This window comes from Enhydra lutris, unplaced genomic scaffold, assembly GCF_002288905.1.
Source record: "Enhydra lutris kenyoni isolate GAN:26980312 unplaced genomic scaffold, ASM228890v2 scaffoldscaffold88, whole genome shotgun sequence".
NCBI classification, from domain to species: domain Eukaryota; kingdom Metazoa; phylum Chordata; class Mammalia; order Carnivora; family Mustelidae; genus Enhydra; species Enhydra lutris.
In genome coordinates, this window is record NW_019154172.1 from 4,172,725 (window position 1) to 4,244,813 (window position 72,089).

General features: G+C 41.7%; 1 protein-coding gene and 1 pseudogene across 1 annotated transcript; one reads left to right on the forward strand and one right to left on the reverse strand.

The window, feature by feature from the left end:
* Window positions 1–11,696: 11,696 nt before the first annotated feature.
* LOC111162084 (gap junction protein alpha 8) lies at window positions 11,697–18,237 on the reverse strand. Its single transcript, XM_022526287.1, has 2 exons — window positions 18,180–18,237; window positions 11,697–13,030 (listed from the first exon to the last, which is right to left on the reverse strand). Exon 2 carries the CDS (start codon window positions 13,017–13,019, stop codon window positions 11,697–11,699), a length of 1,323 nt encoding a protein of 440 aa, XP_022381995.1. The 5' UTR covers window positions 13,020–13,030; window positions 18,180–18,237.
* Window positions 18,238–42,148: 23,911 nt separating this feature from the next.
* On the forward strand, window positions 42,149–42,414 carry LOC111161934 (annotated as a pseudogene).
* Window positions 42,415–72,089: the final 29,675 nt, after the last annotated feature.

The window sequence follows — 72,089 nt, forward strand, 5'->3', positions numbered from 1 at the left end:
GAACTTGGTAACAGTCAGCCCACACCTGGAGTACTGCACTTTTTGTACCACACTTTCAGAGGCACAGATGTATTGGAGCATGCTCAGAGGTGAGCCACCAGATGAGGACAGATGGAAGGAACTGAAGTAAGGAGACTCAGGAACATGATAGCTATCTCCGTGTGAAAGAATGGGTAGAATTGATAGGCCCCTGGAAATATATGTTAGACAAAGGACTGGAAGTTAAACAAAGCTAAATTTAACTCAAAACAAAGAATAATTCTTTAAGGGTCTGAAGATGAATTATTTTAGGAAATAGTCCCCCTCCCTTGGAGTTGCTCAAATATGGACTGAATCACTACTTCATCCATGTGATACTCATTTCATGAAGGCTTAATGCATTGCTGTGAGGCTTATCCTTTTGCCCTCTGGCTCTAGGTAATCCTGTAGTGCCTGTAGTCTCATAGCACTAGAAGGTGGCTTCCTACGAGGGCAATGACCCAGTGTGGGAGCTGCTATAGTCCATACCCGGAAGCATAGCCTGGAGTGCACCTGGCATTGAGGACCTGAGTGTTTAGACTACTGCAATCTGAGTAACTGATTTATTACACACTGATTTATTACACACAATTTATTGGAATTGAACTCTGCCGTACTAAGCAGTCAAACTACCTGTCAGATGTCCAATCCTTTATCCAGAAGCCTAGGAAGCTGTGGAGGTAGCCCTACTATGGGAGAGTCAAGTCAAAGAACTTTGTGTCCTTGGCTACTTCTATCAGGGAGGCAGGTAGATGACCACACGGATGCTACTTGATGAATTAGAATTTCATCTAATTCATCTAATTCATCTGAGATTCAAGGCTGTGTGATAATGCAGAATTCTGGGAGAGCATATCAAGGCTAAGAGTTCACCTTGGTGGCTTACTGGGATGCATGGTGGGGATCAGGGTCTCAGTGAACTTGGCAAAGCAGAGAAAGGCATGCCATCCCACTGGCCCCAGCCCTGTGCAAAGCTCTGAATGGCACCATTCAGGATTTTCCCTACTGTAACACCTGTATCCAGGTCAAGGACAGGTCTTGGTGACCCAAAGAACTACTACCCCTTGCTTTTGATTGCAGAATGTGACTAGAAACTTTCACACTAGATTTATGTCCAATTGACTCACCTCTCAAAGTACTGGGAGGGATGGCTGAAACAGAGCTATGAGTTCTTGCTTTTTTTGTCCTCACCTTCGCTTCTTTCCCATTAGAGCTATTACCAATCCCCATGACCAACAACGGCCTTTGACAGGAAAGGAGATCTCTCCTCTCAATCCCTCCAGGCCAAGTGCACAAACCCTTCCCTTAAATCTCTGAATCCCAGCTGAGCCTAAGGTACAGCATTTAACAATAGAACTTTGCCAGTCTTATGTCACAAGACTATGGTAGTTATTATATCACATAGAATAATATTTATGATGGTGATAATAGCTAATACGTACCAAGTGCTTACTATGTGCCAGATACTATTCTTAGATCTTGACATTAGATCATTAACTCCCTAACTTAGTCCCTGACTTGCCTCTATATGGCAGACGTGGTTGTTTTGTTTCTTTTGGAAGCATATTGAGCACATTGGCACTTGTTGGAATGAGTTGGAATGAGAATGAGGCTTAGGGAGAGAAAGGAGTTCCTTCTTCTTTCTATTTCTTTTCTCATCCTAGAATCTTTCTCTTCTCAGGATTTGAAATTGAAATATCCATTTTCTTCACGGGAAGCCTCGCCACCTATGGGGAGTATAGGATCCTATCCTATGTTCATAACTGGACTAGAAGGTGAAAACATAACTATTTATTAGCAGTACACAAACATTATCAGGGGCTCTTTTCCTGTATTTCTAAATTTGTAGGATTATGTCTGTCTAGGGACATATGTCTGTCTGGGACATAATCAGTTCCTTCCAATTTATGATTTCAGGTATTTTATCAGACTTTCTAAGGAAACTTTGTCCCATTAGATTTTTGATGTTTATGGTTCTTTTGTCCTGACTGTCTTTCAGGAGGACCCATATTTATGTTGGATTTCTATGGCCTTCACTCCATGTCTATTACCTCCTCTGTGATAATTTTCATGCCTTTGTTCCTCCTCTTGGCATTCTGGGAGATTTCCTGATGTCGTGATTCTTTAAAGTACTGATTTTGCTTTATGTATTGCTAATTTTGCTCCTTATTCTTAAATTCTGCTGTGACTTTGCTTACTAACTCTGCCAGCTTCTTTTCCAACTCAGTCTACTATCTTATTATCTTCTGTTTCATTTCTTGCTTTACAGAGTTCATGTCTTCTTTTAAATTTTTTGAGCTCACAAAACAGATTTTAAGCTTACTTATTTTTTTTTTTAACAGAGAGAGAGAGAGAGAGAGAGAGAGAGAGAGAGAGAAGCAGGCTCTTGGCTGAGCAGAGAGCCCAATGCGGGACTCGATCCCAGGACCCTGAGATCATGACCTGAGCCGAAGGCAGCAGCTTAACCCACTGAGCCACCCAGGCGCCCCTTAAGCTTACTTATTTAAGCTTAAGTAAATATTTTTTGAAATTATGCTATTCTTTTATTTCTAGTGTCCACTGTTTGTTTTCTCCAGGTTGTTAACTGTCTCTTTGTTGTTATTTTCCTTGTCTCTGACTCATCTGTAAAGATGAGCGTCTCATCTGTCTCAGTATATGTGTGGAACCCAATTAGACACAGTTGTTAGCTCAACAGGACTTTTAAAAAGTCAAGAAGGGTCTTTGGCTACTGGATAAGTGAATAGCTAAAAAATATTTAAAGGGAAGACAATTCGTATGCAACTCAAGAATAATACAGAGTTGTCCTAGAAATTATGGTTTCAGTCTGATACAGTCATGAAAAAAGAGGTTGGAGAAAGTTGAAGTTCTGATCTGAGATACATTAGAGATGTCCATATTTGTCATAATGCCATAAGAATACCCCTTGTCATTGTGTCTGCCTTAAAGATGTGATTGAGGATTTTTGGGTCACATTATATTCTGTGGGTTTAGCTCACTTGCATTTATTTGATCTCATCCATTTTCTGTTGGTTTTATTAATCTAATTAAATTCTGGAGATTCCTTGGTCTTTCTTCCGTCTATAGGTCCAGCCAGTGTAGAGATGATAACTGTAACAAGTGAAAAAGGTAGAAAAGTAGACCTGGAAAACCTGGATGAATTAGAAAAACTGAACATTTTTCAGGAAAGCTGAGTGTTAGAGAAAGAGTAGCTGCAGGGAGGGGAAGCCCCTCGAAACTCTGTTCCTGGCCTAAGGAGTCATGACCAGACATCATCCATGGCTGAGGGCTTTCCTCATGGTTGCAACTGCCCAGCCACCTGGAATTAGCATTATAGTTACCATCTGTTCAAATCCTGCCCACTTCCAAGAGCATTTGGAGCAGATTAAAACACATATCCTATATACAATGAAATCATTAAAACAAAGAAAAAGGAACCATACTTGATGGTTTTACCTCAAATCCTCCTCCTCCTCATTCTTTCCACAGGAGTTGGAACAGTCTGAGGGAAAATGGCTAATAAAATATGATGGAAAGAATGGTATGTGACTTCTAAGTTTCGGTCATAAAAGACCTGGAAGCTTTTGCTTGATCTCTTGGATCACTTGCTCTAGCGGAAAGCAGCCACCAGCTCATGAGACCCTCAAGCAGACCCAAAAGCAACCAACCTGCCCACGCTAACTTGCTAATCATGTAACCATGTGAGTGAGTTGGTCCTACCACCCCAGCTGCGGGCCCTGTCAGTATCTGTCTGCAACCTCATGAGAGGCCCCAAGCTTCTCCAGAATTCCTGACCCACAGAAACTGTGAGAGATGATAAATGCTCATTGTTGTTTGAAGCCACTAAGTTCTGGAGTGATTTGTTATTCAGCAACAGTGAGCTAATACATCAATCATCACAGGTGCCATTTTTACTAAATATTTGCATGGCATAGCCTTGTAGCCTTTGATTTTCATTTCTTCATCATTCACTGTTCAGTTGGTAAGCCAAAGCAACAGATTTTAGGTTTTTGTTATAACCACATGTAACCTCAATTTCTAAATAGATAATGTATTGCTAGATCCTGTGATGGATACATCTTGAGATCTCAGAGGACTAACACAATAGAGTTTATTTTTTATTTAATTAGAAATTCAAAGGCCCAATTAGAAATTGATAGGGATGGGAAGGCCCTCTGATCTACAATCATTCAAAGACTGACTGCCATCTTCAACATATGGCTTCCAAGTTTGGTCTGGGGGATGACATCCAGCAATTCATATACCGCCCCCCCCATTCCTTTATTTATGACAAAGCAAAGCCTCTTTGCTTCCAAACCTGGAACCCCTGGGACCTTTAGGGAATCTCTTCCTCAAAAATATTCCTATGTAGTGTCAGCCTACAGTACATCCCTTTAGTGATGGGGAGTGCTTGGCCCATTGTCTCCTTCCTGCCTTGGGAGATGTCTCAGTACTCATTCAATGCATTCACCAAACATTACTATGTTCCAGGCACTCTGCTAAGTTCTGAATATTCAAGTTACATAGGATGAAATCTCTATCCTAAATTTGCTTGCAGTCAGATGAGAGAAAAGGGGGAGATAAAACAATGTGATAGACACTTTGGTAGAAGTGTAGACAAGTATTGAGGGATCACAAAGGAGGGAGCAACTAACTGTGTCTTGAGAAGTTTGTGGAATTTCATAAAGAAGGAGACAACAGAGCTGAACGTTTAAGGGTGAGAAGGAACTGACCATGGAGAAAAAGGCAGGCCACGGCAAAGTCTTGAAACTTCATGGATTCATTTGTCATCATGGGCCAGGCCTGCCTATACTAGGGAGAGGCCGATGGTCCCAGAAAGTTGGGGCACATATGGGTGTAGGTAGATGTGGGAGATGAGGCTACAAAGATGGTACAGCAGTTGAGACCTTGCAAACAACAGAGATAATTTGGGCTAAGTTAAATGAAACAAACAAGCAAAACTCTGGGATAGTTCAGCAAACTGGAGGAAGGCTAACAACCAGGATCTGGAAAAAGAGGAACCAAGCATGGCGCAGAAATCTAGATAAGCAGGAACTCACTGTGGATCTGTTCAGGGGCTTCTGTCAAGATCAATGTATTTCAACCAAGTTACAGTCTCTCTGTTACTCCACTCAAGATCTGCATTCCAGGGAGAGAAAGTATGATTGGCCCATTTGGGTAAAAAAACAAAACAAAAACAAAAACAAAAAACCCAAAAAACAAAAACCTGACCCTTGACCTGACCTAGGAGAAGCTTGGTAAACATTACTTAGAGTTCTACCAAGCCTATCTCTAACTGAGGAAGTGTATCTCCCCAGATAAAATTGAGATGTTATTATAGGAAAAGGGAGAATAGATTCTGGGCAGGTAAAAACAGATGTCCTATCTAGGTGGGTTGAAGGTAGTTATAAAGGCTTTGTATGCTGTGTTGAGGAAATTATAATTTATTGGGTGTGTAATGAGGAGCTGTTGAAGGATTTTAAGCAGAGAAGTGACATGGGAAATCCCAGGCAGAATTTTTTGGCCAATTTTATTTTGAGTTATCTATTTATTTTGATCAGTAATGAGTAACTTTAACTCTTCCTATGGTTGGCAGACACATTGGTGAACGTGAGAACAAATCCTATTCTTTTGCTTCTTCTCAAAAGGCCAAGAAAGTATACTTTTTGATTTTTCCTGATGTTTGTGTAGAGAAAAAGAGGGAACAAAGTGACCAAATCTAACTGATAAGGAGAGTTTTCATGTTCTTTCTGAATCTGAGTGTCTTCCATTCTACCCAGTGGTGAGCTGGAACTGGCCTATACTGGCCCATAAGAATCATCTGCTAAGTTTTCTGGAATTTTGTGAGCTAGTTGTTAAATGCAGTCATTATTAACAAATTACATAAACTTAAAGAAAATATGAAACACAAGATAATAAATACTCAAAGTGCATCACTTCTTAATTATTTTATTACTATCTACATTAATGGGTTATTTGTATGTATTATAAGGTAGAAATATTTTATAATGTTGTGCTACTATACACCTCTCCCCAGCTATGTGCTCAGTGACATTAGGCTGCGAAATTAACGGGCAGTGGTAGGAGAATATACACCAAGGAAACTGCAAACATTATAAACTGGGAAGGACCTCTTTACCCTGTGGAAAGCAGGTTGTGTAATGTTTACCAGAATACCATTGCCCCCCCCCCATATCCCAGGCCCCTTGTTCACCAACCTCTTAATTCCAAAGGAAAAATAACCAGAAATTGGGGCAGTCCTTCACAGTCTAGCTCTGTTGACAAGTCAAAAGAAAAAAACAAAGATGGCGAGAAGTCAAGTTAGTTTTATTTGTTTTGCAACCGTCTAACGCATTACTATTAGCTCTAACATAACGATATGGAGGGTTGGAGAATTCAGGGCACAATCCCAATAAGGCCTCTCTCCCTTGCCAGAGATTTCCCCAGCATGTTTGTTATGAATATGCTTCTTAGCTGAGTCCTTACTAATTCCATTATAGATGGAAACTTTTGCAGAAAAAGGCAATGAAGGCATCTACTTTTTCCTCCAGGAAATTTCATGTATCTTTCCAGAATTCTCTTTGTCTGCCCTAGAGAAAGAACTTCCAGAAGGAAGTGGGGCTGGAGCTTACAGTATATCCCCCTGCTACCTTTGTGGCTGGCTTTGGGAGCTACAGTGTCTGGGGAAGCAGAGTGTGACTTGTCTTTTATAAAAACATTTCTTTCATTTTTTTTTTAAAGATTTTATTTATTTGTCAGAGAGAGAGCACACACAAGCAGGGGGAGCAGCAGGCAGAGCAGACAGAGGGAGAAGCAGGCTCCCTGCCGAGGAGGGAGCCCTATGCGGGACTCTGGGATCATGACCTGAGCTGAAGGCAGATGCCCAACCAATTGAGCCACCCAGGCATCCCAAGTCTTTCTTTTATTTTATCTAACTGTTGAACCTACAGTTTTGTTTCCTTTTTCTCCCTCCTTCCCGGTTACATATTTAGTTAAAATACGATAGTTACAAGAAGGGAAGGTCTTCTAGGCACACACTCTGCTTTGTTTTACAGACGGTATTTACACTTAGAGGAGTTTTCCATCCAACCCGGCAAAACCTTTTTCATCTAAATTTTGCTAACTTGGGTTGTGTGATCGTTTGCACATGGTATGCATAGAGCGAAAGTTCAGGGTCAGGGGAAGGAGAGAGGAAGAGAGATGTGGAGTGGGATGGGATATGCTGCATGGGTGCTATGTTCCTTTTTCACCCTGAGAATGAGCCCAGGACCCTCCTCAGGAACTCCTGAAGAGCAACTGCCCACATTAGCCTTGCCCAAGGCTATCCACATGGCTTAAACCCGAAGAGTTTCTGCACATAGCTCCAGGGGCTCACTGCTGCTGTGAGTCAGAGACAGTCTCAGGGGCTGATGCGCCTCCAGGTCTCTACGAGTGAGCTCTGGGAAGCCGACTGTCTGTAGCACCGCCTGGAGCAGTGACTTCTCGCATGATAAAAAATGTTCTTTTTTCGTAGTGTCATTCTTAGAAATTCAGAACAACAGACATATTGACCATTCCCCCTCCTCATTTACTTCCTTCCCTTTACTTATTAGCTCGATTTTTGTCAGGATTTTAGTCAACAATCTGTGCAGTGTTTGAAAGTGGTGGCTGTCATTGCTTCAGTATACATTTGACAGTAAGGACTTCTCACAAATTTGGATAAGGCCTTCCTCCCCTTCCTTTTATTTCCAGATTAGTGAGCTTTTAAAAACACCCACTTCTTCTAGTACGCTCCATGTTTCCTGGATATCAATTTGCTGTTCTGTCTTGTGAAGGAGGGGCAAAATTTGTTACACCCCATTCACCTAGGGACGTGATATTGTGTGTTAAGTGACACTGTGGGGTCCTGAGAGTCAACAAGAGGCAGCCAATGCTTCTGAATTGAACTTCATTGTTTTTTGTGGGAAAATCTTATCCCCAGGTCACACTGACCTTCAGGAGCATTTGTCTAATTCTGTGTTGGATGTGTCACCTATGTGGCAAGTGGCAAAGTCATGGTGAAAAGCAGATAGGCCTTCTTACAATGCCCCAAATGCTAGGCCTAGGGATTACAGAGCAAGGTTTGATGTTTCTAACTGAACTGCGAGTAACTCTGTCCCTCCTGGTCTCCTGGTCACAGATCTCCTCTAATGGAGGCATTGTTAACTGCTCTTAAGCGCCTGGCCCTTTGCCTCTGGGAGGAGCTGCACTTCGGCTATCCAGCTGCCCATTGCTTCTTTTTATTGGTAGATCTATGTGCCCTAAGGGTTTTAGTCTAACAAGAGAAGGACCAGGAGTAGGATTTAAAGCCGGACCTAATGAGCCCAGGTGGGGATTATAATCCCGAGTCGGCCATAATTATTTGCCCCACAACATATACTGAGGGATCCAGCTGTATAGGGTAAGGGCCTCAGCGGACACACAGCTACCTGGGAATGGACCCTGGGACATTTCTCCCAAGGATGAAAGCAATTACCAATCTGTCCCCCAGGCATTTCTCAAGGTCAAAGAGCCTCAGGTTCCTACTAAACATGTGGGGTCCAGATTCTGTTTTGAGTCTTCTCTGAGAAGACTGACCTCCAGAGTGTCTATTCCATATTAAAAAACTCTCATTAGGTAACTGCAAGGCAGGTTGAGAGGGTGGGATGGAAACCACCCACCTCCCTTCCTTCCCAGTCTCCCTGTGGCTGGAGGAATCTTTCGTGGAGTGGCAACACTCGGCAGGCTCCAGACTTGGCAGCCGACTCATTACCCTTATGATACCCTTGGAGGTAGGTTGGTGGCGAATACCATCTCGAGTTTGTAGACAGAAAACCAAGACACAGAGAAGTGAGGGGATGACAATAACATAGCTACTAAATGGCAGAAATAGAAAAAAAAAAATCCTGGTCCCTTGATGCCTGTGTCTATTTCTTCCCAGGTAGTCTTCCTCATTAATTGGGAAGACTAAGAGGGAAAATGGCAACTTCCATGGTCGTGGGGTAGGTATAGACCGTGAGGCAGGAAGCTGTTTCATCCAAGGAGATACACTCACTCCCAGGCTTCTGTCCTCACTGAGACAAGGAGACCAGCTGCCTTCCCCTAGGCCTTTGCCACTGCTTCCAAACAGCACCAAGCAGCTTTCTTCTGGAGCATGGTACCCTTCTCTTTTCCTTTTTTCTTTTGGATTAGGTCCTAGTTGAGACAGACACTCCATTCTGGTGATGATCAAGCTCTTCTCAGGCTCTGAGTTTATATCTTCTTAAAATGAGTCTTCAGGAGCTAAAACTGTAGAAGCAAGGGTGCGGCCACTGGGATGAGTGTAGTGACCCAGTCTCTCGCGTTCTCAGGCCCCAGGACTGTGCTACTTGTCTCCCCAGATGGAAGGTTTGGGTGAAATAGTGGTGCTGGCAAGGGGCAGATTCAAGCCATAGCCAGAAAGTCACATGTCTTTGAGATAAATGTACCTCTTCTATTCAACTATCCGCTGCCTGATATGTTCTTTCATTGAAAGTTTGTCACTTTGGATTGACATAGGTAAAATATATTTTAGGCTATCTTTTTTTTTTTTTTTTAAAGATCTTATTTATTTATTTGAGAGAGAGAGAGAGAGAGCATGAGAGGGGAGAAGGTCAGAGGGAGAAACAGACTCTCCATGGATCTGGGAGCCCCATGTGGGACTTGCTCCTGGGACTCTGGGATCATGACCTGAGCGAAGATGGTCACTTAACCAACTGAGCCACCCAGACACGCCTATTTTAGGCTGTCTTTTAAGATGTAAAATTTCCTGGAGGGATGATCATGCAATCATACCTTAGGATGAATTTAATTTTTAGACCACTTTGTTTTAAAATGGGGCACCAAGGAATGGGAATATTGACACCCGGGGAGGAATAGTTTTGGAAGAGTCTTTGCTCTGGACAAGCATATCTTGAATGAATATTGTAAAAGGAATGTGATAACCAGAGGGTAGCGCAGGAGATTTGCATGCTTTGGGATGGTGCTGGTTGGGAAAAAGAATTAAGGCAGTTTTCTGGGTACTTCTTTTGGGTTCCCTGATGGTCCCCTGCCAGATCTCTGCCATGTCATCTTGGTTTCTATCCCTCCTTTTTTAGCCTTGGCACTGCAGCCCATGATGCTAGCTTTGGTTTAGATAAACCATCTTGGTTATCACTTTGTCCTTCAGCTCTGGGAATTGATTGGCTCCAGGTAAAAATTGCTCCTTGTGTGAAATGTGTACTTGTACTTGAGGATTTCCCTGGACTAGACTCTATGTTTGAGGAGTGTTGGTTGTGAGGGTAAAGGGTAGGAGAACTTCAAGGTCCCTCTTTTTCCCTTTAGTCTCTATGTCCCTTCCAGGGATGACACCTGGTCTGGGACTAGACTTTGGGATTCTGGCTGTTTGAGCTCCCACTTCATAAGAGGCTTTCCCTAGTACGACTATGATGGTCCTCTTTGTACACATCTCATGTCTCAGCAAGGCCTGAGAGCTGACTTTCCTCAAGACAGGCCAGTGAGCAGGTTATCTCCTGGCTCAGACTGGCTTGCTCCCAGCCCTTGATGAAAGGAGGTGTTGATTTCAGGGTGAGCACTCACTGATATTGGAAGAGGAGAGAAAAGAAGGGGACCTTCCTTCTTCAGGGAAGAAAACAGTGACCAGCCCTCAAGGCCCTTTCAGTTCAGGGAGAGGGTGAGATTTTTGGTCTTTCCCTAATAATGCCCAGGGCAGAATCCCCACCAATTCAAGGGATAATTAAATCAGAACCCAGGGGCTACAGTGACCCAAAAGGAAGGTCATTGAGAATACTGGGTATCTCCTGGACTGATGATTTTAAACTGAACACTTCAAAATGGTGAACTGAGATTTGGGAGCCATAGACACAAGTTGAGACCATAAACAATATGATCAATTCCACAGGAAAGCTGGGCTCGCTAGTGTAGGCGAACTTTGCAAACTGGTACCCCAAAGCTTAAACTTGGCTTGTGCACATTTTGCTTGGTCCACGTGGCATATTTAAAAATTTAGTTGGCAGTGTTAAAAATTTCACTGAGAAGTTTGGACTTCTGGATTCTCTGGAAAAATCAGATGGTCCTGTAACACTGCCTGATAATCAGTGCCTGGTACTGAGTGGCAGCTGCCCTCTGCCCCCACCCCCCTCAGTCTTCACAATCCTAGACATCCCATGGCATTAGAACAGGCCCACCCCATCGATTGAAAGCCCCTGCCTGCACCCCATAGACATCTGAGCTTGGGCCCCCTGATATATGATCATGTGGTGTCTGCTAGGGAAGTGCTGGTGTGATAAAAATCCGGCTGAGCTAGTGAGCTTGAGTGGGGCAGCAAAAAGCTATGAGGCAACCACAATTCTGATTGGAGGGATTTCTGTGGAGAAATGAGGATGAAAGCAGAGCTTCCCATTGTAGTTGAGCTGGAGGGGTGGGGCAGTCATTCGAGACTGGGAACTTTGACGGGACAGTGGCTTTATCTTGGTGGCCCTTTTATTTGGGAAATGTGGTTTCCTAGTTGTACAGCAAGTGCTGTGCCCTCTGCAGCACCTGTCCAACCAGGGGTGGGTGTGAGGGGAGGGACAGAAGACTTGAATCGTGGTGGCTTCTTTACGTTTCATCTTGCCCTATGTTAACTCTGGTGTTTTCTTTTCTTTCTTTCATTCTTCGGCCCCACTTCATACGGTTAGATCGTCTGACCTTGCTCGGCTGCTGGCTTTGCTCAGCCTGCTCAGCGGTCTGGTGTCATCCCTGGTGAGGTCTGGACACAGGGAAGGTGACTTCTCTGCCAGCAGCCCTTGCTTTGATACCTTCTCAGGCTGTAGGTCTTCCTTCTCACCCTCCTTCCCCACCTCGAGAGTCTCGGCTTTCTCCCCCTCCAGCACTGCTGTGGTCTCCAGCCCCTCTGTGCTCACTGTCTCCCCTTCCTGCCTCTTGTCTCCCACCTCTGGTTCCGCCCCCTCCTCTACAGGCTGCTCCTCCGCCTCCCCATCCTGTGCCCCAACCTGAGCGTAGGAAGGCAGTGTCTCTTGGTAAGCTCGGGACAGGTCCCCGAGGGGCCCCGCACCCATCTTCTCCTCGAACTGACTAAAAGGTTTGGCCGCAAGTGGGCTGGTCTCCACCATACCGACCTCAGTCAGGGGGAAATAGTGGGACACGATTTTCTCTTCTTCCAGCAGCTGGTAGCCCTTGGCTTTCTGGATGGAGGAGACGGCAATGGAGTGGAGGGACTTCTCGGGGATCTCCCCCAGGGGCTGCTCCACGGGCCTCTTGAAGGCAGACCGGATTCTCTTCAGGCCCAGGTGGCTCATCTCCAGGATGTTGAGGAAGAGGGACACCGAGGCCACCGACAGCATGAACAGGATGAAGATGGTTTTCTCCGTTGGCCGCGACACAAAGCAGTCCACCACATTGGGGCAGGGCCACCTGCTGCAGCGATAGAGGGGCAGGATCCGGAAGCCGTACAGGAAGTAGTGGCCCACGATGAAGCCCACCTCGAAGAGAGTCTTGAAGATGATGTGGCAGATGTAGGTCCGCAGCAGGGTCCCTTCCAGCCGGAACTTCTTGGTGCCTTTGCTGCTGTTGCTGCCCTTCTTGACGCTGCCCTGGTCCGCGGCCAGCTGCACCCTCTCGCTGCCGTCGCCCGCCGCCTGCTGGCACAGCTCCTCGGCCTCGCGCTCCTTGCGCTTCTCCTCCATGCGAACGTGGTGCACGGCGTGGCCCACGTACACCAGCGACGGCGTGGACACGAAAATGATCTGCAGCACCCAGAGGCGGATGTGCGAGATGGGGAAGGCCTCGTCGTAGCAGACGTTCTCGCAGCCGGGCTGCTGGGTGTTGCACACGAAGTCGGACTGCTCGTCCCCCCACACGAACTCCGCGGCGGTGCCCAGGATGAGGATCCGGAAGATGAACAGCACGGTGAGCCAGACTCTTCCGATGACCGTCGAGTGCTCGTTCACCTCCTCCAAGATGTTCCCCAGGAAACTCCAGTCACCCATTTCTCACCCACCTGGAGGAGGAAGAAGGCAAGAGCTGAGCGGCCGCGGCGTCATCCCCTGCCAGTCTCTCTCTGTTAACGCTTGCTCGCTGGGGGTAGGGTGGGGTACCTCTCCTTTCTGAGTTGCTGGAACCATCAGTATGTAAAAGAACACCTTATCGAGTGGAGTGCCTCCTCTTGCGGGCTAGGATGAGGGGACAAGAGCGGTGCGAAGAATCTTCCTCATCTGCAAAATGGGTTTAATGCTAATACCTGTTCTCCGTCACTTGCAAGGGGTGGTCTGAAAGTGTAGAAGAGGCGATATGTGTATCATTCCTCGAATTCCACCCCAAATAAGGGCTCGTTGTTGACCATAGATAGAAACCCATGTTTACACGGGTTTAAATCAAGACCACAAGCTAAACTATGCTTTAAGAGGCATCATACTGAAGAAAACCCTATACTGTGGGGGGTCTGGGCCCCCAACAGAATTCTTAGATGTGTGAAACTGCCTGTAGCCATTTTACTTGGACTGTGTTGAAATGTACAATGATGTGTTTGAAGGGAAGTGGAAGGAAAGAAACAGTTTTTGAACATCTACTTTGTGACAGGCTTTTGACATTTCAATATTTCATTTAATTGGATCCTGCTAGACTATAGTCTTCATAAGGCTATGGGCCATGCATGTTTCATTCACTGCTGCATACTCAGTGCCTGTCACAGAGCCCAGCACCCAGTGAAAGCTCAGGAAGTGTTTAACCAATTTGATTTGAACACATGAGAAAACCGAAGTTCAGAGAGGTTAAACAAACTGGGATCAGACAGTTAAATAGCAGCCGTTTTGTCTGCCTGGTCCCAAGGGCTGAGTTCTTTCCACTACACCCTGGAGATACACTGCTTTCGATCTAAACTACACAATTCTGCAACTCCTGGACTCTTAATTTATGTTTCTTTCTTCTCTAGGTCGACATCTGCAAACCATTCTTAACAGCTTCACAAATGGAGAGCACTGTCTTTTTTATATGATTATTATTACTCTTTTAAATCCAAAGAATGGGGAGCATGCTTCAGGGAGGAATCATGTTACAGGGTGAGGAAAGTCCACTGAGACACTTTTAGTGTCCCACAGAATGAAAAGGTTTTAGGGTCTGTAATGTGTGCCTACCTTAATAGAGCTAAAAATTTGTCAACAACAACAAAAATACCATTAAACATGATAGCATATCATGCCCCTAGCAACAGCAATGATTAATGCACTGGGTATCGAACTGACGGGGCTGATGTGTGTAAACTGGGACACTCACCCAGTGCAAACCTGTGCTAACCTAAGAGGGACTATGATCAAAACTTCTAAATTGGGGCACCTGGCTGGCTCAATCTGAGGAGCGTGGGATCCTTGACCTTGGGGTTGTGGGTTCGAGCCCCACGTTGGGTGTAGAGATTACTTAAATAAATAAATAAACTTAAAAACAAAGCAAAACAAAACTTCTGTCTCAGCCTGTGGCAAATGCTCCTCCAGCCTGAACATTTCTAGTGTTGCAGTGTTTTCTCAGTGTGGCTCTTAGACAGGGGCAAGAGCGCATGCTGGAGATGTTGCTCTGGGCTTCTTTCAGCCTTGTCCCATCCTATATGATCAGAAGACCACCGCTTTAATGACCGTGATACCTGTTAAACACTTGAATGAGTGATAAAAAGTGATATCTTAAATAAGGTGTGATTTTCATAGATAGGAGTGGATAAACAAAGTGGCATCTTAAAGCCTCCTTCCAGCCTGCGGTTTGGAGCCTGGCCAGACAGTACAGGAGGCAGACAGTGATTGCAGGCGTGAGCAATGCGCACCCTGTGCTCTCAGGGTATGCACAGCTGCAGCTGCTTTTTGGTGTAGAGCAGAGGGTGTTGCTCCTCTTGGAGCCCCAGAAACTCCCAACTAGGTAGGGCACCCAAGAGAAGCTTCTCTCCTCCTGAGAAGGTGAGAGCATCTGTGGCTCCCCAGTCATGACTCCAGCATTGGGAAGAGTTCCTTGTAGGGATGGGGGGCTGAGAGTGGGAGAGGGTCCTCCACCCAGAACCAGCCATTCAGAATCCCAGCCACATGTGTCTAGCTATACTTCTGCTTTTAACACTCCTCCATGGGCAGTTAAATCTAGTGCTTGCCCTGTAGTGAGGGGCAGCCATTTCCATTGCCTTCTGGGGGAAAAAAGATGGGAAACCTCACAATCAGGTAAGCAGCCCAGGCATAAATCCTACTGGTGGCAGAGCCAGGAAAACCCCAGTTTCCTATCACATGGTTCAATCTAACATTCATGTGAAAACAACAGTTTATGTAATTTATTCTTATAAGATCAAGTCTGGCCTTGACGTACTCTACATCTAGTGTTGCTAATGTCTTATCCCCATTGATGTATCAACTCAGATTTGACACTCTTCCTTGTATTGTACTGTATTTGTCCTTTGGGATTTTCGTGTATATTTCACTCAGGTACCTATGTGGACGTGTGCAGTTGAGCACACACTTTCAGGATGGCGTGTCTATCAATCTTGTTTCTCCCTTTGAGAATCAAAAGCTCTTGGAGGCCAGGGATCATTTTATCTTCATCTTCTATGAAACGTCATGACACAAAACAAAGACCTTCACAGAGTGGGCGCTCCATAAATAACCAGTACATGGGACCAATGGTAATAATTTGAAATCTGAAATTCTCAATCTCTGAGTTCATATAATACCAGTATTAGCTAAAGTCTAGGAAACTCCAGTCTTCTCTGCTGCAGTTAGCAGTGGGCAGACAGAGAACTTGTAAAGAAAGCCTAAATACCAAAACAAGGATCGTAGATTGATCCAAAACTAGCTGATTTGAGGGACTGTTTTGATAAATAAACTGGAAGGCCAGTGATTTTTGACATGTTGTGACTGTTGTGACATATTCATGAAACATGAAGACCCTCCCGACCCCCCCATCAGTAGTTTCCAAATTAAGCCAAACAAGGTTGTGTCCTTTCATACCCTATTCTGCAATGCTAAGATTGAGTGTGTGATTGTGTGTGTGTGTGTGTGTGTGTGTGTGTGTGTGTGTGTTTTAATGTCTAGTTACAAAGCTTCTCATGATAATGGAAGAAGAGAAACTAACTTAGAAAAAAATCTTTCCAATTCCATACTGTTGAAACAGACCAACTATTCTTTTAAGAAGAGGAGCTTTAGAGGTGCTAAGAGAAAATGCCTTGGGTCCCTGACTTCTACCAATGAAAATTATACATAAAGGAAGTCAGATAAGAGTATATCCGAACAAGCTATTCCACTGGAGCAGGGAGTAATTTAAACCAAAGGAAGAATATTTCTCTGCTCTTCTACAAAAAGAAACATCTTTTACAGATAGAAAGTAAACCGATGGAGTTCAAGCCTCCGCCCCAGGTCATCCAACAGAACGTTCCACCAGAGGATTATGGTTTTATTTTTATTTTTTAAAGATTTTATTTGTTTATTTGACAGACAGAGACCACAAGTAGGCAGAGAGGCAGTCAGAGAGAGAGGGGGGAGGCAGGCTTCCCACTGAGCAGAGAGCCCGAAGCGGGGCTCGATCCCAGGACCCTGGGATCATGACCTGAGCCGAAGGCAAAGGCTTTAACCCACTGAGCTACCCAGGCGCCCCAGGATTATGGTTTTAAATAATGATTAAAATGACACCTTATGTTTGGGTATCCTTTGTCTATTTATAACTGATACACTTTTCCATATCTTATTTCAGTCCTCATAAGAACCTGTAAACTAGGCCAGTGATTCTCAAACTTGGACATCACAGACTAGTAAAATACCAGCAGAATAGCGGGACCAACACAGAGTTACCAGCTCCTAATTTTGCCAAGCAAGGATATAAAAATAAGAAACTTGGGGTGCCTGGGTGGCTCAGTGGGTTAAGCCTCTGCCTTCGGCTCAGGTCATTGTCTCAGGGTCCTGGGATCGAGCCCCGCATCAGGCTCTCTGCTCAGTGGAAAGCCTGCTTCCCCCTCTCTCTCTGCCTGCTGCTCTGCCTACTTGTGATCTCTCTCTCTCTCTCTCTCTGTCAAATAAATAAATAAAATCTTTTAAAAAATAAACTTATTAAATCACAATTATGACTACATCATTTCATAAGAGGGGGAATTTCATACCACAAAACCAGAAAAGACATAATTTCAGAATAAAAGTCCTTTAAATGGAACACATTTAAGTTGGTGAAAAATTTACTATATTGCTTACTACATTATTACTACAGGCTTCTGGAAGGTTCATCTTGGACCAGAACTGACAGGTCCGCAGGATGACCATTTAGAACCAGTGAACCAGGCATTTTCAGCCTCCATTAACAGATAGGAAGGCAGACCGGGAGGTTAACTAAGTCTGCCAAGGGGGCTCAACTAGTGAGGGCAGAGCAGGGGTCGGAGCCGTGGTCTTCTGGCTTCAAGCCCAGGGCAATCTCCAATACAGAGAAGTATCCTCTTCTCTTGGCTTTGAGAAGAGGCAGAATACCACACTTACACCTGTGTTAGCCAGTTCCCCCAAAGGATTACATGGCCACTTACCAGTCTGGTTGGTAAAGGGAGTGTAAATGGGTCTCCCTTCATGTCTCTAGAGCAGCCACTGCAAAGAGCAGCTTTCCTAGAGAACCAGCACAGCCTGCCGCCAGGAAGACTGTTGGGGTCTTTAGCTAGACCTGTTCTTATGCACCATTAAATGCTCCAACATCGAAAATGCAGCACATGAAGCTTCCTCTCCACCCACAGCACTCAGTAGTAATTACTGTTATACCTATCACAGAGGTCAAGGAAAAAGTACAAAACTCTTTTATAAACACCAAATACTTATTTTAGATCTCTTGGGATTCCTGGAGGCATGTTAATTCATTCTGAAAAAATGAGAAAACCTTAAAAAGTCAAATTGTAGTTAGAATTTGGGCATCTCCCCTCTCATACCCCTCCCCCATTCCTACAGTCCTTTCCCTTCTGAAACTCTGCCAGCTCTCAGGCCAGTCCCAAGAGGGTTTTCAGAATTGGACTCTAAGTTCAGCCATCCCAACCCAAGACAAAACCTTAGTGACAACATTTTTCCTTTTGTAGAAACCCTGATCTGGCCCTTAGATTAGGCTAGAAAAGAAGCCCAGGTTGCATGGGAGGGAAGGCGACAAACCAATGTAACCCAAGGAAAACTTGCCAGTAGCAGTAGGGTTCCCCCGGAGAAATATGTGCTCTCTTTCTCTCTTGGCGCTCAGCAGCAAAATGGCAACTTTGGCCTCTTTCCTTTGGCGCCTAAAAGCCCACCTCCCACTTCTCTATCCCGCCCCTCCTGTGCTGCACGACTGAGCAGATATGACTGGATTGGCCCTGATGGGTAGGTTTTACTGTCCAGCAATATTTTAAGCTCCCAGCCAGACAGCTTTTATGAAGGGAGGGATGTTTGGAAAACAATAGGAGAGAGAGAGAATGGGAGAGCTGTGTTGGGCACAGAGGGGAGGAGGGTGGGGAAAAGCTGATGTGGGAAAGCTTAGATGGGCTTCTGTAGCCTCCCAAAGTGTCTTTTAGCTGCAGACCTGGTCCTGTACTGCAGAAAACCTTCGGCTTCTCTCCAAAGTGGGTATTTTACCTGGGGGTATTTTCCCAGTGCCTTATCATCAGCTTAGGGAACGCTTGGGGTGTAGGGACAGTAAGAGGTCACTTGCATGCATCCCCTGCCCTCAGTCAGACTGTACCAAAGCACCCCCACCCCCAAAGAAGAGTGGTTGTTTCTTTTCAAGGGTTGATCTATCATTCTCTATTGGGGGTTTGTTCTTATGTCTCCAAGTTTCTTTCTTTGAAAGGAGCATGCATATGCCAAAGAATTCTGGCGCCATTTGTCAATATAATAACATTCCCCACCTTGTTTTACTCATAATTGCAAATACTTTTGAGAAACTGCAGAGTCAAGGGGACTATGCAGTGTCAGCTAATAGTTTTAGACTCTCATGCCTCCAACTGCGAAATGGGGTTATGGGGTTTGGGTCACCAAGAAGCTCTGGGTTGAAATACCTGTGCGGCCTAATGAGGAATGATGTTTGGGAAGCTAGCTCGGGGGGCATGAACGCATGCCCTCTGCCTCTCCAAGGCCCACCATCTTCCCAATGTCTGGGACTCACCATTGCATTGGTATGAAAGATGGTTGTACTGACCACCTTTCCAAACCCCAAACTGGGGCATTTTATTATATAAGTTGATATGTGGAAACAATGGAGCAAACATAGTTGAAACTGGGATTGTTTTAGGAAACCTACAATGTATAATTACTGAGCCGAAGGCAACTTTGAGGGTAAACCAGAAAAAAAGAATCTAAGTGCTTGCCTCTTCTCTACCCTCATTTCCTGCTCTTTCTGGTGTCATGGGCATACTGCATTTTGATGGTGGTGGTTTGAAGAGGGATGTTACCAAAGTTGTATGAGTCTCCAATTCCAATCGTATTATAATGTTCCCTAACCCAAACCTTATTTACTTTAAAATTCTGATTTCTTTCAGACTTCAAATTTGAAGGATGAGTCTAACTGGAACAGAGCCTTCTAGAGAATCTGTCAATTAAAAACAACTGGCCAAGGCTGTTCCCCAATATCAACGAGGCAAGAAGTCAGAAGAGAGAGGGAAGGAAATCTCAGTGTTTCTTCTGAGAGCATTTGGTCAATGTTGATTCCAGAAGCTTGAGCTTTCTCTGGGATTTTCTAGAAACTATAAACTTCTCTTCAGATGAATTTCTCTCATCCAGGGCTTTCCAGGCCAACTTGGCTTGTGTGGTAGAGCAGTCCCGTCTCCTGACACCATCATGTGAGAGATGGTCGTAGAGGATGTGTTCGTGTCTAGAAAAATAAAGAATGTCATCAGAGCTCAGGTTTGGACAAATCTAGCTTTGTAATTTAGCACTTCCTTTGCTTATTTCCTCCATGGGTGTTGAAGACACTCTGCTAAGAGTGCCCAGCTGATTGAATTATTTTTGTTGTCACATCTTCTGTTTGCAGTCTTTGAAAACATAAACACTCAATCCCTTATCTCTTGAGGAACATTTTGAAAGAGGTGGGAGAGGGGCTCATCCCAGGTTCATCTGTGGTTAAGAGCTGTCCTAACCAGAAATTAGAGTCAGTTTCTTAGGTCTTTCAGTGGGAAGTCTTCTTGTGGTGGCTCTATTGTTTTATCTGATGTAAACAAAGCTCTAGAACATGGGATATAACCACATTTGAAGGCAAATCCCACTTTTATGTTCTGTAATATGGATTATTAGATCATTGATGTTTGGATAATTCAACGGTGCCATTCTTTCACCAGGGTATGTTTTGGAAGCAGTGAAGCAGTTACTAGTGGGAAAATCACGGGATTTTCAGTGGGAAGACCTGGCTCTTGGTGTGGCCCTTCCTGAGCAATTTGCTCAGCCTCTCTGGGTCTTGGTTTTCTCAACTATGTAAGAGAGTTGATAATGACTGCCTTTCCTGTTTTGTGAAAAGTCCTTTTAATAATGATGGTGGCGATTGCTCTAACCCATGCAATGCTGTGAATCCCTGTCCGCTTGTTAGTTATGTTCACTGTGATCTCCACCCCTTCTGAGTCTGGCTGTGTCCTGTGCCCCCGGGTCCTGGGTTGGCTTATTTCTAAGTGTGTCTTGATTACAGTCATAATATGCTTTCCTTCCACAGGGAAAATACCAGGACTGGAAAAGACCAGAAGAAACTGTGGGCCTCCATTCCCTCATTTTACAGATGAGAAGCCAGTTCAGGGTGGAAATGATGTCTTGAGGTCGTGGTGCAGCTTAGAGGCCCAGGCATTTTCCATGGCTCTGGATGCCTCCATGTGGGGGTAGAGACTCACTCAGCAGTAAGGCTCTTTAGGGAGAACCAGGTGAGCCCTATCGTGGGTAGAAAGCCAGGCAGACAGATGTATGGGGCCCGAGGGGACCATTCTCAGTCAATCGAAATGATTGGAATTAGGAGGCAAAAAATCTCTCTCTTCCAGCTGCTTGGGTGTGCAAGGTAGAATGAGTCTTGGAGAAACCCAGGGCCAGGGGCTATGGGTGAATTGGGTTATTTCCCTGAATATCCAGGCCTGGCTCTGACTTCGTGGGCAATGTTTGGTGATTCATTTTACAAGCATTTTCTGAGCTCCCACTCCATGAGGTGTTTGGGACCCACCAGCGGGTAAAACAAAGATCTCTGCCATAGCAGAGCTCACAGTCTTGTGGGGGAGGCGGCTGATTCTCATTAAACGCAATAACTCAGGGAATGACACAGGAGGTTAGGAGGTGATAAGAGCTAGCAACAAATGGAAAAGTTTGAAGGGGGGGAAGTGCGAGGGAAGGGTTGGGAGAGCCAGTGGAGGGGAGATGGTTCTCACACAGACCTCACTGAGGTGAGGTGGAGCCCACTTTAAAGAGGGTGAGGGAGGGAGCTGTGAGGTTGTGGGGTGGGTGGTGGTGGGGGGCATGGGGGAGAGTAAGCCAGGCCAAGTCCTGCAGGAGCAGGCAGCCCAGGGCCGGGCTGGAACAGTGGGTGCAGACAAAAACTGCTGGGAAATGTAATTTTTGTCTCCTGATCGTTCATCCATGTGTGGTTTGATCACCTTCACATCTTTAAAGCATCGACAACACCAAGAAAGGAGATACCCAGCCTCTAATATGCAACTTTGCCCTTCTCTTCTGCCACACGCTTTGGCGAAGTGGTTGGTGTGAGCCTGGCACTGTGCTGGGAGGACAAACTTGAATGAAGCCCAGGGATGCCTAGCCCACAGTGTGTGCAGAGAGGCCTCACACCCATCTGCTCAAGGAGATGGAGGACTGGAGGGTGCTCTGGTCTCCCAGACCCCGGTTCCCGCATTGGGCCTTAGAACAGGGGCCTTCGTCTTTCAGGAAGCTGAACAGAGAAGTGCTGAATGGCCAGGCTTTGGAGTGAGTTTGGCTCAGCATTGCCCCGAATTGGCTGCCCAGCCTCGCTCACCTGACTTTCCTGGGCTCCTCTTCGGTTTTCTCCTGCGAAAAATGGGAACCAGTGTCTCCTCAAAGAATCAGAGTGATTCAGTAAAACAATATGCATAAAACCGAGTTTAGTACTTGACATTGGGCCAGTGCTTGCTAAGTAGTAATGTCCATTACCACCCTTTGGAAGAAGGTTTGGCTACTACCGACCAAAGGAGGTCAAGTGTTCCTTCCTTAATTAACCAGCGGGCGGCTCAATGCTTGTTTTTTCTTCTTTGTACCATCTGGAGAGGCCCAGAGGTGAACCATGGCCCTCTCTAACCCTCCTCCCTGGCCAGTTTGGGTGTGAGCCAGAGAGTCTTCTGTATGACAACCATTTGGCTGGGATTCAAAAGCTCCTGTGCCCTGAGGGGCAAGGGGTGGGCTGGAGGGGAGGGACAGGGGTCACTTTCACCGGGGACAGGATTTCCCGCACAGACAGTTGTCAGGACAAAGCCGGGCACTCTATTGAACAGAGCAGCTCATGCATGAGAGCAGACTGTGCCAATTCTATAGAGCATGACCCCTCGGCCCTGGGATCTTCTGCTAACAAAGTTATCTTTCCCAGTCTGCTTAGGCAGAAGGGGGACACACTTCCCATCTTTGTGCTGAGGCTGCAAAACAAGTAGGACCCAGGCCAGGCTGAGATCTGGCTCTTGGCATGCCCCGTCATTTCCTCTCCTCTCCCCACTAAAGGTCTTGGGTTCTCTTCAGCAGCCCTGTTCGTCACCTTGGGGAGATGAGCGCAGGCTGCAGAAAGTGGCCATTGGCTGGTGGGGAGGGGAGACCAGGGAGTGTCCTGACATTCTAGCTGCCTGGGGAGGGACAGAGAGAATATCCCAGAAGAGGGGTAGGGAAAGAGGCTGATGCAGCCTCAGATTCTCTGGGGTGGGAGCAGTTGTGAATGTTGTAAGCCCATAGGTCTCTGACTGCAGTTCCCTGGGGCCAGTGGTGGCAGCATTGCCTGGGAATTGGTTAGCGGGGAGAGCCCTGCCCCAGACCTACTGAATCAGAAACTCTGAAGGTGGAGACCTAAAAACTGTTTTTAAAAAGCCCTCTGAGAAACAAACTGAGGGTTTTGGAGGGGAGGGGGGTGGGAGGATGGGTGAGCCTGGTGGTGGGTATGAAGGAGGGCATGTATTGCATGGAGCACTGGGTGTGGTACATAAACAATGAATCTTGGAACACTGAAAAAATAAAATAAAATAAAATAAAATAAAAACAAAGAACAAAAAACAAAACAACAACAAAACACATACACATACACACACACACACACAAAATAAAAGCCTTCTAGGCGATTCTAGTGCATGCTAAAACTTTAGAACCACTGCTCAATGTAACCCTGGCCGCTAGAATTGGTGGTGCTGGTCCCTGGTGCCCACAGCCCTCTCCTAGTCCCCACGGCTGGCACTTTTTGATACCTGCGTCCACCACAAGGCCCTAGACACAAGTCTTTGGGTCCATCCAGAAAACAAACCAACAAATCTTGTGGAGTTCCCTGCAGTCTCTCAGCTGCTGTAGTAGCCCATCCTACATATATAATATCATAAGTCAGAAGGGGAGAAAAATATTTTGCAAATACATGGTGTAGGCAGCTGTACCTATGGTGAGGGGTGGGCTGATTTGTCTCCATTTTACTGAGGCTCAGCGAGGTTAAGTAATTTGCCTGCGGTCATGGAAAGAAAGGGGCAGGACGAGGACTGGAACCAGATCTGCTCGACTCCAAAGCCGGTGTTTGCTCTGGCTGTCCGTGCTGTCTTCTTTGATTATGAGATTCAGTTCGACAGTGCTGACCTTTCAGAGCATTTGGGGGTCTCCGGTCTTTGTGCTAATCAGTCAACATTTGTGTGTTTAGAAAAGTTTTTTTTTTTGTTTGTTTGTTTGTTATTGCTGTTGTTGTTGTTTTTGTCCTGAAAAACCCACATAGCTGCAAACATTTTCTACATAGAGGAATTCGCTTTGTACCTATCTGTTTAAAAATGACAAACCTACAGGGTGAATGCTTGCATGATGGAAAGAATCAAAACGGTAAAGGGACATGCAGGATAAAGAGTAAAGTTCTCTGCTTACCTTCGTCTTCCCACCTCCTCGTCACTACAACCATGCTTAACTGTTTGGTGTGGGTCTTTCCAGACGGTTTTTGCTTTTTAAAGATGCACTTCATATATACATATTAATATATGCCTAATATATCTTGATATCTTTGCTGTATATGTCTGCATCATTTTAATGTCTGCAATAGTATTCCATCATAAGGACATCCTGTAAGTTTGTTCAGTCTGGTCTCTGTTGAAGGACATTAGGTTACTTCCACGTTTCTTTGCTATGACAAACTTTCAGAAAAGGATAAACATCTATATGTCCATATTTTAGGGGCAAATGAAGGAATAGTTTTGGAGGATGGATCCCTGGAGGTAGAACAGATTACTCAAAACATAGGAATGACTTGAAAGTTGGTTAAGTGACACCAATTACTTTCAAAACAGACTGTGCCTGACTGTACGCTCAGAAGAGTGTGGGGGCAGGCATTTTGTGTTCTAGTCTTACTATCACCAGCTGTTGTCTCTCTTTACATTTTTTTTTTTTTTTGACAGTGGTATGAGCAGGAGATAGTCTTTATTTTAATTAGCAGTTTTCTGATTCTCGGATGACTCATGTATTTACTAGCCATTTGCATTTCTTTTTTTCTGAATCATGCACTCATATCCTTTGTCTGTTTTGGGGGAGTTATTTTCCTCTTCCTTGTTGCTTTATTGACTCTTTTTATAGACCATAACTAATATTTGTCATAAGGATTGTGAAATTTTTTCATATGATGACTTGTAACTTTGCTCTTAGAGTGTTTTGCTGTAAAAGAGGACTTATATTTTTATCTAATCAAATCTGTCATTAAAAAGTTTGTGGTTTCTCATTTTTGTGCCTGCTTAGAAAGGCTTCTGCATTTCATTAAAATTCAGAAGACCAGTGAGGAAAGAAATTTGCCAGAGTAGATTCCGTTTCAGTTCAGCATTTAAGCCTGAAAAAACTGAATGATCAGAGCAATACGAACCCTGCCTAATTCTCCTCCTAGTTTTGTCTATAGTGGCCTTTTAATTTTAATAATAAAGGAATTATGTAAATTGCATTCATTATCTTGGTACATTTGACAACAGATTTCATCATCATCATCATCATTTTCCAGGACCTGTTTGATTTGCAAATCAGAAAACCAAACCTGTGTCATTTTGCTTCTTATAGGTACTTTTGTTTTGCCTCTATGGTTTTGGATGCCTGATCTGTACTTCTATTCAGATATCACGCGTGGGTGGAGAGAGAGCATGGAACATTATTATTTTCTTTTTCACAGGCTTATTTATGGGGAGGACATTTTTGTCTTTTTCTTTTTGCCTTTGCCTTTTCTTTGTGGCAAATCAAATAGCTGCAGTCTGGGCCAGTTACCCTGAATTCCAAAAAAACCTGCCTCTTTTTTAATCCTTTACTACTTAGTTTCTTTTTGCCTTAAGTAAGAGGCTTTACTCTGACCAGATTCGTTGGGAAGAACATGGTTCTGGTAGCTGGAAAACTTCAGTCTGTGGCTTAATCTAGTTGGTTTCTCCATCACCAAGGACTTGGGTAAACAACAAAATCACTGTTTAACCGGATGGAATCACTCTGGCTAAATAGGCCCTTACATCCACCTCTCAGTTTCCTGAGCCATAACATGGGTAAACAATGAGACATACCTGGCTGAGTTGTTTTGAGGGTTAAATAAGAGAATACAAAATTTTATAAACACACGTGACAAAAAGGTGGTTTTTCAGAAGCAAGTTTGATTCCTTTCGGGGGTTATGCTGCGCTCATGCCACTAGATGGCGTTATCAACACAGCCAGCTGGCTAAGATGGTTCAGTATGAAGTCCAAGCTGGGGAAAGGGGATCCCCTCTTCCTTTTCTTCCCTATGAATGAAATATATTTAGCAGCGATGATTACAGATGTAACAAAGAAGCTTTCATTTTTGCTGTAAATCATTTGTTACTGTCAGAACTTTTCTTAGGCAACAGACTGCCCTGAGGAATGGTTGCAAGGAGACCCAGAAGCCAGAGTAGTCTTTCGGAAACACAAATTTGATTATGTCCTTCCCATACTTAAAACCCTTCTATAGCTTGCTAATATAAACAGAGGTACTATTTGATATTTTTATTTTAAGTTCAACCTTGCTCTGGAATTGAGGGTATAAAATAAGTCATTCAGGTCAAGGGCAACATGCTCCTAGTCCCACCTCTCAGGCACCACAGGAGCCCTGAAGCTCTAGGAAATAAGGCTCAAGAATCGAGACAAAGTGAAGCTTGCGGCCTTGAATATATCACATAGGGTCCTCTGCTGTCTGCAGCTTGCCTATTACTCCAGCCGTTATCTTGCCACTCATTGCTTTGCTCCTGACCTTTAGCCGCTATAACCTACTGAGTTCCCTATACATAGCACCCTGATTCTTGCCTCCGTGCCTCTGTCCCTGCAGTCCCCTCTACTTCGAACCTCCCTCCTCAACTCTGACTCATCCAACAATGCTCAGTTTGGGCTTTACCCAAGAATTCCTTCTTCAGGATTTCTGTCCCCATCTAGGTTAGATTTCAAGAGGTCATTCATGTGTCTTTCTCCTCTACTAGTCTATGATATTTGTGAGTGCAAGAAATGTGTCTTTCTCATATCTATTTTAGGAAGGCCAGGCCAATGAGAGTACTCAATGGGTTTTCGTGGAAAGAATCAATGAATGAGTGAGGAACAGAGAAAAGGGCATTCCAGATAGATGAGATGGCAAGAGATGAAGATGTAAAAGTTGGAGAGGGAGGTGACTATTGCAGGGAGTGGATGGTTTGAGTCCAGGAGTAAGGGGATTTCTTCCCACAATCCAGGCTGAGCCACTCACTGGAGACCAGGGTGAGCCCTGTCCTCTCAAAGCGCCAACAGTAGTCCTCATGAAGTCATGGGGGTGGGGAGATGTAAGGTGGGGATTGTATGGCAGCTGTAAGAGAAGCCCCAGAAATAGCCTGCTTCTGAGAATAATTTTGGCAGTGACCTTCAGTGGCCTGGAATTGAGCATCTAGAGCTGCTCAGACCCTCTATGGTAAAGGTGAGGACCCCAACACAAACAGCCTTTGCCAGAAAGCTCACACACACACACACACACACACACACTTTCTTTCTCTGTTTTCTTCCTCTTCTGAGACCAGATCCTCTTTTTCTTCTGAGGGTCCCTGAGAAGGGTATAGGACAGGGCTCCTCAGGTTAATGAGGGTGATCTCTTTCAAAGGGGCAAATGCTCGGGGAGCAGCCCACATGATTCCAGGAGGAAAAGGGGCTGGGAAGTGGGAAGGTGGTTCTTGTTCCTTGTAATTGCAGGCACAGGAATCAGTCCTGAGCCAGCTTTGTGTGTGGGAACCAAGACAGCGGACCACCAAGTTGTCACCCTCTGGCCTCTGGACCTGTGGGGCATGAGGGCTTCAAGAAAAACTAGAAGATTTACTTTCCACCTAAAAACAGAGATGGTATTACCATACTCCCTCACTGTGGCAGCTTCCTAAGCAGCAGACTCAAGGGCCAAGGTGCTCCAGGGCATACTTTAGAGGGAGAATGTTGCCTTCCTGTTGTCTCAAATGGCACCTCCAGCCCCTGAAACTGGAGTCTTTATTAGCTTGTACCTGTGAGGTGATACAAAACCGAAGAAGCTTCGGTCTCTGGCCAGTTTTATCCTCCATCTGGGAAGAGGCTGCCCATTTCCCAAAGACTTGCTACCCCAGGGCCCTGTATCTGCTTAGGTCCTGTGGCTACTGAGGATAGCTGGGATTTCCTGCAACTTATGTGCTACTGATGTAACTTGCTGAGGCCAGTCTCTTCACAGACCCCAGGTGGCTTTTCTCCAGATAGTCTGCCAAAATAGGTCAAAGCCACTTTCCAGTCTCACAGGCAAGAAGGGACTCTGGACGTATAATGGAGAGCATGGGAGCCCCAGAGGAGAAACATCTAGCCCTCCTGGCATTACCACAGTCATAGGGCTTCAAATGTGCCCCCCCCCCCCCGGACACATGTTAGTTACCCCCTTCAAACTGTAGAGGGGGGCATAATGGTGACAAGTCCCATTTTACCTGAAGTGTGAGAGCTTGCAAAGGCTCAATAAGAGTGTTGACAAAGCAGAGAGGGGAATTCTAAATCCTCCGAATTCCTAGGAGTGGGTAAATGAGCTCATAGCCTGCATTACTCAGCCTGCCCAGGACTCCAGGGAGGCGGACACCTTCCTTTCTTCACTCCAAAGGTGAACCTCCCTGGAGGGTAGAGGTGGCTCTTGACCTAAAACTGGGAGAAAAACCACTTGGAATTTTTTTTTTTAATTGCTTCTTCATTTTCCTTCTGGAGCGGGTCCCCAGGCATCCAAACAATGCCTCTCCAGGCACGGCTGTCATAAAATGCAACTGAAATCCGTATCTATGGAAACAGGCTGGCTCCTTTTGCCTCTCTCCCTCCCTGCGTCTGTGTGGGCCGGGGTGGGTCTAGACTCTAGGCTCTTTGCTCTGATGTAGGGGGTCATTCTGGCTGTGCCCTGCCTGCCCTACTGAGCCTGGCCTCCTCCTGCCAGCCAGCGGGAGGAGAGTGAGCTGGAGCTGGGGCAGGGCAGTAAAGCTTCAGATAGGCCCAGAGAGGCAGAGCAGAAGGAAGATAGTGTGTCTGTCTAGGGCTCGGGGGACAGCAGGCAGTGACACTCAGCGGGGACAATACTGACCTGGGCACTCAGAGCTCCATGCTGCTCTCCTGGCTTTTGAGCTCAAGACCCAGACATTTACTCAGTCAACAAAGTTCTTCCCTGCCTTCTTCATGCACCCCAGGCTTGGCTATGATTCTCTGGGCCTTTCTTCCTTTGCCTAAAAAGGCAGTTCATTATTCCTTAGGGGTACATATGTGATGGTGTTTGGTTTAAGAGGTTTTTTTTGGTTTTGTTTTGTTTTTGGTTTTTTTGGATTTAAGACAAATGAAAATCAGTCTGCTTCAACTTGGCAGAATGGACTGAAATGGAAACAAAGACACCAGAGCTCTCTTCTCATCCTCAGCCCTAATCCACTGACTTACCAAACCACACGTTTTCTTGCAGGGGCAGCCTGTCCTTAAACCAGGCACTGCAGACAGGTCTAGCTCATGAGTTGGGAAGTTAGCGGCGGGGGGGGGGGGGGTGATGGTGTTGGGAGCCCTCACTACCTGATAAAATGTATCATGTAACAGAGTTTCGAGGGAGATCATTTCCATTCCAGCATTGTGCCTCTGCCTGGGCAGCCGGGGAAAGCATCCAGAACGCCACCAACACTGTCCTTGCGTCACTAGGGGGCGATGCTGTCTCTCTTTTACTCCATGCAGGGTTTTTTTTTGTTTGTTTGTTTGTTTTTTGTTTTGTTTTGTTTTATTTTGCTTTTTTGGGGGCTACTTCTTCAGAGATTGTGGGCTAAGAAAGAAGCCCCTTTCAGATGTGCCTCAGAGTAGAAGAACTCTATTCATCACACCAGAACAGAAGGGCATAGTTCAAGTGTGAGTGGCTGAGAGGATGGGAATGCAAAAGGACAAAGCCTGGCCTTAACTTGGGGGACTGTTGTGGGACCATATTTGCTTGCCTTCCCTCACTCTCTTTAGTGAGCAGGTGCCCCAGGGGGTATCCCCCACTCCTCTTCTTTCCCTACTCACTAGCTACTCTCATCATTGCAACATTTGCCCTATTTCTCATGGTCCCCCTAAACCGTCAAACCTGAGAGTCCTGTAAAATTCTCTGCTATACCCCCTTCCCTCTCTCAGGCCTGCCCTGTTTCCTCTGTTCCTGAACTATTTGACTGTATCCCTGATTGTACCCCCGGGAAATACTTGATTGTGAAAAGGCAAAAGTATATGGTGTATCGTTGGTTCATGGGATGGCAAAGCAAAGAACCTCAGCAGGTACCTGTCTCTGACCTCAGAGATTAGAGGCCCCGGGGCCAGCAGCACTCTGGGGCCATTCTGGCCAGAGTAAGGGAGAGTCCATTTTAAGAGTTATGGCTGAGAGTGTGTGAATTTAGTTCATCCAGCTGCTTGCTGCCATTCTGGGAAGCCTCTGTAGCTGGAGGCAGAGTTGGTGGAACTCTTGGAACCGCAGAAGGTGTTTGGGCGGTGGCCTCCTTGTGGGTGAGCTGCCTACCTTGGACTTGCCCTCCAAGAGCCCGCAGGCTGATCCATAGCCAGTGTGACAGCCTGCACCAACATAGCCTCCAGGCTCCTCCCCACCGATTCATGCTCTCCTTGGCCTCTCCGCAAACCTGTGTGGAGACTTCCGAGGAATTCCTCTGCCCACTAGATCCAGTAGGTACATTTTCATGTCCTTTTAAAGGATGAGGGGGACTTGTGTGGAAGACTCTGTCATTGGAATTCATCACTGGTGTTCTCAACATGATGTAATATTTTCTTGGCTCTCAGACTCTATAACTAGACAGCCCGACTCACTTCCTGGCTATGTGATATTTGGCAAATTAACTCTTTGAAATCTCAGTTTTATCATCTATAGATGAAGATGATTGTAATGGGGATATAATGAGATACTCTATATAAAGTACTTGGCCCAATGGCTGGCATGTAAATGGTCACTGTCATTATCTTGAAAGGCAGTAGAGTGTAGTAGCTAAGCCAGCTGGCTCAGATTGGGACTCTACCACTTCCTCGCTGTGTGATAGCAAGCAAATCATTTAATCTCTCTGTGCCTTGGTTGCCTTATATATAAAATGCAGTTGATAACGATACCTATTTGTTAGGATTGGCTGGCTAATGCATATGGTGCCCTGAAAACAGTTCCTGGCGTATAGTAAGGATCCAAAGAAGGGTAGCCCTCATCGTCTGCAGAGCAGCGGCCTGAATTATCCAAGGATGCCTCTGGAGTACTGTGATGAACGTTTGAGGAGAATTATTTTCTCATTTGACTTGGTTTAACGAAGATGAATCTGTATTTGTTGCTTGTACAGCTGGTAAGTGCTGGGGCTAGGGGCTCAGAACATGGTTGAGGGAAGCCTGTTGGAAATGCAAGATATGAAGCAGGGAGTCCAGAAAACGGATCATTTTGAGGCGCTTATATGGCATCTTTTGACCAGGGTCCTGAATGGCGTTTCTTTTAGTATATATCAATGTGGAAAGATTATATTGTCATAGCAATTTTGCAAGTGGAGAAATGGGTGACCAAGACAGATGATGTACTGTGCACAACGCGTGCAAAGGCGGGATCCATACCTCAACCCACACACCAATTACATTTAAAAATAAAAATTAATCAAAGCAGCTTTTGGCACTGCCAGACAGAGCAGGTCACGGACAGTGTGTTTGACATGTCATTCAACTGTGTTGGCAGCTGCAGGCACAGCTACAGTGAATCTGGGGTAATGCCAGGAATAAAGCACAGCTCAGGGCTTCCATCACACCTCACTGATTGTTCATTTATTTTTAGAGTCTCCAACAAGAAAATTTTAAAGAAAAAAAAAAAAGAAAGATAATTCTGTGGGTGGGAATTAGGAATGAGCAATCTAGAAAAATCTGAAATTTTTCTAGAATTGTCAAAAGATGTATTGTAAATTTCAGAATACTTTCTAGGTCCTGGACTGCTGGGATAAGACAATCTCTAAAATGTGTCACTATCTTCTGGGAGGAGAATCTTGAAGGATAGAAAGACCAGAATGAGGGCAATGTGCCATCATTCTTTTTAAAAAAGTGAAAAGAATTAATCTGGAAAAATAACCTATTAGGGCTGACAACTGTTTAAGTAAAACTAATGAAATGGAATTTGGAAGAAAACGCTCTCCTGGCTTCTTCATTGGGATGATGATTCATTAGCAGCAAGAGTTAGGGTTGTCCACAGTCCTGTGCTGATCATTGGTGAGCAGGTTATACAAAAAGATCTTTGGGAAATATCATGGTATTTGTTTTGGCAGTAGATTAATTTTTCAACTAAACCTGTTAGCTCAGTTACAAATATTTTAGAGAGTGATGGGCTTATGTGTGCTCTAACCTCCTTTTATTCAAGAAATGTTTATCGATGGGGCACTTGGGTGGCTCAGTCATTAAGCTTCTGCCTTCGGCTCAGGTCATGATCCCAGGGTCCAGGGATCGAGCCCCATATTGGGCTCCCTGCTGAGTGAGGAGTCTGCTTCTCTCCTCCCTCTCCCTTGGTTTGTGTTCCCTCTCTCACTCTCTCTGTCAAATAAAGAAATAAAATCTTAAAAAAAAATTTTATTGAGGACCCACTCTGGGCCAGGTGTTGGCCAAGGAGCTGGCAAGACAATGCTGCCCTCACTAGACATGTCCCCCATTCTCCTGGAGATGGGTATCAGACAAATAACATACGTGATTTTTGGATTAATATTGTGTCAGTGAAGCAGACATATACAGCATGAAATACGCATACAATGAAGAGTTGGCTTTCCCAGAGGGTTAGAAATTTGAAAGCCCTTGGGAAACTATGAGGTGCTAACTAAAAGTTGGAGCAACGCCCTACTCTATGCTTTGTTCGGCTTCATGGTTAGTTTCTGAATGGGCACAAGTTTGCTCCTGCCTAAAGCCCAGGCCACTGTTTCTGGTAGAGCTTTCTCTCTTGAAGAAAGCTAACTTCCTTCTCTGAACACCACGTGGTCAGTGGGAAAGGCCCCAGAGGTGGGTGGGAATAGATTGAGAAATGGTTCTGTCAATTACTGGAGCAGAGAAATTGGTCCTGGTCTCTTCATCATCCATTTTGGTTGGAAATCGGACCAAAAAATAAAGAGTACAGGAACTCCTTGATCAAAACTCTAAACAAGAAGGTCTGCTACTGTCCATCACTCATGCTCTAAGGGACTGACCTGATGCAGTTCTCATTTACTGATTCTATCCTAAGAGATAAATGTGGATGTGAATGTCAATGTTATTATGAGAAATGAAAACATTACCCACCTAAAACGGAAGAGTTCTTTTCTGATAGTTAGCCCTTATCAAATGCACATGTAAGAGCCTGTCCTTTTACAAAATACATCATTTCATTTAATCAGCACATAAATCCTATCAAGTAGCTATTTTATTCCTATTTTACAGATGGGGAAATGGAGGTTAAATGCATTAGTTCACTTGACCAAGGTCACAGTGCCAAGAAGTGGCAGAATCCGAATTTATACCCGGGCCCCCAACTGCATGTTAAAGCCTGGGTTTTTTTCTCTTTACACTGTGGTACACGTCCTTTGGAGAATGTAGAGGTAGAGATAGCAGCTGGAGTTTGAGACTCTGGTAACATGATTTGCTTTCTCTTGATAAAGAAACAAGAGTGAGGGTGGGGTGGAGGGACCCTATGACTGAGCTTTAAACAGGGGATTGGTGGAAGCCGATCTTGCATCATTTTGCGTTCAGCACATTTTGTTGGGTGGGCCCTGGTGTGAAAGGCTAGGAAATAAGATGTCTGCTCCCAGGTTGGGGGAGAAGATCCTGTACCCTCCTGTGCCCATTAAAATGAGAGATGGATTGTCATCTGTCAGGAGAGGGCTCTGGTAAAAGAAACTAAGAGGCCTAATGGGCAAATAAAAGAGAGCGTTAAAAGGACCAAGACCCAGAGGATGACAGACAAAGGGGACATATAGGTCCTTGTCAAGCTGGAGTTATTTTTGTTTCAAGAGACACCAAAGACCTCCTCTAGCCCTTATCCCTCAGTCTTGGTAACCTGAAGCGAGTCATTCATGCTAACATCATCCCCTTCATGGCTCCCTGTATAATAAGATCCAACCTTTTAGGGAACAGGGTCCTGGCAGAGATGTCTTATGGTTTATGCATAACCCAGTTCTTTTCATGTTTCCTGCTGTAAATTTTTGCTTGTAAATTGCTTTTTTGAAACCCCATTGTAACCATTCCTGGGGGTGGGACTTTTTTTTTTTTTTTTTTTTGGATAACCAGACCAGTCGGCTGCTATTTGGCAGACTGCTAAAGTAGATTGGAAGAAGAGGCATAAAAGAACTGTGCAGAGACAGCATGAAAAATACACTGAGAAGATTAGTGTCCAGGGATTTTTGGTCTCTGATCTTCCTTCATCTTGTACTGTCTATAAGAAATCAGCCTTGGACAGCCTTCTCCAGCTGCCTTATAAAACATTACCCTTCCAATTGTATGATTTTTCCTATTGCCATTTCCTCTATTCTTGGAAATATAAAAGCTTTGGTCCCCAAGGGATCTTTTTTCTCTCTCATGTTAGTTTTATGTTTAATGATTTTTCATAACCTCTTTAAACTGGTCTTTTTTCCACTAGCATAGTCAAATGGAGTTCGTGTTTATTCCTGCCTATAGGTTAATTAGCTTAGTTTAAGAATGGACTTAATGCAGCTCTAACTTTAACTTAAGAACAAGTGAAATAGGGGCACCTGGGTGGCTCAGTTGGTTAAGTGGCCAACTCTTGATCTTAGCTCAGGTCTTGATCTCAGGGTCATGAGTTCGAGCCCTGTGTTTGGCTCCATACTACCTAAAAAAAAAAAAAAAAAAAGAACAACTGAAATTAATCACAATAATCATAACACTGAATATAACCAATGAAAACAAACCCTACTGCAGTAGGAGCTGGTGGTTGATTCATTTGTAGTATTTGTTGGACACACTTATCTGTTGGGCCAACACAGATCTAAAACCCATTATTCTTGACAACCTGTTCAAAGTCTGAAAGTGTTTACAGTGAAGATGATCACTCTCATTTCCTGAAAAACATGAAAAAAGAAAAATAGCTAATTATCTTTTTGTTTAGTTGGGATGATCCCATCCTCTTCATACCTCTGTTACAGAATTTATTAAATTACATGATGATTATTAGTTAACTTGGTTGGCTTCTCCAATAAAATATAAGTTTCTTGAAGGCATGTTAATTAAAACTAATTTAAAGAAGATTTTACTGATCCTTGATTAAATTGTGTCCAGAAATTCACTAATAAAAAATGAGCAGTCAAATTAATTGGGTGAATGAGATAACTGGGGCCAGCCAGCACAACTAGCCAGCAGGGAGTTCCCATCAAGATTTATCACCACCTGGCTGTGTTTTGGCAACTCCTGGTGGCAGTTCTTCTAGGTTACATGTTGATAGGGAGGCTTTTGGATCCTGTTGTTTATTTCCAGGGCAAGAGCAGTGATTCCAGAAATCTCCTGGGTAGTGGTACCCATTTGTAGGCCCAATTTAAGTAGATCGGTGAGGATGTTGGAACACACCACTTCTCTGATCTCAAAGGCAAATTTGCCTACAGTTACACCAATTTTCCCCTGTCCTGCCTTCTCCCTTGCACATTCCCTCTCTTTCCCCCCAAATAATGAGGAACTTAGACAGCTTCATTTGAGAATGGGGGTTGGATAGAGGATAAGAGTCAACTTATAAGTGTAATAATTCTAATTCAATGTCACTCCAGGATTTTACTGTATTGGGTGCTCAAAAAGTGTTTGAATCAATATAATTTTTCTCACTCAACATGACTAAACCATGGGATAAACTTTTTTGAAAGACAACAAAATGGGTAAACAACCAATGAAAGGGATCATTACTAAATCCTGAGTACCCAGTGTATAGACTAGCCAATGATGTCCTAATGATCTACAAGCAACTGCAGATTTGAAAAACGGAAAGAGCATATCCAACAGACTAGCCTGAATTCCATAATCAAGACTGTGCCTAGTTCTATCCTGAAGAAAGATTTGCATTTAAGTGAAGCCAAAAATGGCTGTGGTTGTTACTCAGGATTGGACAACTCTGCTGGAGCTGAAGTAGAGCAGAGTGTACCAGAGCATCCACCAGAGTTGATGGCAGGAGCAGACAACACATGGTGATGAAGGAGACAGAAGACTTTTCATTTTTAAATACATATCATTAGATTCTGGGACCACAGAATTCTTTGAACTATGCTAGCAAAGATTGTACAGCCTTTTACATACAGTATGTTGGAAAAAGAACATTCGGATGTATTGGAACAGAGTCATCATAATAGATCAACAAATCTTGGTCAAAGACAAACTAATTTAACAAATAATAATAACACTTAGTATTGATGGTTAGAGGGTAAATCCATCTGTGGCTTAAGATGAGAAGAGAGCACAGAGGTCCCTGGGTGGCTCAGTTAGGTAAGTGTCTGCCTTGGGCTCAGGTCATCATCTCGGGATCTTGGGATCAAGCCCCATGGCTGGCTCCCTACTCAGCGGGGAGTCTGCTTCTCTTGCTTCCTTTGCCCCACCCCCAGCATACACACACACACACACACACACACACACACACACACACACACACGCTCTCTCTCTCTCTCTCTCTCTCAAATAAATAAATAAATAAATAAATAAAAAAAAAAAATTAAAAAAAAAAAAAAAAGAGAAGATGGCACAAATGTGATGGTTGAGAAATGTGGAAGTGTTTGTCTCCATGAGGCATTCAGCTTTGGGAACTGGGGTTTCTTTACATGAGGCTATCAGTTCAGACGCTACTTCTTTAGAATCACCAACATATTTACCATTTCTATTGCCTGTTTTCCTTTCTGTGTCTTCAACCTACCATTTAGGATGATTTTGTTTCTTCCTAAGGAAATAACTTCAGTGTTTCCCTTAATGCTAGCCTACTTTTGACGAATTTCCTATTTTTGTTTAAAAATGAATTAAATTAAACTTCATTTCTGATGACAGAATTTTTTCTGATGGGTTATAGAATTCTAGACTAGCATTTTTTTTTTTTTCTCTACAGTTTAAATAGGTCATGGCCTCCTGGTTTCTACAACTTCTGTTGGAAAGTCATCTGCTAGTGTTGTTTTATTCCTTTGTAGGTAATGTGATTTCACTCCCCTTCCGTCACCCATGGCCCCAGAGGCTTTTGAAGTTTTTTTCTTGGTCTTGATTTTCAGCAGTTTTGCTATAATGTGCCTAGTTGTGGGTTGGTTATGTATGTATGCATGCTGCTTTTGTTCACTGAGATTCCAATATGTGGCTTGATGCCTTTAATCAGTTTTGGAAAATTCTCACCTGTTATCTCTTCTAATATTGCTTCTTCCCCATTCACTCTCTTGCTTTTTCCGGACCTAAATTACATATCTTTTAGACCTTTCACCATGTCCTGCAGATCTCTTATGCTCTTCTATTTCTCCCTCTTTCCCTCTTGGTACTTTCTATTGACCTATTTTTTCCAGTTCACTAACACACTTTTCAGCTGTGTCTAATCTACTTTCAAAGTTCTCCACTGAGTTCCTAATTTAAATTATTGTATTTCTTTCAGTTTTAGAATTTCCATCTGATTCTTTTTGAAATAGATTCCAGTTCTCTGGATGGAGGAAGTTTCTCACCTATTTTTGAATATGTTAGTCATAGTTACTACAATTTGAATTTTTCCCTCTTGTTGTTCAGACATTTGGTCTTGTCTTCTGATATATTCTAACATTTGTTTGAATCTTAGACATTGTGTATAAAACATTGTAGAGATATTTTGAGACTCTTAATGATGTTATTTTACTTTAGAGGATATATACTTTTGCTTCTAAAAGTAACCAGCCTAGGGGCAATTTATCTCAATCCAATCTATAACTGAGTTCATTGAAAACAGATTTATTATGATTTTTTGAATTATCATATAATGTATTACTTGTTTCAGCATACAATTACTTGTTTTAAGTTTAACATATAATGTATTACTTGTTTCAGTATACAATTAAGTATAATACAGAGCACAACCTGGATTAGTTCTTGAGGGACACAGCAGTGCTTTAGTATCTGATTTTTGAGGGATTTCTCCTCTGCCTTCTCCAGTCACATGTGTTTTCTAAGATATTTGAAGCATATTATAAATGTAATCATGTCAGTGGTTTCCTATAGAATTGGTCAGACAGATAACCCCTTAATATCCAATTAGCAAGTGGAAAAACATCTTCAGCAAACCACAGGGCGATCCTGGCATCAGAAGGCAAGATGGTTTCACCCTAGTCTGGGGTTAACTTTCTGCTTTATAGCCCTGGGATGAGGCTAGATCTAGCCAGAATTGGCAGTAGTGTCCATCTCCTCATCTAGAAGCACTGCAGCTATCCTTTGGAGACATGGTGCTTGGCCTTGGAGGCCCAGAGTCCTGCCATTACCTGCATACCTAGTACCCTTCATATTCTGGGTCAAGATGAGTCTTTACTGAGAGAACATGCCATGGATGTTTCTTAGCTAGCAGAGCCTAGGGAATCATTTACAAACCCAGTTTGCTATATATACATTGTATACGATCATACTATAGTATAGTGGTTAAAAGCAGTGGCTTTAGAATCAGACAGATCTGGGTTTGAATACTGATCTTGCTGCTTACCAGTAAAATATTTTTACTCTCTGGGTTTCTGTTTTCTAATTTCAAAGTATGAATAATAATATGTACCCCTGGGGTGCCTGGATGGCTTAGTCATTAAGCATCTGCCTTTGGCTCAGGGTTCTGGGATCTAGCCCACATTGGGCTCCCTGCTCAGCAGGAAGCCTGCTCCTCCCTCTCCTACTCCCCCTGCTTGTATTCCCTCTCTCCTGTCTCTCGCTGTCAAATAAATAAATAAAAATCTTAAAAAAAATAATATGTACCCCTAGTGTTGCTGGAAGGAATAAATAATATACTTAAGGTAGCTAGGTCAGTGCATACATAGCTCATAGTAGATATTTAATCAATATCAATGGTAAGAAAATATACTCTTTTCTAAGCTTAGCTTTGGTTCTGGGCAATCATTTCATTAGGTATGCCTCAGTTTTCCTTCTAATTAGAGGGGAAAAGAGACTCATTCATCTCCTAAACTTTGCTTAATTAAGATTAGGAAATGCACATGAAGACTTTGAATGAAATATTCTAAGTTTTTTTTTTTTTTTTAAAGATTTTATTTATTAATTTGACAGACAGAGATCACAAGCAGGCAGAGAGGCAGGCAGAGAGAGAGGAGGAAGCAGGCTCCCCGCTGAGCAGAGAGCCCGATGCGGGGCTCGATCCCAGGACCCTGAGATCATGACCTGAGCTGAAGGCAGCGGCTTAACCCACTGAGCCACCCAGGCGCCCCTGAAATATTCTAAGTTTTGACATAACATATTCCCAGATGTGTTCAGACGACAATTGGTTCATCAGACTAGAAACTATTTCCTAGACTATCCAAGTTCATTCCTCTGTCTACAAGCATTACTTGATTATATTTTAAAGATAGACAAGGATCTTTTCTATTTTAAAAAATTTATAAGAAAGAAACATAACTCACAAAATTCCTGTGTTTAATAACTAAGCAAGCCCTTCCTTAGAGTGAATCTAAATGCTTTGTGCTAGAGCTCAGATTTATTTCTTCTCATACCTTTGCTAGATGGGTAAATTCCTCTAGAATGGGTAAATTGCTTCTGCTCACTATGGTATCCCTAGGACTTGGCATATAATAAGCTTTCAGTATTTGTTGAATGAATGAATAAATGAATAAATGAATAAATGAATAAATGAAAGAGAACCCCAAAATTCTGAAACTCTGAACACTAGAATTTGATGAAAACATGTATGTTGACTATCTCATCCTTATGCCAAAGATAGGACCATCTTCCCCAGCTTCCTGATAGGGATCCCTACTGATCCTTTTTGAATACATCAGTAACAGGTAACTTACTTCTTTGAGACAGCCTGTTTCATTATTGAACAACTTTGGTTATTAAAATGAATTTTATTTAGGTAGAGCTCAAAGATTGATTAAAAAAATTTTTATTGTAGTGTTTCATGTGTCAGGCCTGGGGATAGCACGTGTGGCTTCCATTTACATGCATGTGTCTCCAACCTAATAAGGGGGTCAGTTTAGCCAATTTTGCAGGAGAAAAATAAAATCATCTTGGTGAACACATAGCACTGCCTATCATACAAGTCAGGAAGGTAATTTTTAAAGTTTTTTTCCCCTCCTAGAAACAAAATATACACATATTTTAAAATTCACTTTGTACTGTAGGATTAAATTGAAAAACAGATACCCCATCTCTAAGTTGCATTTTCCAGGGGCAATTAGACATTTCTTTTGGTATTTATCTCATTATTTCATAATACAAGCTAAGCATGCAGCTTTCTTAATATCATTCCTTTTCTCAAACATTTTCCCCCTTTCCTCACAATTTTGATTGTGTGTATTACATTTTTCCAGACAACATCTTTGGGAGATGCCCAGATACCAGGAGACTGGCATGTTTTAAATATATCTTTTTCTGTCTCATGCTCAAGCAACAGTTCACTTGAAATGCCATTCTAGGTTGGAATAATTTCTCTTTAAAATTTTGAGGACATTTGTCCATTATCCTCTGATATCTAATTTTGTTTTTGAGAAGTCCAACACTCTTCTGATTTCTGAACTTAAAAAAAAAAAAATCTTGTATTTTTTTTTTTCTTTTTTTCTTCTTTCTTCCAGGGAAATCCTGGGATCTGATCTTTATCACCACCATTCTTAAGTTGCACAGTGATGATATAAGTCCATTCATTACATAGATTTTGGTGGGTCCTTTCAATTGTGAAATTTATGTCCTTCAATTTAGGGAACTTTTCTGGTATTATTTCTTCGGTGATTTCCTTCTCCATGTTTTTCTTTCCAAAACTTAATTTATCAGGAGTTGAACATCCTGAATTTTATCTTCTAATTTTGTCTTCTATTTTTATGTGTTTCCTTGTTATACTTTCTGAGAGATTTCTTCAATTATATCTTTAAATATTTTTATTGAATTATTTTGCTCCTGCTTTTATATTTTAATTTCTAAGAACTCTTTTTTCTTTCTCCTCTTTCTTTTTTGAGTCCCTGCTTTCAAATCATTTGGTTACATAGGTAGGAGTGGATTTACTCAATCATAAGGTAATTTAAAAAATCTTTTAAATGTTTTTAAAAAAATTATTCAATTTACTTAAACTAAAAAAATGTTCACTCATTTTTCCCACCACCCTTTCCCTGCCTCTGGCAACTACCAACCTGTTCTATACATTTATGAGTGTGTGTGTGTGTGTGTGTGTTTTTCCAGATCCCACATGTAAGAGCGATCATAGGAATTTTTCTTTCTCTGTCTGACTTCTTTCACTTAGCAAAATGTCCCCAAGTCCCAACCATATTGTTGCAAATGGCAAGATTTCATAATTTTTTGTGGCTGAACGACATTCCATAGTATATATACCACAATTTATTAATTTACTTATTCATCCATCAATGGATACCTAGGTTCTTTGCGTAGATTGGCTATTATAAACAATGAAGCAATGAACATGGGGGTGAACATACCTTTTTGAAGATCAATTTAACTATTGTTAGATATCTGTGCATTTTCTCTTCATGATTCCTCCCAGATTTCTTATATAATATTTCTTTAATCTTTTATCATGACTTTTCCCCCCCACCTCTTTATTCTAGATATATAATCTTAACACTGCCAAGGCCTTCATTGACTTCTTTATTTGGGAAAAGATGAGGTCAAACAGAGTATATAAAAAAAGAAATGATTCAAGAGATTTAATCTGCAATCTAAACATACTGGTCCAATTTTCAATGTTCATCTATTCAATTCCTATTCAGGAAATTATAGGCAAACTGCTGAAAATAAAAAATAAAGAGAAAATCTGGAAATAAGCCCATACTTATATTGTCACTTAATCTATAACAAAGGAGGCAAGAATATATAATGAGGAAAAGGCAATTTTCTCAATAAATAAAGGCATTGGGAAAACTGGATGGCTACATGCAAAAAAAAATTGAAACATTTTTTAACATAATACACAAAATAAACTCAAAATGGACTAAAGACCTCAATTTGAGAACTGAAACCATAAAACCCCTCAAATAAAACATAGGCAGTAATAGACATTGATTTTAGCAACACACTTATGGGCATGTCTCCTCAAGAAAGGGGAAAAAAACAAAAATAAACTATTGGCACCACACCAAATAAAAAGCTTTTGCATAGCAAAGGAAACCATCAACAAGATGAAAAGTCAACCTACTGAATGGGAAAAGATGTTTGTAAGTCATATATCCAATAAGAGGTTAATATCCAGAAAATATAAAGAACTTATACAACTCAACATCAAAAAGACAATCTGATTTAAAAATGGGCAAAAGGGACCTGGATAGACATTCTGTCAAAAAAGACATACTGAGACTGACGCTCGACCTCAACGAGGGAGGCCTGTGGTGGGCATGGCGCTGGCATGGGCCTGGAAGCAAATGTCCTGGTTCTACTACCAGTATCTGCTGGTACGGCACTCTGCATGCTGGAGCCCTGGGAGAGGACTGTGTTCAATTCCATGCTGGTTTCGATCGTGGGGATGGCCCTGTACACAGGCTACACACATCATGGCGATACTGCACTACTTTGAACTTGTACAGTGACCAAGACGTGACCCAAATTGAGCGGCTCTTTGGGGAAGGACCATCCTCTGAAGTTGGAATGAAACCTCATCAGATGTCGTAAGAAACTCTACTAGATGTCAACACAACCAACCCTACGAATATAAAGACTAAAATCCATGAGTAGAACAGGAAAATGATCCTGACTCATGTGTTGTGTTCTTTATTTTTAATTTTAAAAGAGGCTCTTGTATAATAGTTTTTGTCTATTTTAACATTGTAATCATTTGCACTTTGATATCAGTATTTTCTTAACCTTTGTGACTGTTTCAATATTACCCTGTGAAAGCTTTTCTTAATGTAACTTTGAGTACATTTTAATTGCTTTTTATTTCTAAAACCCAAAGTCATTAGCTGGCTGTACTGTTTTTGCTCTCATATGGCACATACATCTGCCTGGATATATTTTTACTCTTGACCAAAGTTTTATAAGAAACAATACAAGATCCAGGGCAGGGAGATGGGGAAGGAGGATATTTTATCAAGAACTATTTGCAAAAGACTTACCTGTAAGTTTGAACTCAGGAGTACGGTTTTAGCTATCTAGACTCTACTCTTAACAGCTTTTGCTTTAAAACTACTCAAGTATTTCTTAACAATGAAAAAGAAAGATCTTGCTAAACTTAAAATAAGGAACATTTCACCTTTTAAATATTTAATTCTTATGTGGACACGTTTCCAGAAAACTTTGGTGATGATTCTTAATGACAAAAGTTGGTTAAATAGCATTATTATGTAATGCTTATATACCATAGAGTTTTTAGGAGAAAGTAAATCAGTTGCCTCTGAGGGTTGTTGTAAACAATGCCCTTCCTTAAATTTAGGTTCCTGATTGTAATGGGTGCTGCAGATGCATTTGCACATTGCAATAAGATGAGATGAATTGTTAAAAACTATAGCAAAAAGAAATGTAAACTTGGTTAAAATCCTTTCACTCTTCGTATTTTTTTAAAGATTTTTATTCCTTAAATGTAAAATGACTACCTGATTTTTTTGATGTAAACTCATTAAATTCAAAGAAAAATAAAAAAAAAGACATACAGATGGCCAACAGACACATAAAAAGATGCTCAATGTCACTAATCATCAGGAAAATGCAATGAGATATCATCTAACACCAGTCAGAATGGCTACTACTAAAAAGACAAGTAATAACAAGTGTTGGCAAGAATGTGGAGAAAAGGGAACCCTTATGGACTGTTGGTGGGAATGTAAATTGATACCACTGTGCAAAGCAGTATGGAGGTTCTTAAAAAAATTGAAAATAGAAATACTATAGGATCAAGTAATCCCGCTGGATATTTACCCAAACAAATGAAAATATAAATTCAGAAAGCTATATGCATCTGTATGTTTATTGCAGCATTATTCACACAAACCAAAATATGGAAGGAACCCAAGTGTCCATCAGTAGATGAATGGATAAAGAAGATATGGAATAGTGGGATACACACACACACACACACACACACACACACACACACAAGAATATTATGCATCCATTAAAAAGGATGAGATCTTACCATTTATGACAACATGGATGGATCTAGAAGGTATTTTACTAAGTGAAATAAGTCAGAGAGAGCAACATAAATACCATATGATTTCACTTATATGTGGAATCTAAAAAACAAAACAAATGAACAAACAAAAAACGGACTCTTAAATGGTGGTTGCCAGAGGAGAGGTGAATGGGGGCATGGACGAAATAGGTGAAGGGGATTAAGGGGTACAAATTTCCAGTTATAAAGTAAATAAGTCATGGAGATGGAAGGTATAGCACCATATAGTCAATAATATAGTCACATTGTATGGTGACAGGTGTTGAGTACACTTACCATACTGAGCATTTAGTAATGTATAGAATTGTTGAATCACTTTGTACACTTAAAACTAATGTAATATTATATGTCAACTATATACATATATATATATTTTTTTCAGCATAACAGTATTCCTTGTTTTTGCACCACACCCAGTGTTCTGTGCAATCCGTGCCCTCTCTAATACCCACCACCTGGTTCCCCCAACCTCCCACCCCATACTGCTTCAAACCCCTCAGATTGTTTTTCAGAGTCCATAGTCTCTCATGGTTCACCTCCCCTTCCAATTTCCCCCAACTCCCTTCTCCTCTCTAACTCCCCTTGTCCTCCATGCTATTTGTTATGCTCCACAAATAAGTGAAACCATACGATAATTGACTCTCTCGGCTTGACTTATTTCACTCAGCATAATCTCTTCCAGTCCCGTCCATGTTGCTACAAAAGTTGGGTATTCATCCTTTCTGATGGAGGCATAATATTCCATAGTGTATATGGACCACATCTTCCTTATCCATTCGTCCGTTGAAGGGCATCTTGGTTCTTTCCACAGTTTGGCGACCATGGCCATTGCTGCTATAAACATCGGGGTACAGATGGCCCTTCTTTTCACTACATCTGTATCTTTGGGGTAAATACCTAGTAGTGCAATTGCAGGGTCATAGGGAAGCTCTATTTTTAATTTCTTGAGGAATCTCTACACTGTTCTCCAAAGTGACTGCACCAACTTGCATTCCCACCAACAGTGGAAGAGGGTTCCCCTTTCTCCACATCCCCTCCAACACATGTTGTTTCCTGTCTTGCTAATTTTGGCCATTCTAACTGGTGTAAGATGAATTTCAATGTGGTTTTAATTTGAATCTCCCTGATGGCTAGTGATGATGAACATTTTTTCATGTGTCTGATAGCCATTTGTATGTCTTCAAAGAGGTAAAGGATCTATACTTGAGGAACTACAGAACACTCATGAAAGAAATTGAAGAAGACACAAAAAGATGGAAGACCATTCCATGTCCTTGGATCTGAAGAATAAATATTGTTAAAATGTCTATACTGCCTAGAGCAATCTATACTTTTAATGCCATTCCAATCAAAATTCCACCGGTATTCTTCAAAGAGCTGGAGCAAATAATCCAGAAATTTGTATGGAACCAGAAGAGACCCCGAATCACTAAGGAAATGTTGAAAAACAAAAATAAAACTGGGGGCATCACATTACCTGATTTCAAGCTTTACTATAAAGCTGTGATCACCAAGACAGCATGGTACTGGCATAAAAACAGACACATAGACCAGTGGAACAAAGTAGAGAGCCCAGATATGGACCCTCAACTCTATGGTCAAATAATCTTCGACAAAACAGGAAAAAATATACAGTGGAAAAAAGACAGTCTCTTCAATAAATGGTGCTGGGAAAACTGGACAGCTATGTGTAGAAGAATGAAACTCGACCATTCTCTTACACCGTACACAAAAATAAACTCATAATGGATAAAAGACCTCAACATGAGACAGGAATCCACCAGAATCCTAGAGGAGAACATAGGCAGTAATCTCTTCGATATCAGCCACAGCAACTTCTTTCAAGATATGTCTCCAAAGGCAAAGGAAACAAAAGTGAAAATAAACTTTTGGGACTTCATCAAAATCAAAAGCTTCTGCACAGCAAAGGAAACAGTCAAGAAAACAAAGAGGTAACCCACGGAATGGGAGAAGATATTTGCAAATGACAGTACAGACAAAAGGTTGATATCCAAGATCTATAAAGAACTCCTCAAACTCAACACACACAAAACAGATAATCATATCAAAAAATGGGCAGAAGATATGAACAGACACTTCTCAACTATATTTTTTTAAGAGTTCACTATGTCTTTTTTTTTAAGATTTTTATTTATTTATATGACAGACAGAGATCACAAGTAGGCAGAGAAGCAGGCAGAGAGAGAAGAGGAAGCAGGCTCCCCGCCGAGCAGAGAGCTTGATGCAGGGCTGGATCCCAGGCCCCTGGGATCATGACTTGAGCCGAAGGCAGAGGCTTTAACCCACTGAGCCACCCAGGCACCCCTGTCAACTATATTTTAATAACCAATTAAAAAGTAAAGAAAAAAAGAGGGAAAAACTTAAAAGCAGCCAGAGCTGGGAGGGGCACAACATACTGGGATACACAAATAATCTATTAGAGTTGACTTCTCAGAGGAAATAAGGAAGGCTAGAAGAAATGGAATGATACATTTCATCAACCAGAATTCAATATGCTGTGACAATATCCTTAAAATATGAGGTGGAATAGAGCATTTTTGGATAAATAAAAGCTAAGAGACTTTGTTGCCAGCAAAACTACATTAACAAGAAATGCTAAAGTGTAGTTATTAGGCTGAAGAAAAATGATACCAGATGAAAATTCAGATCTACAGGAATGAAAGCAGAGCATAAAACAGAATGCTACCTTATTTTTTCCTCTTAATTTCTTTAAAGGATAAGTGACTGCTTAAGACTACACTAGCCAGGGAGTTGAGGGAAATTGGAAGGGGAGATGAACCATGAGAGACTATAGACTCTGAAAAACAATCTGAGGGTTTTGAAGGGGCGGGGTGGGGTGGGAGGTTGGGGGAGCCAGGTGGTGGGTATTATGGAGAGCACATATGGCATGGAACACTGGGTGTGGTGCATAAACAATGAATTCTATTACGCTGAAAAGAAATTAATAAAAAAAATGTATATATAAAAAAAAGACTACACTAACCAGAATATCTTGTAGGGTATATAATATAGGTAGAAGTATGATATATGGCAATAATAGCACAAAGGATGGAGGAGTAAATGGAAATATGATGTTGCAAGAGTCTCACAATCCATGTAAAGTATCACTATACTAATTATCAGTAGATTACGACAAATTAACAAAACCTATGGTAATATCTAGAGCAACCACAAGAAAAAAATCTCCAGAGATACTGCTTAAAGACCAGTAGAGAAATAAAATGGAATAGCAAAAAAAGTTCAATTAATCAAAAAACATTAAAAGGCAGGGAAGGAAAAACAGAGGGGGAAAAATCCAGATGGGATAAGTAGGAAAGAAATAGCAAGATGGTAGACATCCCCAACGATATCAATAATTACACTAAATAAATGTGGACTAAATATTTTACTTAAAAGATAAATTTTCAGATAGGATAAAAAATCAAGACTCAGGTATATCATATCCAGAGGAGACACAGCTTAAATACAAAGAACACACATACAGGTTCATAGTCAAAGATGGAAAAAGATATGCAACTAAACAGTAGATAGAAGCAACTTGGTGTGGCTATATTAGTACCAGTAAATTTAAAGTCAAGGAATATTTCCAGATATAGAGAGGGACACTTCACAATGAAAAAAGGGTCAATTCATCAGGAAAACATAACAATTCCAAATATAAATGCATCTAATAACAGAAGCAAAACGTGACAGAACTGAAGAGAAAAATAGACAAATATCCAATTATAGTGGGATATTTTAATAACTGTCTCTAAGTAATTTATAGAACAAGTACATTAAAAAGTTAGTAAGGATAAAAGGTTTTGAACTATACAATCAACAACTTGACTTAACCGACATTTATAGAACACTCTACCCTGTAACAACAGAATGAACATTTGAGTGCTCAGGGAATATTCCCCAAGTTGGACCATATGCTGGGCCATAAAATAACTTGCAATGCTTTCAAAAGATTAATATCTTACAGAGCATATTCTTTGACTACAGTAAAATTAAATTAGAAATCAATAACAATAAGGTATCTAGAAAAATTCCCCAATACTTGGAAATATAACAACACTTGCGTAAATAGCCCATGTCTCAAAGAAGAAATCATAAGAAAAATTGGAAAATGAAACAAAATGTCAGTATACTTCTCAAGAAATACTTAAAGGGAAATTTAAAGCTTTTTTTTTTTAAGAAAAGAAGAAATGTTTAAAATCAATGATCGACATTTCACCTTAAGAATCTAGAAAAAGAAGAACAAATTAAAAACAAAGAAAATAGAAGGCAGGAAAAAAGTAAAAGACAATAGAGAAATTCATAATGCCAAATCGATTCTTTGAAAAGATTAATAAAATCCATAATCCCCTAATGAGGCTATTCAAGAAAAAAATTCAAAATCAGGAATTAAAGAAAGAACATCATTATAGATATTACAGATATAAAAAGGACAAAATGAAGAATTATGAACACTTTTATACTAATAAATATGATAATTTCAATTAGACAAATTCACTGAAAAAAAAACTTAAAATGGACTCAAGAGAAATAAAAATTGGGGCACCCGGGTTGCTCAGTCCGACAAGCATCTGTCTTCGCCTTGGAAAGATTTCCCTTCGCCTCTGCTAGTGTTCTCTCTCGCTCTTTCACTCTCAAAATAAACAAAATAAATACATAAATAAAATCTTAAAAAAAGAAAAATAAATAATTGAATAAAAATGAAGAAAATTCACAAGCCTTCTCACAAAGAAAGCTGCCTTTTCCCGTTGGTTTTATTAGTGAATTTTATTAATCATCTAAGGAGGAAAAATCCTATTTCTATATAAATGCATTCTGAAGACAGAGAAAAAAACCCCAAATCATTTTATGAAGTCAAAATTACACAAACCGGGGCGGGGGGGGGGGCAGATTCTAAACTAACACCCCCCCAAAAAAAACCTCTATAAGGAAAGAAAATGGAAGACCATTAACTTTCAAGATCATAGATTTAAAAAGTCCTCAACAAAGCGTTGGCATACTGAACCCAGGAATATATAAAAGGAATAATTAAAAAATAAACATAATTTAAGAAGGATTTTTTATTAAGATCAAGTGGGGTTAATCCCCCCAAATTTAAGGATGGTTTTAAACTTCAAAATCACTCAGTATAATTCACCACATTTACAGAATGAAGAAGAAAAGCCAAATGAGTGACTCAATAAATGCAGGAAATAATTTGAAAACATTCAATACTCATTCATGAGTAAAGTGTTCACCAGAGAAGGGATATAGCCTCCTCAATCTGATAATGAGCATCTATGAAAACTTCTATAGCTAACGTCATATTTAATAGTAAAATATTGAATGCTTATCTCTTAAAATTGGAAAAAGTACTTCCACTACCCCTACTCAGTATTGTATGGAAGACTCTATCCAGTACAATAAGGCAAGCAAGAGAAAGAGTGGCATAAAGTTTGAAAAAGATGAAGTAAAATTGTCTTTTTTCTCAGATGGCATAATGGTGTATGTAGGAAATGCTAAGGAACCCCAAAACCGTACTGGAATTACTAAGTGCCTTTAGAAAATCATGGGATATAAAGTCAATGTACAAAGATAAATCATACTTGTTTATACTAGCAGTATAAAAGTGGACAATTAAATGTAAAAAGATAATTACAATAGTATCAAAACCAAAATACTTAGGAATAAACTTAATAGAAGTGTAAAATGTCAACACTGAGTATAAAAGATTGTTGAGAGAAATTAAAGAAGACATAAACAAGAGGAGAGATATATTGTGGTCATGGATTGGAAGAATCAGTATGGCAAAAGTGCCCGTTCTCTACAAACTGATCTATAGATTTAATGCAATCCCAACCAAATTCTAGTAAATATTTAAAAATATAAATTGACATGTTGATCCTAAAATTTATGTAGAAATGCAAAGAACTAGAATAGTCAAAACAATCTGGAAAGAGAATAAATTTGGAGAATTCCCATTATCTGATTAAATGAACACTTTATAGTAATTAATATTTTACAGCATAGTAATTTCTATGAAGCATAAAAATTAGATCACTAGAACAGGATAGAGTCCAGAAAGAGACTCACACATATATGGTAAATTGATTTTTGATCAATTATCAGGTCAATTCAGTAGAGGAAAGCACAATCTTTCCCAAATGGTGCTTCAACAGCAGGATAAATGTATTTTAAGAATGTACATTTACCCTTACATCATATTATATACAAAACTAATTTGAGGGATGCTTGGGTGGCTCAGTTGGTTAAGCGGCTGCCTTCAGCTCAGGTCATGATCCCAGCATGCTGGGATGGAGTCGCACATCAGGCTCCTTGCTCGGCAGGGAGCCTGCTTCTCCCTCTGCCTCTGCCTACCACTCTGTCTGCCTGTGCTCACTCTCTCGCTCTCTCTCTCTCTCTCTGACAAATAAATAAATAAAATATTTAAAAAAATAAAAAAAATTAATTTGAGATGGAATATAGGCCTAAACATAAAAGTTAGAATTATAAAAATTCTAGAAGAAAATATAGGAGAATATTTTTGTGACCTTGGAGTCACAAAATATCTCTTTGGTCACAAAAAGCACTAGCCAAAAAGAAGAAATATTGATAAATTAGATTTATCAAAATTCAAAGCTTCTGCTCATCAAAAGACATTATTAAAATGAAAAGGCCAGCCAATCTAGGAAAAAATATTTGCAAAACATTTATCTGACAAAGAATTTCTTTCTGATATATCTGAAGAACTCCTACAAATCAATGTAAAAAGATAATCCAGCAAACCAAATGGGCAAAAGGCTTGCATAAACTCTTCACAAAAGAATATATATATATGTGGCTAATATGCAAATGAAAATGTGTTCAATATCACTAGTTATTAGGAAAATGCAAATTAAAACCACAATGAAATAACACTACGTACGTATTCTGAGAATGGCTGTAATTAGGGGTATATGGCAGGCTTGGTCAGTAGAACAAGTGACTCTTGATCTCTGAGTTGTAAGTTTGAACCCCATGTTGGGAGTAGAGATTACTTAAAAATAAAATATTTAAAATGTGGTTATACTAAAAAGAGAAATTAGAACTTGCATAATTGGGAGTATCAAATAGTATAAGCACTTTGCAACAGTATTTGGAAGTTTTTAAAAAGTTAAACACAAACAATGGAGTGCATATATCCCTTGGCATCAGTATTTTTGTATCCTTTGGGTAATTATCTACTAGTGCAATTGCTGGATGGTAGGGTGGTTCTATTTTTAACTTTTTGAGGATTCTCCATATTGTTTTCCAGAGCGGCTGTACCAGTTTGCATTCCCACCAAAAGTGTGAGAGGGTTACCCTTTCTCCCCCACCTCATCAACATCTGTTGTTTCCTGTGTTGTTAATTTTAGCCATCCTGACAGGTGTGAGGTGATATCTCATTGTGGTTTTAATTTGTATTCCCCTGATGGTTAGCAATATTGAGCATCTTTTCATGTGTCTGTTGGTCCTGTGTATGTCTTCTTTGGAAAAATGTCTATTCATGTCTTCTGCCCATTTTTTAAACTGGATTACTGTTTTTTGGATGTTGAATTTTATAACTTCTTTTGGATACTAACCCTTTATCAGCTATGTCATTTGCAAATACCTTTTCCCATTCCATATGTTAAGGCTCAGGGATTGGAATGACAAAATTGTTAAAATGTCTATGCTACCCAAAGCAATCTACACATTCAAGGTAATCCCTATCAAAATACCATCAACATTTTTCACAGAGGTGGAACAAACAATTCTAAAATTTATATGGAACCAGAAAAGACCGCTTTAATTTTGTTGATTGTTTCCCTCACTGTGCAGAAGCTTTTTATTTTGATGAAGTCCTGATAGTTTATTTTTGTTTCCCTTGCCTCAGGAGGCATATCTAGTACAAAGTTGCTACAGCCAACATCAAAGAGATTACTGCCTGTGTTCTCCTCTAGGATTTTGATGTTTTCCTGTCTTACATCTAGGTCTTTCATCCATTTTGAATTTATTTTTGTGTATGGTGTAAGAAAGAGGTCCAGTTTCATTCTTTTGCATGTCGCTGTCCAGTTTTCCCAATATCATTGGTTGAAGAGATTCTTTTTTCCATCGGATATTCATTCTTTCCTGCTTTGTCAAAGATTAGTTGATCATATAGTTGTGGGTCCATTCTAGGTTTTCTATTCTGTTCCATTGAGATATGTGTCTGTTTTTGTGCCAGTACCATTACTGTCTTGATGACTACAGTTTTGTAATATAACTTGAAGTCCAGAATTGTGATGCTTCCAACTTTGCTTCTCTTTTTCAAGATTGCTTTGGTTTTCAGGGTCTTTTGTGGTTCCATACAAATTTTAGGATTGTTTGTTCTAACTCTGTGAAAAATGCTGGTGGTATTTTGATAGCATTATCAATAATGGACAAATTATGGAAAGAGCCCAATTGACTGATAAATGGATAAAGATAAAGAAGATGTGAGGTATATATATATATATATATATATATATATGAATATTACTCAGCTATAAAAAAGAATGAAATCTTGCCATTTGCAATGATGTGGATGGAGCTAGAGAGTATTATGTTAAGTGAAATAAGTTAGAGAAAGACAAATACCATATTACTTCACTCATGTATGGAATTTAAGGAACAAAAAGATAACATATGGGGGAAAAAAGAGAGTCAAACCATAAAACAGACTCTTAACTATAGAGAACAAACTGAGGGTCGCTGGAGAGGAGCTGGATAGGGATGGGCTAAGTTGGTGTTGGGCATTAAGGAGGGCCCTTGTGATGAGCAATGGGTGTTATATGTAAGTGATAAATCACTATACTCTATACATGAAACTAATATTACACTGTATGTTAACTAAGTGGCATTTAAAAACTTGAAGAAAACTTGAAGAAAAAAAATGTTAAATATGAACCTACTCTATAATGCAGCAATTTAACTCTTAGATGTTAACCCAAGAGAAATAAAAACATGTTGGCAAAAAGACTTGTGTAAGGATGTTCATAACAACTTTATTCATGAAAGCCAAAAATCGTAAATAACCCAAGCATCCGTCAACAGGAGAATGAATAAACAAATTATGCTATATCCATACAATGCTATATCCATACAAATTATGCTATATCCAACAAACTACAGATGCACACAACATACATAAATTTAAAAAGAATTATCCTAAGTTAAAGAAGCCAGTCACAAAAGACTATGACTGTGTAATTCCATTTATATGAAAAACTAGAAAAGGCAAAATTACAGTGATGGGAATGAGATCCATGATTGCCGGTGAACAGGGAATGTGGGGAGGGGATTGACTGTAAAGAGGCTGGAGGAACTTTTTTTGGGTGATAGAAATGTTCTATATCTTGATTGTAGTGGTGATTATATGCTGTATACCCTTGTGGAAATTTAGTAAAGTATATGCTTCTAATGGGTAAAGTTTATTGTCAGTAAGTTATGCCTCACTAAAGGTGATTTTAAAAACACAACCCTCAGGGGGCACCTGGGTGGTACAGTTGGTTAAGCATCCAACTCTTGGTCAGTTCGAATCATGATCTCAGGATCATGCTCTCGGGATCATGATCTTGGGATCATGATTCAGAGTCATGAGGTTGAGCCCTGCCTAGGGCTCTGTAGTCAGTGCAGAGTCTGCTTAAGTTTCTCTCTTCCCTCTCCTTCTGCCCCTCCCCCACCTCTAAAATAATATATAAATAAATCTTTAAAAATACCTTATGAGGATAGGTGTTACTATCCTTGTTTTATAGCTGGAAAGGGTGGGATCAAAGCAGTAATATAAAATTGCCTAAGTTCGTACAGCAAGTAAGCGATAAACATGAACCTTCACATGTCTTTGATGCCAAAGGACATGTTCTTTCTATTACACAAAGAACTTGAAAATGTTTATGGGTGTGTGTTTATTTACATATGTAGGCATCTTCTGTTCCTTCAACTAACATGGAAACTCTTCAAGGTGTGGACTTTCATGTATACCTCTTTTCTTGTTCCAGCTTGTAGAATGCTCTGGAACAGGGTCAGGCAGTGTGTATACCGGAGCTTGTCCAGCACTCCTGTGGGCAGTGACCTTGAATGGATTACAGCACATCTGAGGTATTGGTCCCCTTCCTCCTACAGGCATCTGGAGTCCCTGGGCTAGTTGCCCTGGCCGAGATAAGTTCCATGTGTCACCTCAAGGTACCATACAAATTTTATTATTTTTTATTCCATGAAAAAGATTAGGAAGCACTGACTGACACAGGAAATGCTGGAATTCAAAAGTGAGAGAGGGTAACTCTGGTTGAGATGCTCTGGGTCAAGTACCAAAGAGGAAGAACTTACTAATCAGAGAGGAAGGGAAGGGAGGGGTGGAAGGGGAAGAGAAGAATGGATAGGAGCGAGATTGGGCTTGACATATGTTTGGAGACAGTGAGCAGAGCCCCCAGCTTGGTGCTGGACTTCTGGAGATATTCTGGAGAGGGAAAGGAATGCTTTTCTGGTGCGGGCCTGGCGTCAGGGCTAAGTAGTGGGAATGTGCTCTGCAGTACAAAGCTCCTTGTTCAGATTTCACACAAGATTTAATGTGTGTGTTTAGGGAGATTGGGGGTAGGGAAGGAAAAGTGTGTGTGTTTAAGAATAACATGCTGTTCCTGGACTTTGTGGCTGAGGGTCCTGCTGGATGCTGGGAAGGGCCAGCCCCTCAACCTGGAGCCACTGGTGAAGTCTGGCTTTCCTTTTCACACAGCATTTGTTCCCAGCCCCTGGCTGTCTCCCCCGGGAGGACATCCGTGGGGACGGTTCCTGTTTCCCTGCCTTTGCAAGCCCTTGCCTTCCTGAACGTGATATGATTGTTTCTCTGGGCACAGTGCAAAGATGCCAGTGGAGAACGGAAATATCTCATGCCTCAGCAATTTTTTAAGGCAAAAAAGAAAAGGCTATTGAACTTGGGAACCCTGGACCTGAAGTCCTCTCTTCCTGGTGTGGGTGGGGGGACATTGTACAGGGTCTATCAGTCAGTCATATGGGCCAGATAGCCAACATGGGAACGATTTGACTCCCATCCATCAGCTCAGCAGTGACAATAGCATTAAATTCCTTCTTGCTCTCAAACTGCTTTATTTATGCTGTTCCCCTTGGGAATCTTGGGGCATGGAAATGGAGGACTTCATCCTCAGCCTGCTCCCTCTTCTCTCCTTCCACATCCTTGGCCCCTTTTGATATTCTTTTAACATTCACTCATTTATTCACTTGTTAAAAAATATTTCTTGAGTATCTATTTTGTGCTAGATACTGTGCTATAGAATGAGAATAGAGAAGAGTTCTCTAGTAAGAGAAACAGCCATCCTTGATCTTATATGCTCACACTCTGGTGGAAAATATTGCCCACTGAGTGCAGGTATGAAAAGACAGAAAATCTAGAACAAAAGAAATACAACACAAGGAGTAGATCTCAAAGTTCTTTGAAACCTGGGCTGTGTCTAATTCATCCTTGACCCTCTTAAAACACACACTACACTGCGTGGCCACACCATTATTTGCACTATGGTTATTTGCTGAATTAATAATGACCAAGTGTATGTGAAGTCACATAACATAATATAAAAAGAACATAGGTTCTGGAGTTCCACAGCCCTGAATTTGATTTCCAGGTCTACCACTTCATGGCTGGCGTGACCTCAGATAAGTTGTATAACCCCTCCAGTTTTCAGTTTCCTTGTTTGAAAAATAAGGTTAATAATACCTATTTCATGGAAATTTGGAAAGGATTAATGGTTAAGTACTTATGAGTGTGCAAAGTGTAAGTATGTAAGATACCCTGCATGGAGTGAGCGACATAATTTTTTGGTGTCATCAATAATGAATAATAATGATTAAATGATTAATAGAGAAAAAAGTTACACAAGTATGAAGGAAGGTATGGCTACAGAGGGCTGAGGCCCACAGAGAGATGGGAAGGCCCTGAACTATGCCTGGAAGGCACCTTCAAGTGGATAAAAGCAGAGGAGGGCACAAGGCAGTGTTAAGGGTGCAAGCAACCGTGTGGCGCTGGACGAAGTCATGGTGCACCTCTGGGACTCAGCAGAAGCGAGAGCCTGGAAGTAGTGGAGGGATGGACTAGCACAGAGGGTTCCTTCAGGATTTAATTCTGGCCCAGTAGACTCTTAAAGGTGGGGTAGACATGCTACCTGGTGTTTGGTACCATCAATCTGTGTGTAGGCAGTGTGTAGGGTGCCTAGGAAGGGAGGCAGAGAGGCAGGGTGACTAGCTGGGAGATTATACAATCATCCAAGTGGCATGGGGCCTGGATTCAGGGGACACCAGGAGAATAAAAAGGGAAGTATAGATGTGCCACACTTTGAGGTGGGAGAATCAGCAGACCAGCTTTAGAGAAGCCTGCCCAGGATCACAGTCAGGAGGTAAAAAACCACCCCCCACCTCACCTTTACCACCAAAAAGAACCCTGCTCCTCTAGTGAGCTCTGCTTCACTAGCTTAATAGTTTCTAAGTGTATTTTTGAGTGTACTCATATTGTTGTGTAACTGATCTCCAGAACTTTCTCATCTTGCAAAACTGAAACTCTATACCTATTAAACAACTCATTTCCTCCCCATTCAGCCCTAGAAATCACTATTCTACTTTCTATTTTTATAAGATAATCCCCCTTCCCCACTTCTTTTTAATAACTTGAACATGAGTATTCATCTTGAAGGGGCCTGTCCAGTCTTTTATAGCCATATTGCATGGGGGTCGGTGATGGGGGATCCACAAGAAGGATGTGAATTGCTAGGAGCCATTTCAGAATCTACCTTCTATACCAAACATCTTGATTTGCTCCTTCATGGTTTATGCCTTAGGCTGGCCAAGTTATGTGTTGGCTGTGGCTTGAATACCTCCGATTCTTTTCCACTTCTATGCCTTTACTTCTGCACCTTCCTACACCACACTACACCTGCCCCTGCGTGGAAGGAATACCCTAACTATTCCCTCTCTACCCCCAGAGCTACCCATTCATCCTTGTAAGTGCATTTCAAAGGCCACTCTCACTGTATAGCCTTTCCTGATGAGATCTAGAGTAGATCTTCCACTTTGGAGTCCTGGGGAACACCCCAGGGCATGTCTCTTTGCTGGCTGTTATCACATTCTGCTCTGTGGAAGACTAGTGTGTTAAGTATACTCCACAACGCTCAGTAGACTGAGTTACTCGAGGGTTCAATTACAATCAACTTTTAAAATCTCTTTTGGCACTAGAACAGCTCCTGATACACGGTAAGCAACCAAACATTCGCTGAATTGCAAACAGTTGTGAGAGCCCAGGTTTGTGCAGATGGAATGCTGTTATGGACACTGGTAAGGGAAAGAAACCCCATGCTTCTCAAATAGCCCTTCATGACTGACTTATAGAAAAACAGCTGCCTTGCTGTGACTCTAAGGATTAGTCAGGCACTGGGAGAGTCTGCAGGGACCGGGGGCTGTTGGGGACCAGAAGCCACTGATACTTGATCTCTCTACAGGAACTTGGGAAGACTAGTCAGGGTGTTTTATTCTAATTACTGTGTTTAAAGAAACTCTCTTCCTGACCTCAGTAAAGCCAGTGAGCTAGCAATTGAAGCGCGAAGGGAACTAGCATTTATTTAACCTAGGAATTTTTCTAGTATTTAGTACTCAGAGAATCCTGCATAAGGTGGTTATCATATGCCCATTTTGAAAGCTGAAAATAAAAAACAAAACAAAATTCAGGGGGTGAGAGTAACTAGACGGAACTTAGTGAACAGTTAAAATCAGCCAAGTGGCAGTGTGACTGCAAAGAATGGGCTCTGTTATTATCACTCAGTTCTGCCTGTATTTATTGAGTCTCTTATATGTGCAAATCTCTGTGATAGAGTACTGAAGATTTATAAGGTTTAAGGCATGGATCTTATCTTTCTTTTTTCTAAAAGATTTTATTTATTTATTTGACAGAGAAAGATCACAAGTAGGCAGAGAGGCAGGCAGAGAGAGAGAGAAGCAGGCTTCCTGCTGAGCGAAGAGCCCGATGGTGGGGCTTGATCCCAGGACCCTGAGATCATGACCAGAGCCAAAGGCAGTGGCTTAACCCACTGAGCCACCCAGGTGTCCCGGATCTTATTTTTCAAGAGGCTGTGTCTAGAGTTGAATTTGGGATAGGTAAGTGAAGAGTCCTATACACCTACATTTGTCTGTATATGGGAATATAGTGAAAAACTGATTCATTGCAACTGGGAAGACTGGGACAAGTTTCTTAGAGGAGATGGAGATTACAGAGAAGGTAGGATTCTAAGTTTAAGGGGGAAATCTTATGTTGCATCCTAGTCTTGGCCATGACTCACTGTCGAATCCTTGACACTTTTAGTTAAAGATTGGGATGCAGCTATACTGGGTGATGTCCATGAACTCAGACTTAATTAAACCTAAATAAGGAAATATTGAGTTTGCAATGAAAAGGATAAACCAGAATAAATTTTTATCTCACATATCGATTCCCAAAAGTTGACTTCCTAAGTGATTAAATTAGAGGCAAGTGCTCTGTGAATAGCAGCACACTATTTACATGTGAAATACCAAAAGAAGAGTCAAGCAATATTCTGGTCTTTTTGTTTGTGCTGTTCTGCAGTTATTTTTGTAAGTCTAAATACAGGACTTCACATTTATCTTGATTGTATTTCATCTTGTTATCCTGGGGAGATGGGATCCCAGATCCTGACTCTGTCAATCTTTGTATTTTCTATTCTTAGCTTCCTTTGTGCTTTGCATGGATAAATGTCTTCCTGTATTTCCATCCAATTTGTTGTTAAAAATGTTGACAAGAACAGGACTGAGGCCAGTGGATGGAGGCAAGCTGTGGTGGATCTATAATGTCTGGGCACAGTCATCTCCACAGCACCTGGTAGGACCTGACAAGGACACCTCTGGTAAGCATGGTGACACAGATTTATACCACATGGCTCCTTCCACCCGGAGTGGTCAGGGCAAACAAAAACAACCACGCTCAAATGTTGTATAAAGACTTCGCAATTATTCAAAACTCATATTTCTTGAGTTTTCTAATTGCTTTCACATTGATTATCTCATTTGGGCTTCCTAAGAATCTCATGAAAGAGGTGTGCAGGTGTTGCTGGGCTGATTTTCAGAGAATGCCTAATGAAATCGAGGCTGTCAGAGTTAAGTAACTTCTTGAGGCTCATGTAGCAATAAGTAGGAGAACTAGGTCTCAGATCCTCCTCTGACTCCCAGACCTGTGATTTTTTTTTTTTACTTGCTTGATAATAGCCATTTCACTGAAGTTAAAACAGTCTAGTTCCCTGTCTTATTTAGATGTAATTGACATAACATTGTAAACATTCCAGGTGTACAACAGAATGATTTGATATAGGTCTATAATGCAAAATGATCACCACAATAAGTTTAGTTAACATTGCTCACCATACCTAGTTACATTTCTTTTCTTGTGATGAGAACTTTTAAGATCTACTCCCTTAGCAACTACCCAATATACAATACAGTATTGTTAGTTGTACGTCCCATCCACAGAACTTGTTTGGGAGTTTGTACCTTTTGACCATCTTCACCCATTTCCCCCACTTCCTACCCCTTACCAATATGTTCCGTTTCTATGAGTTGGTTTTTCTTAGATTTCACATTCAAGTGATATCATAGAATATTTTTCTGTCTTCGGCTGATTATTTCATTTACTGTAATGCCCTCAGGGTTCATCCCGCTATCCCCAATAGCAGGATTTCCTTTTTATTTAGGACTAATAGTCCATTGTGTGTATGTGTATTGGTGTACACACCAAATTTTCTTTATCCATTCATTTATTCATCGACGAACATTTAGCTTGTTTCCATGTCTTGGTTTTTGCAAATAATGTTGCAATGAACATAGGGCTGCACATATCTCTCCAAGGCAGTGATTTTGTTTCCTTCACATATATGCCCAGAAGTGGAATTGATGGATCCTGTAAGGGTCCCATTTTTAATTTTTTAAAAAGATTTTTATTTATTTATTTGACAGACAGAGATCACAAGTAGGCAGAGAGGCAGGCAGAGAGAGAGGAAGGGAAGCAGGCTCCCCGCTGAGCAGAGAGCCCGATGCGGGGCTCGATCCCCAGACCCTGGGACCACGACCTGAGCTGAAGGCAGAGGCTTTAATCCACTGAGCCACCCAGATGCCCTGCCATTTTCAATTTTTTGAAAGACAGTTTTCTTTTCTTGTTGTCCCTCCCTGCACTTGTGAGAACTGGCTAAGTTGCACATCTCCCCCACTAGATCCTATGCTCCATGAGCTAACATTCATGGCTGCATCCTTTGTTTCTGTACGGGAGCCAGCGCAGTGTATGTAGTAATTCATTCTACACACAATGAATGTGTGTAGAATAAATTAAATAAATAAATAAATAAGTGATTAAATACAATCTTATTACCTATGATGTAGGTATTTAGTTTTATTTAGTAGAACTAGGGCTTAAAATTGCTCCCTTCCAATAAGCACTGAATAAGTACAACAACATGACTACACATTGTTCTCTTAATAAAGACCTCAAGCCTCTCCAAGTACACTCTGTTTATCCTCACACACACCTTGACAATAGGTATAGGCTAGTGGTGTTATCATCATATTACCCACAAGGGTAGAGATTCTTTATATCACCCAAGACTGCACAGACATTCTCAGGAACAGCTGCTAATAGATTTTATGTTTCTTTATATTCAGTCCATTGCTGAGGCTGCTAAATCCTACTAAAGCTATCAGGCACCAGAGCCTTATGCTGCTTTTCAAGGGTCTGCAGTGCTCCCAAGTTAATTCACGGAAATGGCTACAGGATTGTGTAAAAACAGCTGGTTACCTCCCAGCAGAATTAGCTGTAACCAGTTTAGTCACTTGCTGAGAGAAAGCAGGAAATCTCATGTAAAAATCAGCAACATTCTCCATAATATAATAGCAAGTGAATCTATTTCTGAAGAGACCCAGATGCCTTGTTGGTTTGAGAAGATTCAGGGTAAGACAGAGATCTGTAGTCTGAAGAATGGGAGAGATCTTAGAGCCAGACCTGGGTCTTTGATTTGGTGATTATGTTACAGATGGGACAAATCTTTTGAGAACTGTGAGAATGATTTGTCGGTGAAGTTAAAACAGAAATGTGGACAGAAAATCTTGAGCCACACTCAGTCAGCTGCTGCTATGCTGACAATAGCAGCTCCTTTCCACAGCCTGAGATCAGCAACACACTATCGCTCTCCGTTCCCACCGTTTGAGGAGGGTCCACAAGGCAGAGATGGAGGACAGCCTGCTCAGGCAGACCACAGCCCACTACAAAGTTCCAAAAATGCTATGAGTACTGTAGAAATGATTATTTCTCCTTAACCATTTGAGAACAGATTGCCAATCTGATTCTTTATTAGCCCAGAACTCTGATATTTCCTACAAAGGAATACTTTCTTCTATATACCAACAATACAATCCACAAAATTGGAAAATTAACCTCAAAGCGTTACTGCCGTCAGACCTCATTCAGAGTTTAAGTGTGGCAATCCTACTTTTACAGCTGAAGGATCCAGTGCAAAACCACATGGTGCATGTTCACTTTAGTGTGGGACAATTCTTTCATCTCTTTTCGACTGTCATGTCCTTGCCACGTTTGAAGATTGGAGGCTGGTTATTTTGTAGACTGTCTCTTCATTTAGGTTCATCTCCTATTTCCTTAGATTAAATTCAGGTTATGAATTCTTTGGAAGGAACAACACAGAAATGATGTTGTGTTATTTTCAGTGCATCATACCAGATGGTGCAAATTTCAATGTTTCCCATTATTGATTGATGTTAACTTTGTTTTGGTAAGATGATGTCCCTCAGGCTTCTCCAGTTTCAATTATTTTATCTTTGTTAATTAATAGATAATATGTGTGAAAAAATATGAAACCATGTAACCATCCTAGTCCTCAATGAACTTCTAAGTTACTCATTTATTATTTATCTGTAAGATTTGTTTATTTCCTATTTTATTCAATGAGTTATAGGTTTTTACTATCATTTATTTTGATACTCCAGTTGTTCCCAATTTGCCCAGTGGAAGTCTCTTCAAGCTGGCATTTGTGTATCCCTATCATTCTTTAAGTACTTCCTTGCCTCTGGCAAAAAAATAACTTATAGGTTCATCTTATACTTTCTTTGCCTCAGACTTGAACTCAGTTGTCTAAGAAGCTCTACTTCTTTTAAGTGAAGAATAATATTTAGAAGCCAGGAGTTGGGCAACGAGTGGGCTTATGGCTAATAAGCAAGACTCCCAAGACTTCTCACGGACAGAGCATGGGAATTTATGTATGTAAACATATACACATTTACATATTTATTCCCATATCTATATATATTGCAAACTGCTAACTCCAAATTCAATATCACAGAGTTCATTCTGATTTTCTGCTTTTCCATAATTGTAATTCCATTTTCTGATGGCAAGAAACCTGTTGATAACATATTTAACTACTTGATTAATACCCCTGAATACTACTCCAGTGTGAAACTGATTTACCATCTTTAAGGCTACCCTCTCACCTGCAGAGATGCTCTCCTCTCTCTACTTTAGCTATAGCTCTCCAGGTCAGGCTTAGAAAGAGGACCCCGAGCTACTGGCAAGAAGGAGACTGATAAAACTACTTTGCTACAACACGGTCTATGTTTTGTGGAAGAGGAAAGATGGCTCAGAGGGCAGAACACAGAGTCCAGATGGTGGAGACCCATAGAGAATATATCCTTATGCCTTTAAACCTAATCAAGGAAATCTAATATTTGCGTAGCTGAATGTCAGAAATGTGAAGGACCAGGGACTCTTTTTTACCTCCCATCTTCGCAATTTTTGAACCAGAATATTGATGGCTGTCATCCTAAGGCTGTCACACCTTTGTATTTTGGGCATGTTTGGGGCAGATAACTTGTCTCTTTAATTTCACAGGTCTTTCAATGGAGAGCAATTGCATCCCAAGAGCTGTCCTTAATAGATTATACCCGGATCCTCATCAGCACTGATTTAGATGATGAGATTTTGGACTTTGAATTGAGGAGATGATGGGACAGAGATTTAGATGATAAGGTTTTGCTGATGATGCACTGGGATAAGGATCATGGGATGGTGTATTAGTCCCTTACGGGTGCCATAATAAAGTAACACAGAGTGGGTGGCTGAAAAAACAGAGATTATTTTCTCACAGTTCAGGAGGCTAGACATCTAAGATCATGGTTGAGCAGGATTAGGTTTCTTTCGAGGGCCTCTCTGATTGGCTTATGAATGGCTATATTCTCTCTGTGTCTTCACACAATCTTCCCTCTCCATCTCCAAATTTCCTCCTCTTTGAGAACACCAGTCATATTGGTTTAGGGCCCACCCTAATGACCTCATTTTAATTTTATTGCCTCTTTAAAGACCTGTCTCCAAGTACAGTCACATTCTTAGGTACAGGGGAGTTAAGACTTTAACATATAAATTGAGGGGGGGATATAGTTCAGTCTGTAGTTCAGCAGATGGGGATGAATGTATTTTGCATGTCAAAAGGACATGAATCATTGGGGGCCAGAGGACCAACTGTGGTAGACAGAATTCTTGGATGGTTCCCAAGATTCCTGGCATCTTGTATACATACCCTGTGTAATCCCCTCTCCTTGAGTGTAAGTGGGACCTGTGATATAATGATGTGGTCTCTCCTGTGATTACCTTACAGTTTATAAGATCCCATCTTAGAGGACCGGAGAGGGTGGGAAGGAGGGAGAGAGAGAGAGAGCTTCTCCTATTGGTCTTGAAGAAGTAAGTGACCAGCTTGTGGAAAGGCCACATGGCAGTTATTTGGGGGGGGGACCTCTAGGAGCTTAGAGAAGCCCTCACTGATAGCCAGCAAGTAAGCAGGAACCTTAGTCCTATAATCACAAGTAACTGAACTCTACCAACAAGCAGATAATCTAGGAAGAGAACCCAAAGCTCTGGAACAAAAGGGACCTGGTGGTTACTTTGATTGCAGCTTGTGAAACCCTAAACAGAGAACCCAGCTAAGCCAAGCCTGAACTCCTGACCCACAGGAACTGGGGCTAATAAATGCTTATTGTTTGTTGTTTGTGGTAATTTGTTATACAGCTATTGTAAACTAATATACCATCCAAAGTTTCTAGCCCTTTTCTACTCTAGGCTTCCATTCTCTGAACTTGCAATACACCCCAAGATCTAACCAAATTTGGACCTCCTACCAACCAACAAACAAGAATACAAAGAGTTTTTGCAATAATTATTGGGATCCATCAAGCTCACTTTCGCTTCTTGAGTATTTTCAGGGATGGGTTTATGCAAGGAACCAGTAGCTGGTGCCAGTTTGTGACCCTCTCTCCATTATCCCCAGATTTGCATTTGAACAAAATCACTTTTGATTGGTGGTGGTGATTGGTGGTGAATGAATTGGCAAGACCAGCTAAAGAAAAACCAGTTAGGAGGCTGCTGTAGAAGTCCGGGTGAGAGGTGATAGTGACTTGACTAGGTGCCAACAAGGAATCTGGATGGATTTGAGGAAAGGCGATAGAAGTCACTCTCAACCTCAGTTCTTGGAGATAGCTAGTATTAATATGAACTATGTCAATATGGTGGTGTATTTTATTTTTATCTTCCATTTCTATATATGTATATATGTAATACTATAGTTTTGCAGTGTTAGGATGACATTATGTTTATAATTTTATATATTCATTATTGCCCTTATCTTGTTGTAACCGCTTATCTGAAGAATTAAATGGTATCTAAAATATTATTTTTAATAAGTGGTTGCCTTTTTCATGGTCCCTGGAACTACAGTAAGGCATATTATAATGGAAAATTCCCAGAAGAATTTAAGGGAAAACAAAGGGAGCAAATGATGCCAAGGGGTAGGGGCATCACACACGTCTAGATGCCACTGAGGAGAGAAGAAGGAGCAGATTCCATCTACATTGAGCATAGAGCTGGAAGGTGTGGCCTGGGGAACAGGACCTGGTTCAGTGGTCAACTGCTGACAACACTACACTGCAACCCCCCGCACTGGCCAGAGCTCACTGTTCCCAGCTCCCAGGCATGAGCTATAACTTTTAGCATCTCATACCAGTCAACAACTTTGTCATGTTGTAACAACTTACTAAGTGCTTAAAGTGATCTGGAGTGGATAAGGGTACATTTTCAAATGGCCTTTTAGAAGAGAAGCAATAACAAGTTGGGTATTAGGAGAGCAGCTGGCTGTGAATTTTTTTTTTAAATGAGTCCATTGAACAACACATCAGCCATCTCTTGAGAGCCTACGTGCTCCACTCAGGCCTCATAAACTTGCCTGCAATCCTCTTTTCAGAACTTGCTGTCTGCTTCCCAGGAGTCCTCTCGTAGATTACACATACGGACACACATACACAGACGGCACGCACACCCCTCCTGCCCTCCTTCTGTCCCTCTCCCATGAGTGCAAGGCCAGTAGAGAAGGGGTCAAGTCAGTGGGGACCTATCTTTGGTTCTCCTGTGACTATTCTCTCCTCTCACCTTGCATTCCCCAAACCATATCTCTACTCTTCACCTCTCCCTATGTGGGACAAAGCAGGGTCTCTTTCCCACACAACTTGGAAAGTTGTCAAATAATTTAAGCCAGGGTGTTTGCTGATAACAAAGGTGCTGTGACTGATAAAGAAAGTGTTGGCTGATAGGCTTAACATCCCAGAAATATTTGCATTTTCATGGGGGCCTTCTGAAGAGAGAGAAGGGGACTTTGGGGAACTGAAGTTTGGGGCAGTTCTCTGGCATAGACTTAGACCTTGCTAGTCCTTGTGGAAGTGTCCCCACCCCTCTGCAGCATCCCTTTTGGAGAAATGCCCACCTGCTTCTAGATGGGTGTTCAGACCCCTAGAGGCCCAATCAGCTGGACACCTGCCCCGCCCTCACATCCTGCTTTTCCCTGGTCTCACTCATAGCAGAGGGAAGAATGGCGAGGTAGGAGGTGGGGAAATTCTTGTTTCACCCAAAACTGGGAGACACAGTGCTAGAGATTGTTTCCTTTTTTACCTGCATAGTTACATTCTATAAAGACTATGATTTGAAATGAGCTACCTAAACAAGCTGGACAATCAAACTCCACTTTCTTATGCACTGTTGAGTATAAATTTCCAAACTGGCAAACAATGACACATAGTTTAGTACCATAAAATAAAAATTGATCTTGTACTTTTCTGTGTTTTGTGGTTATAGGTTCTAAATATCCTTTCATGGGAAGAACTTACTTTCATTTTGAGATTCTTTCCTATCTTTTAAAACAGACTTATTTCCTGTGTTTGGTATTTTTCCCATTTAGCATTATTATTTGCAATTCTTTTTCTTATGTTTTATATTATTATTATTCTTGTTTCTATGTTTGGACTTACTATTACCTATGTATGGTATTAATATTTCTCATGGTTTTTTTCAATAATGCATCTTTTAAAAATCTTTTTGGTATTAAAAACCCTTGTTATTAAAGCATGATAAATGACAATGACAGGAGGCAGACACTTGGCTTTGTTCATTGCTGTAACCCCAGCCCCTAAGATAGCACCTGGGACATAGTAGACATCAAGATGTGTGTATTGAATAAATGCACACATGAATGATATATCTTAGAAATTATATCCTTATCTGTCATATGAATTGGCAACCCTGTATCAATTGCCAAATTTTAAAGTTACTAATTCATGAAACCCATGGGTTTAGAACACAGAACTGGGAATCAGATCAATTCTAATTTAACTTGATCTTGAGCAAGTTAGTCAATCTCTACAGGCCTCACTTTCTAGACCTGTGAAATGGGATTAATACCAGTAGTTACTTCCCAGGGTCCTTTGAGGTGGCATGCAGGTGCTGGGTGGTGTGGGTAACCTTGGTCCCCGGTCATTAGACTCCATCTGGGGATTGGACTAGGTGCTCATCTTGCCAGGCAGTGAGGTGTGAAAGCCAGTCCTGTTTATGCCACCAGCCCTTTGGATACAGTTAATCCCTATCCCTAGTAATTCTACTCCTAACATCCGAAGACCATAGCGGTGTCTTGATGGTAGAACAATCTTACACCAGGCTGTGTTGATAGCTAGAAGAAAATGAGCATACTCTTCAATGAGTTATGATTTTGTTTCTTAAAAGTTTAAAATTTACCTTTTCAATAGGACAGATATTTTTATTATTAGAAAAGCTAAGCACTTAATATTAATATTAATATTAACAATTGGTTACATACCTAATTATATTTTTTTCCCCACTCAAAATAATTCTAGGAAGAATTTTTTTCTGTAACTGTTTCATAGTTACAGAAACAGAGCTCAGAGAGATTAAACAGCTTGATCATGGTCTCTAGTTAGTAGGTAGAAGAGCCAAGGTTGGAGCCCGGATCTGATTCCCAAAACCATGCTTAAACTACAGGATGCTGCCGCATGGTGGGGAAAATAGTTTTTTTGCCTATTTTACTGGAAAATTTGGAGACTCTCTTTATCACCTCTCTAGATAAGATGAAGGTAAACAATTCATTCAGCCATGAACTAAATCCTTTTCCATTCTGAGTGCTAGAGAGCAGGATCTGCCACTTATTAGCTGTGTGACTTTGAATAAATTACATACCCTCTCTGAACTTCAGCTCTCCCTCTTGCAAAGTGGAAATAGCAAGTCCTGACTCTTTCCAGGTTGATGTATGTGAATGAAGCACCTTGTCAAGTGCTATATACACCTGTGGTATTGTTGTTAGTGGGTTTCCATGATTTCTTAGCTTGGATCAGTTTCATGGATTAAAGAGTTCTTTGCACAACTCTTCCTTATTTATATATTTTTAATTACCTGGTTTCCACTTTACCCCTCATCATCCACTTCCTTCCCTTTCTTTCCCTCACCTTTGGCTATCTTTCACTTAGATTCTGCTGATTAGTCAGGAAACAGAAGTTATTCAAGTGCCTGGTATTTTGGTCCATTTCATACTCTCTGCTTTGTGCCTCCTCCCACCCTATCCCCTACCCCCATTGTTGGCTTTTGGTCAATTGTGCTCCAACAGTGTCCAGGCTTCTAGTGAGTTGCTGCATTTAAAAATTCTACCCTCCAGCATTTCCCTTCTTGAATACTCCTTATTTTGTTATAAGTCTTTTTTTCCAGAGAGGAAAAAAACTCATTGCACCACACTAATGGAGGGGAACAGTGGCTCATGACCTGGGAAGGTGGTGTGCCAGAAATGGTGGTGTCAATGGTGTTACAAATGTCTCGACATTGGGTGAACTTGAGCTGTGCTTCTAAATGGCTTTCAGGGTTCCAAATCTGCATTTGCTATCAAAAATATGGACACACGCTCTCTCAAAATGATCACCCTTATTCTAAGTATTAAAGAAGTTCTTGAACAACCCCTTACTGCTCTTCAGGAAGTGACTATATGCCAGGTCCTAGGTTAGGCGCTGTGGGGATGTCAAAAAGAATGATATATAGTCCCTGACCGGTAGTGCTACTGGGGACAATAGACTCATAGACAACATGAAAATAAAATTAATTCTTCCCTTTCCTCCTCAAACAAATTAAAAAAGTCAATCCCAGTACAACACTTCAAGGGGGTCACATGTAACTGACAGTATCTTCTGAAAACAATCTTATGTTAAGGACTACCTCCACAGTGAGCCTGATATCCTGGAGCCCAGATCACAGCCATTAGTTCACCCCAGAGAGACCCTCTGCATGCACGGGCCTTATAAGTGCTTGTTTTAGTTGTGGTTAGCTTGGGAACTGCACTCCTCGCCCACTCCTGCACCCTGTCTCCAGGGCACCTAGGGAGTCAAGCCAGATAGGGAAAGCAGTTGCTCCATCAGTCCCTAAAGGCGGTTGGGAAGAAGACTTCTCCCATTTGATTCCTCCGCAGCTCTGGCCAAAGGCTGCCCTTACAGTATTATCTCTACCAACCAGCACCTGGGTTGGCCCTGGACTGAGCTGGAAACTTCTCTCTACAAAGGCTGTATGGTGCAAAGAATACATCTTCCATTTCCTGAGAGGGTCAAGGCCACTGTCTTAGTTTGCCAGAGCAGCCATAACAAAGTATCACAGACTGGGTGGCTTAAACAACAAAAATGTATCCTTTCACAGTTTGGATGCTGGAAGTCCAAGATCAAGGTATCGGCAGAATTCGTTCCTTCTGAGGGTGTGAGGAAGAATCTGTTCTATGCCTCTCTCCTAGCTTCTGGTGGTGTTCTGGCAAATATTTGGCATTCCTTGGCTTGTTGACATATCACCCCAATCTCTGCCTTCATCTTCACATGGCATTCCCTCGGTGTCTGTCTCTGTGTCTGAATCTCCCTTCTTTACAAGGACACAGTCATATTGGACTAGGGCCCATCCTGCTGACCTCACCATAACTTGATCATCTACAAAGATTCTATTTCCGAAAAAGGTCACATTCACAGGTACTGAGGGTTAGGACTTTAACATCTTTTGGGGGAGACAATTCAACTCCTAACAGCTATTTCCCTCAGATCGCTCAGCTTCTCCTCAAGATTCCTCTGCATTTCCACCTTCTTGCTCTTCCTTGGTTCCAGAGAAGTTTCTCTCTTCCTTGTCCAGGCTGACTCCTTTCCTGGTTCTCCTAATTCTGTCCCTTCCCACCTCCTCCAGAGCATCTTATGTTAGTTAGCCTGTCTTAGGCTCCTCTTCAGAACCTCCCAGACTTATAAAGTTGTTTAGGTTTTATATCTGCTTCCCATGGTCCTGCCATTCCTGTGTTCTGTTCTTGATTTTTTTTGTTGTTTCTTTGCTTGTTTTTCCTTTCACAACCTTCTGTGTTCATTTCCCCACCCTTCACCTCCCCCACCACCAAATGGCTTGCTCTGTCAGAACTTGCGATGCAGTTGAGTCGGGTGGCCAAGAGTGCAGGCTTTGGAGCCAGACTACCTGGGTTCAAATCCTTGTTTACTTAATCTATGTAACCCTCAGTTTTGTTCGTCTGTACCTGTGGATAATGACAGTGTCAACCACATGGGGGGTGTTGTGAGGATTCCATGAGGTAGTGCCTGTATTACCTCAGCACAGCTCCTGGTTTAAGTCTTTAAGGAATTTGGAAGCAACGTTTCCAGGACTTTGAGGGGCCTATTGTTGGGAAAAGTTGTTTATTACCATCTAACAAAACCTTAGTTATGAGACCCTTCAGACGTGTATCAGTGGGCCATATGCTTGGGGGGTGATTGCCAACATGTGTCTTGGGGGTTTAGAGATAAAGGAGCTTTCTAAAGGAATTTTTATAGGTTAAAGTAGACTTATAGGATCCAGGTTGGGCTAGGATTGCCTTTTGCCCTTAGCAAAGTGTCAACACCAAGGCAGTTGAGTCCCTAGAGGAATGTCACTCTGCTTGTTTCAATTTAATAATTTTTCTTCTGCCTCCCCCGCCCCCGCCACATCGCTAATCAAATAAAACCCAAACTCTGGCATTCAAATGCCTTTATAGTAAGGCTTTTCTTCCTTCTAGCCCATCTCCTTGTAGCCCTCTAAGCTTTGGCTACACATTTCAAACACACACAATGCTTTCCACTTGTGGGTCTTGGTATTCCACCCTCTATTTTTCCAATGGTCTTCTTAAGTATGCTTTCCTTTTGGTAGAAGCCTTGCTTGCTTTACGAGGGTGATTTCTCTCCCTTTGCTGGTCTTCAGTATCTTATTTGGTATCTATCCCACCTATAGCCCTGAGCATAATCTGTCCTATATTGCCTGGTAGGTAAGAGGACAGAGACATTCTTCTGTCCTATTTTCATATCTCCTGCAACTTCTAAAACAGTGTCTGATACATGTAGATACACATAATTGTTGAGACTCTTGACTTGATTTGAAGGGTACTCAGCTTTCCATACCAAGTTTCTTTTTCAAAAAGACTTCAGTAGACAAATGTCACTGAATGCTGCAGTAAATTATGAAATCAGAAGTTTGTCTCTCGGCCCACAGGAGCCTTCCTCTGCCTACCCATTCCTCATGTCTCTTTATGGCTTCACTTTGCTGTCATTCACGTTGGGGGAAACACTTGGTTTGGGTGAGGGCGGGGGTAGTGGGTAGAGGGGGTAGGACTCTAAGACATACCGCTTTCCTCCCTTCCCACTCTCCTTTCTCTTCCTAATCCTGGCAGCCTCTCAATTTGTACTTCTTGCTCAGATTCTTTCATCTCTCTGCTTTTTTTCTTTCTGCTTTTTTCTCTTTACATTACTGATCTTGTCCCCATCCCCATCCAGTTGTAAACAAGATTCTGAGAGGGGCTGGGGATGGGAAGCAGAGAGACTCAGACATTAAGGCTGGGGAATGGCTAGCCCACGGGGCTGAGTCATGGCCCCCTCAGGCTTCCTCCTTTGTCAGCAGCCAGGCTTCAGACTTGTCATCTAACTGCCTTCCTCTTTAACTAGGGACTCACAGACTTGCAGCAACCTCTCTTTGTCCCATTGGTATGAGTTAATCAGGAACAGAGAGGCTTTCAAAGTGAAGGCTGTATTCAGAGACCCATGGAATGCAAAGTACTTTCTTCTTCCATTTACAGAACAAACAGCTGAGAGCCAGGAATTCTTTACTCCATAAAGCCCTGCTAGCCATTCCTTCCCTCCCCCTGGCTTCTCACCTCTAGATCCCTTTACCCCGCAAGTGCACTATCAAATGACTGTGGGTGCCCCCAGGGAGGTACAGTTTAATCTTCAACCTGTTTCTCCACAGGATTGCTTTCCTGGAGCACATTTTTGGGAGAGCATAAATGTTTTAGGTCTGATCAACTGACATTCCTCGTCCTGCCCATGGCCAGCTCCTCTATTAATGCATCTCCCTGTCTCCTCAGCAGTCTCTTTGTAAAACTGTTTTGTGATCTCTAGCCACATCAGTAACCCTTCCCTTGCTGTCATGATTTCTCAAGCCCAGTCTACCCCAAATCACCCATGTGTTTCAAGACCGTTGCACTGGGCAGAAGGATGGCTCACTTGGGGATGTCCAAGTGCACAGGCTGCCCTTGTTTGTCACAAAACAAGCCCAATACTCCACGCACTCCAAATACTCTCAAATAAACCAAGTCCTCTACTTGTTAAGTTGAATTCTCTTTCTGGTGCAAGCATTTTCAAGCTAAGAGGACACATTGTAGAGTAGGTTAAACTCATACGAAATACTT

Coding starts and splice junctions, on each gene's coding strand:
- LOC111162084 (XM_022526287.1), bottom strand. CDS start 13,019: ATGGGTGACTGGAGTTTCCTGGGGAACATCTTGGAGGAGGTGAACGAG.